General features: G+C 38.2%; 3 protein-coding genes across 4 annotated transcripts in view; 1 reads left to right on the forward strand and 2 right to left on the reverse strand.

Moving 5' to 3' along the window:
• The first annotated feature begins 1,818 nt into the window (after positions 1–1,818).
• On the forward strand, positions 1,819–8,800 carry LOC307009033 (TMF-regulated nuclear protein 1-like). The gene has a single exon (XM_079632414.1). It carries the CDS (start codon positions 1,939–1,941, stop codon positions 2,482–2,484), a length of 546 nt encoding a protein of 181 aa, XP_079488540.1. The 5' UTR covers positions 1,819–1,938; the 3' UTR covers positions 2,485–8,800.
• Positions 8,801–10,528: 1,728 nt separating this feature from the next.
• On the reverse strand, positions 10,529–39,168 carry asap3 (ArfGAP with SH3 domain, ankyrin repeat and PH domain 3). Of its 2 annotated transcripts, none has more exons than XM_079631987.1 (27): positions 38,716–39,168; positions 33,493–33,565; positions 28,810–28,955; positions 25,919–25,993; positions 25,338–25,387; positions 25,057–25,180; positions 24,128–24,213; positions 23,744–23,819; positions 21,807–21,893; positions 21,588–21,697; positions 20,429–20,498; positions 19,696–19,783; positions 17,850–17,898; positions 17,361–17,527; positions 16,669–16,802; positions 16,112–16,203; positions 15,811–15,991; positions 15,097–15,182; positions 14,894–15,009; positions 14,648–14,715; positions 14,218–14,322; positions 13,712–13,916; positions 13,276–13,498; positions 12,515–12,725; positions 12,011–12,139; positions 11,796–11,871; positions 10,529–11,728 (listed from the first exon to the last, which is right to left on the reverse strand). In XM_079631987.1, the coding sequence occupies exons 1-26, from the start codon at positions 38,839–38,841 to the stop codon at positions 11,797–11,799; spliced, it is 2,952 nt and encodes a 983-aa protein (XP_079488113.1). In that variant the 5' UTR covers positions 38,842–39,168; the 3' UTR covers positions 10,529–11,728; position 11,796. The 2 variants fall into 2 exon arrangements, with proteins under 2 accessions (XP_079488113.1, XP_079488112.1); XM_079631986.1 differs by having other exon boundaries at positions 13,276–13,534.
• A 3,774-nt stretch (positions 39,169–42,942) lies between these two features.
• Positions 42,943–52,697, reverse strand: part of e2f2 (E2F transcription factor 2) — a 13,814-nt gene continuing 4,059 nt past the window's right edge. Inside the window, exons 2-7 of the mRNA XM_079633005.1 lie at positions 47,775–47,877; positions 47,296–47,515; positions 46,894–47,057; positions 46,507–46,619; positions 45,439–45,619; positions 42,943–45,189 (exon numbers count right to left, since the gene is read on the reverse strand). Coding sequence (XP_079489131.1) covers positions 44,918–45,189; positions 45,439–45,619; positions 46,507–46,619; positions 46,894–47,057; positions 47,296–47,515; positions 47,775–47,877 — 1,053 coding nt within the window. The 3' untranslated portion in view covers positions 42,943–44,917. The remainder of the gene's footprint in view (positions 45,190–45,438; positions 45,620–46,506; positions 46,620–46,893; positions 47,058–47,295; positions 47,516–47,774; positions 47,878–52,697) is intronic.

The raw sequence follows: 52,697 nt of genomic DNA on the forward strand, positions 1-52,697 counted from the left end.
TTGGAAAGTGCTGTGAAGGGAGGGTGGGATCTCATGCTTTCAAAGTTAGCTTGCTATTGCTAGCATCTCCGAAATTGCCTACCCTTACCTTTAAAGGTGCTCTAAGCGATCGCGCGCGTTTTTTAGGCCAAACATTTTTTTTCACATACCGCAAACATCTCCTCACTATCCGCTAGCCCCTGAACACTGTAAAAAAACGCGGTCTCTGCAGAGAGCCCAAGCTCCACAAACAGCAGCAAAAACAAACTGAGCAATAAACAGAGCGACCCGCACCACGAAACATAACAAACTGTTCCAGCCAATAACCGACAAGAATGATGTGGGGTGGAGTTTGGGGGGTTATTGCGTGGATGAGGAGGAGGGAGGGTCTAGCTAGCCTCCGTTTTGTTTGATAATAATTCAAACATCAACAAGAGGTTACGCCAACCGAGATCGCTTAGAGCACCTTTAAGATGGCATCAATTTTTTTTTTATATTATTGAAAAGTAATGTGATTTAAATGTATGTGATCACTCTTAGTTTAAAATCTAAACATCATACTGATTCTTCATGGGAAATGTCAAAGTCATAAGTCTATTATTTAAACTAAAGTAATAACGTATTTAAACTGAGCAGTATTGTATGAATTTTTAAAATAACATTTCCTGTTTCAGTTTCACCTTAGTAAAGGTAAATAAATCTCTTGAGTGTTTTGCATGCAAAACAACCTCAGTATCAACATGATATTTTTAATCCTAATTGGAGCAGGTGTTTTAGCATTAGCTTGAACATGTGAGAATTTGTGAATTACTTCCATCATAAATTTACATTTACATTTATTCATTTAGCAGACGCTTTTATCCAAAGCGACTTACAAATGAGAAACAATAGAAGCAATTAAACTAGCAGTAGGACAACAGTATGTAAGTGCTATAACCCTTCACAGTACAATTTATTTTTTTTATTTTTATTTTTATAGAATAGATAAGAAAGTGTTAGTGTTAGTAGTACTGGATCAAGTGCTGCCGAAAAAGATACGTCTTCAGCAGTTTCTTAAAGATGGCTACAGATTCAGCAGCTCTGGCTGAGTTAGGCAGATCATTCCACCAGCAGGGAACAGTCATGGTAAAGGTCCGAGAGAGAGATTTCGTGCCTCTTTGAGATGGCACCACCAGACGCCGCTCACTTGCTGAGCGCAAGTTTCTGGATGGCAGAAATAACACATTTATTGTGTATTGTTTCTGCGCAAGTTTCTGGATGGCAGAAATAACACATTTATTGTGTATTATTTGAAATACAGACATAAAACGCATGATTCATGAGTGCCAAAATCTGTTGCTTGGCAACAGCAGCTCATGGAATGTTGCATTTGCGAAGGATCTTGCATTTCTGGCTTTTTTTATACCTCAGCGGGGGAGGAAAAGTGTGACAGAGATGCAGAAAGATAGAATAACTTCAAAGAGAACAAGAGATGGAAATGTGTACGAGTGTGTGTGGGGCAGGCAGTCAATTCTGCTTTCCTACAAACTATCTGATGGATCAGGCTGTGTTGCTACAGGCAACACACAGAGGGAGGGGAGGGGATGATTAAGCAGTGATGGTAAAAAAAAAAAACACACCACTTTTTGGCTTTTTTTCATTGCCTGAGCTGACGTAGACATCTGTAGGGACGTCACGACAGAGTGAAAAAGAGGATGCTGAGTGGGCAGGAATACAGAGGGCGAGCATCCAATCAGCTGCGGCAAAGTCAGCGTGTCTTTGTCCAATAGAGTGTGACGAGGCTCCTCCAGTGTGAGCTAACAGCGCTGGTGGCTGGTGTCTTATTAATGAATGGAGCGTCTGACTGGCAGCAAAACGGTGCTTGAGCTCTCTCTCCCTCGACGGAGAAGGCAGCACAAACAGAACAGTAAGAGCACTTCGCACCTCGACAGAAAACAACTGCAGCAGCCGTGCGCAAATATGAACAAGCACCAGCATGAGGATGAGAACTCTGACAGCGATGCGGAGCAGGATTCTTCTCTACCTTCTGCGATGGATATCCACCCCTCTTCTTCCTCATCCAACTTCCTCCTGCCCTCATCTTCTCAGCGGAGATCCATCTCCATGGGGGACTTTCGGAGAGCTGGACCGACAGGCTCCGAGCCCCCCTCTGCAAGTGCCACGGCACCCTCGTCCAAGCTGGTTACCCCCAGCTCAAGTATGGAGTTCGAGGCAGCTCGTCGTCGCCTCCTGGAGGTGGAGGAGCGCCAGCGTGTCATCAGAGAGATGGAGAGACGACTGGAAGAGCTGAGGGAGGTGTTCGTGCGCTCCGAGCAGGAGGCGGTGGAGCATGGGGAGCTGGTGGCGCGCATCACTGCTGCCGCCCAGCAGGGCGAACTATACGTGGCGGAAAACGGACAGCGGCTGAAAAAAGGATTGCGGTTTAAGCGGCACAAACCCACCATTGTCTTCTCCTCCATGCTGGGGCTGAGAACGTGCCTCCCTTGGCCTGTCAAACTCAAATAGCGAAACAGTCGCTGCTTACTTGCAAGATGGTCCTTCACTGCTGTCACACGTCACAACTCAATCGCTATCTTCAGATCCGAGGATGTCCAAGGCTCATTTTCTACTCGCTGTTAGTCAGGAAATGCTGAAACTTCTGCTCTGTCTGTATATATCGTTTACTGGGATCTTAGGTGGTGCTTCATTTGAGCCCATCGAAATGGCTCTGGCCTCATATTTGCTGCTTGAACCACCCAAGACGCTGGGGATTTGCTTTAATGTGCGTGAACTTTGCTGATGTTTAGAGCTCTGTGCATGCGTTACACTTCGTGTCGCTTGGTGTGCGAGAGAACGTGAGAATGTCAGAGAGGAGTGGAGACACAAGGGTGCTATTCATCCAGAAGAACTCAATCGTCCGAAACGAAAAGCATTCTTCCATCTGCAGTAAGGTGAAACAGAGCATTTAGGGTAAAGGCCTGTTCACACCAAGAACAATACCTACAACAATAACTATGCGTCCACACCAATGGATGTTAAAGGTGCAGTGAGCGATTTCTGAGAAGTGCTGTTGAAAGTGGACCGAGCAACTTAGCCAATCAGCAGTAAGGGGCGTATACACTCATTAGGGGGGAGGTGGCTGTGTTGCATAATGTGTTCTGGGATTTGGGGGTGAAGCTATAAAGATAGTGGCGTGTCCTTTTGGGTAAGGGTGTGTTTGTTTTGGTGATTTTCAAATATCAGCGTTTCTCAGAAATCGCTTACTGAAACTTTAACATTCTGTTTATTAGAAGCGCTTATTGCATTTGTCGCCTGCCACTTTAAATATTTAAGCTCTTTAAAGTCGGGTGGATTCTGATTAGCTGACAAAAAATCACTCTTAAAGTGATTCCAATTATATCCTTCCTGCATGATGTTATCGTTTTAGCTGTGGTGTGGACTTCATTGTTTCCATAGAATTAGAATTGTAATTTATTAAAACTTTATAGTTATTTTTATCATCCTTGGTGTGAACAGTCCCAAGGGACAGATGAATTGTACATGTATGTACGATTTGTGGACACATTAGGGACATGCGCTTTGGTTCTCGTCTTGTATGTCTAGGGTGCCCATTGGGCTTGTGTGGATGGAGAAGAGGAGCAGCGATCTCTCTCTTCTCTGTCAGCATTGCATCTGTGGCCTCTCTGGTCCCTTTGTCGCCTAGCAACCAGGACCCGACTTTCATTTCCTTCAGAATGTATTTGACATCAACAGATCATCCAAAACTACAGCTCATGAATGACTGGCGGATTTTCTTGCTGTGTGATTACATTCGCTGCAGATCGCTAGTCGTTTGAGCATACACTACTAAGAATGCATTCAAATATGTGAGCAGAAAGATTATGGCTGTGTCCGAAATCAGTGACCTGACAGGCAGTGTTTTTTTTAATAATGGGACATGCCAAGGGTTTCAGACTGGCTTCTAAAGCATCATGTCATGTAAAATGAGCAAGAACAAATTCTTGTGAACTTGTGAGAGATATAACCAAACAAATATTTAATGACTACAAATGCTTATTCCTTGCCAGAAAAGTCATACGTTATGAATGTACCTTCATAAATTATTAACCTCTCCATCAGAGACCATTTTCAGTCTTTCCACCAATCCCCGAACCAAACATGTAGAACTGTGGAATATCATAGGAAGCGAAGACCTTCAAAAACCAACCAGATGAAGGATAGACAGGATGTTAAGCTAACATCGGATTCAGATTTGCTTTGATGCCTTCCTACCTCCGTATGCTGCATGCAAATGCTGCTTTGCTCAGGTTTCAGACACAGCCAATATCACTCCTTTGATAATGAATACAAGCTAAAAGCAGTTTTACATGTAGGTTGCTATAATCTCTTTGGTTAGTTAGGCTATTTGGTGCAACTGCCCTCATGGAAACTTTCTGTCTCCTTTGCGTTTTATCTCTCTCTCTCTCTGAGCAAATGGCTCTCGCTCAGCCTTGTTTGAGTGGAGTGCGTCCAGGGACTTCAGCAAAACACAGGAGACTGCTATTCTTGGCTTGAACCAGTTACGGCTGGAAGATTCTGGGCTATATAGAGAGAAAAATGATGTGATGCTGGCTAACCTTGTAGGTCTTTAGTGAGTGGAATAATCTTTCCTTCGGCATAGAGATTTATACTATACTGCAGGGTAAGCCAGCAGGACTGTACATCACCACTGAGAATGTAGTCTGCACCTGGCATCTTGCCTCATTGTGTAAGCAGACAGTCACTCTACTCGCTGCATCATATCAGGAAAAAAACACGGAATATTGCATCTTAATATATCATTATTTTTTAATAATAGTTATTATTAAATAAACATAACAAAAAACGTATTATTAATCGTGTTCATCGCAATATTTACATTAAACTCTGTACTATGAGATTCTGTTCTGCCATAATCTAAAAGTAAGATTTTAAGCATTTATTTACTCTTATGTAACATTAATTATTCAATTGAAAAGCTTTGATTACAATCATTACATACACATAAAATGTATTTTAACAGGGTCCCTTTGCAATACACTCTTGTCTTCTATAAATACTACTGCATGCGTGGTGCTTTTAGTTTCTCTGCGTGAAACCTACGCATCGGTGTGTGTGATGCAGTTCGATTTCGCCTACGTCATTTGACGGGGCAGGATGCCTGCAGTCAGACCTCAGTCTTTATTCAGTTATATCGATCAGGCGTGAAGCAAACACAATAGAGGCGACTGAATCTCAGTTCAAGGGCTACTTACACTTCTCTAAGGAAAGAACATCTGGGTGTCCTTAATGGTTGCGCTGATCTCCCTCATTTTAGGAGGGAATTGATTTAGGCAGCTGTGGATTATATTAGATTTAGGACACGCAGTTGGCTGCTGTAGATTATGAACATGCATGTTCTTCAGCGACATATCAACTGCTAACCAAACAAAGTTGTTGTGATGAAAGCCTCTGTTGTGAGGACATGTTATTAGCGATCACTGTTTGAAATATGTTATAAACCCATCTTAATAAGTTCCCCTACAAACATTTACCATGGTAACCAGTGTAACCAGGTAACCACAACAAATATTGGAATCCGTTTTGAACAGTAGTAAGGTTTCAAAAGCTGATATTTTTCATTTATTACAAGGATCCCTGGAATGCTTGATTATGATTGGTCAAATGCGGTATTCAGCGGTCTGATATTTCCTTATTTATAATTTAAAGTCTTAATTTAAGAGTTATAAGCCATAAACCATACCAGCTTATCGAGGTGAATCACAATGTTACAAACTTTAATTTGAAGCAAAAAAGTATTAGAAAATTTTTACAAAAAGACAACCGAACAAAACTGTGTACTTGAGGACTTTATAAAGTGATTAGATAATAATTATAATGAGGGAAAAAACTACAGTCCCATAAATCATTGCAAATTAAATCATTAAATTAAAAACGATGAAGAAATATAAATGATTTGACGGGTTAGGCTATTTTATATAGAGAAACAATACATTATATGGATTTTAAAACACAAATTAGGTAACTTGAAAACATTGGGAAACTGACCATACTGTACGTCATTCCAACCCGATCTCATGGACCACCCCTAATCTCGCCCCCAAACCTACGGTCACGAGTTCACACTGATCGGGATAAACTTGATAGCGCAGTCAACAATAATGAAGGTATGCCATGCTAGAGCCTTGATAGGTGCGTCCGTTCACGCCATGTCGTAATCACCATACTGATTCTGAACTGTTAAAAGCCTTACCTGTTAACCCCAGGAAATATAGGCATTGTGAAACATTAAGAAAGATAACCCAGGGGTTTACCAGGGTTTTAGAATGACCCAGGGTTAAATATTCCAAGTGTTAAAGCCTACGGTGTTCTTTTGGTGCAATTTGCTTGCGATTCTCTGATTGTTAGAGATTTCTTTGAATGTAGTTTTTTCTCCAGGAATTCTGCGGTTGAACAATTATTTAAAACATTAAGTTGAAATAATGCAGACTGATGTCTTCAACAAAAACATATAGGCCTACCAACGATTAATATTCTCGTAGCTCACTGTAGGTCTCATCATTAATAATCAATTCCCTTATGGAGAAAATGAATGGGATTTTACTTCCGTAAATCATCTGTTACACTCTATAACATAACTCTATAAGCACTGTCAGGTACCCTGGTACATTTTTGTAAGGGTTTCTAGTTTGTAGAAATCCAGCAATGCTAGATGACTGGTTTCTCACGGGTATTCGTGAGTTGTAGGCTGTATGTTCTCAAAATCTATAGAGTTAAACTTCATCAAATGCCTTATCTAGTTGACTGTATATTCATTTCATTTACGCTGTGTGGTTAAGACACCTCAGCCGAAGTCTCTCTCACATGCTGATTTTTGCACTTCACCTTTTGTGTTTTGCTATGACAGATGTTAAAAGAAAAGCTTTCCCAAAGATCTTGACCCACTTGCAGAATGAATGTAAAGTCTGTCCTTGTGTCCATGTCTACGGTTATGATGCCATCCTTATAGGCTTTCATCAGGTAACACTAATCTTTGTAAAAAACTGTTTTGTTGCATATCCAGCTTTTGTTGTCAAATCTACTGTACTTATTTAGATTCATTATCTCTTCTCTCAGCTGTAAAATAACTTAAAGCTAATGTAATCGTAATGCTCACAGGCGGCCTTTGCAATTCAGTCAATTCAATTGAGACGTGTTTCAAAGAAACAGTTGGAGGCCCTCCAGTCCCATGAGGAAAAAAGACAGACACAATTATTACATTATCTCTGCTATATTTAATAATGCTATCTCATATTTCACACTGAATAGTCAATTCATAAACGCATTCTATCTACCACTATCCACAAATTCTATCTTTTTAACCAGGGTCCGGTTGCACAAACTGCTAAGACTAATCTCACAAGTTCGTCATCCAATTTTTAACTTTTACATTTTTAAGTCCGTTACATGAAAACATAGATTTGGAATAATTTGATACTGAAAAGTTAGACTGATTACGCCTAACTAACTGCTAGTTGGTCTTACTACCGTAGTTCTTAACGACACAGTCTGAACTCAATGGCTATGTTTATGCAACTGGCCCCAGATTCGCACAAACAATCATGACCAAAAACAAAAACGGCGTTCAATCTTCGTAACTCACAGCCCCTCAGCGAGCACCTTGGTGGACTGCAGGTTTGAATTTATCGGCCGCAAGTGCATGATATAAATATCGATGTAAAAATGTAATTATATGTGACGACATGGCCCACGAGGGGTAAAAAGTATAGAAAAAATTATTCTTTTAAATATGAAATTAAAAGCGGCAAATCATTGACTTAACAAATGAGTCATTGAATCATTCAGTCAAACAATTAATTAAAAATGGCGGAGTCATTCAGAGACAAAGCGAAAAAAGTGACTGAATGCGTCCGAAATCGCATCCTCTCGAGTAGGGACTTATTTTGAATGTGCTAATTACTTCATGGCCACTTAACAGCGTATGTTCTATATAGCATGAATGTAATCTGGGTTTAGCCTTCTACATTCGCCTTGTTGTAATTGGTGTGTGACCTACCAGCGTCAGTTACAGCTTCACTGACATTCATAAATCCTCTCCCGTGGCCTCATGGGATAGTAAAGTGTTCATGCGGGGCTCTTTTCCGAGTTGCGAGGCCAGTTTCAAGTGAAACATGGCAAAGGCCGCTACTGATTATTTACAGTAGCTTTTACTTTTAGTCACAGTATAAGTGAAGCTTTTCTGGTAAAAGTAGGGTTTACAAATTGAACCTTTGACTGTATTCTTTTGAACATTATAAGAATGTATCACGCTTTGAATTTATGCATTTAATGTGCTTTGCAAAGTTCTATTGCAATCTTTAAAGATAGCGTATTCTGTAATTACTGTTATTTACTGTTTTGTTTCACAGAACAAGTTCCAACAGTTTTAAAACCCTTGTCTCTTGTCTAACAGGATATAGCCTACTTCTATTGTCACATTGGATTTTTGCTCCTTTGCGTTTGCTGAAGAAGAAAATAATAGAAATGGAAACTATTCCACATGCTTCTGTACATTTGTTGATAATACATTGAATATTAAAAAAATGTTTTTGCTGACTGTTTTAATGAGTCCATTTGCCTATGAAAATGCTGATCTTATGCCAAAAGGAGAGAAACTAATATGCCCGTGTCTATTTTAAACGCTCAGTCTCTCAGCAGAATTTGATAGGACAACAGGACCGGAAAAAACACTTGATCCAGCACAGCTTGGAATGATTTCTGCTGAAATCAGGACCAACAGACTCATTTCTTTCCATCAGCCATCTGGCAATCTGACATAGACATCTATATGTAAAGGTCAAATACTTATTTGGATTAAGATTTTAAATCGATTGCCTCTGTGTAAAAAACACTTATGATCGTCATGAAACTAGAGACTCACTGACTCATTAAAAACACATTGAGGTTTCATACAGTTTGTCTTTCTCAGTGTGACCAGATTCAGAATCTAAACCCCATGCTTCAGCTATCTGCTATAATCATTTATAATTTACACTTTTTTTTTTATTTTTAAGAAGAAATATCCTCAAAACAAGGTTAGTTCAGTTTTCAGTTAAAACAAATTGCATAAGAGATTCTAGAACGTGTATGAAGTTATATATGAACATGCAACATTAGTGATTAAGATTAAAGCTCTGAAAAGCAAAAGAGCACCCATTTGTACTTTGTAATCTGCAGTTTATGAAAAGATTAGTAAAGCACTCATATTGTTGTTGCATAACATAAGGCCTTGCATAATGTTTTTAGCATATAATGGCAAAAGCTAAGACTTTATAATAGCCCTGATCCAATGGCTGGGTTTAGTTGAATAAAAAGCTTACCCTGGTGATTCTCTATATACACATATTGAGTGGGGTTGTGCTTTCATATTTTTTTATATGGAGGGGGGGGGGAGGGGTCTGCTTTTAGAATATCACTGAATGCTTTTTAAGTTTATGAGTTTTAGGTTAAAATTTATGTAAATGACAAGCTATATTTTAGTCCTGTAACTGGTCACCAGTTTTTCCGCCCAAAAAAAAAGATGTTTCATAAATAATTATTGAGGTCATACAACCTGCACATGTAATGAGCAAAATTATGTTTGCATGTGCTTTCTTAATGTGAATATATTATGGAAAGAACAATCTAAATGAATGTAGACCAGTGCAAAGGCCAGATGTGCACAAACTAGATAGTAGCACTAGTCAATAAATGCAATTGAGGGTCTGAGAATGGAAATCTTGTGGGATTTCAATGTAATCTATGTACCAGCATATCTCACATATTTTATTACATTTCCAATAATGTAATCCAAACTGATGTTATTTCAGAGGGGCCGACTATTTAGTCTTATTACAGAGCACATCACTGAAGCAACATTGGAACAGCTGAATTGTTCACTTTTTTTTTTATTACACATTTATAAGCACTTTTGTTTAAAACCTCATATTACTGGAGGCAGTGTGACAAATGACAGATTACTCCTAGCATTCAACAAGGAGAACTGTTGTGTTATGTTGCAAGCCAACAGTCTTCTATCACATGCCACCGCAGTGAACATCTGCTTCAGGCTGACCTGAAAACTTTCTGCATCACTCCGGACTGACCAGTGACGTAACACCTGTCAATTATGCAACCGTTTAGTCAGATGCCACCTAATGATTTACAGTCTGTAAAGAAGTTGAGTGCTGGCAACCATCCATTAGGCCAATCCAGGATGGACGGCTGAGTGTTGAAAAAGTAGAAGGTACTAAAATATGGATCTACACGCATTCACACACACTTAATGTGTTTGCATAATCCTTTTGGAAAAAATATGTCACATTCATAATCCAGGATTTTTTTTTTAAACGCAGAGTCTCCTCCATGTGTTTAGAGGGCTTATCAATTCTAGAAAAGGTTATGCCATCTCCCCTCAGAAAATGTATGCATCATGTTCTATAATAAAACACTTAATTCTTATAAACTAAGAACAACAGTCATATCAAAGGTTTTGCAACCCATTGTATGTTTAACCCAGAGAAAACACGCGTTTACAGTTTGCAAACATTTAATTGTCATTTTCAGTTCTTAGAAACAGATGCTAAACATCTCAGAGAAAAAAATAATTTGTCCTGAACAGACTGGGCGTGACATTTATCAATAATATAGTTACAGTGATACAAAACGGTCGAGTTAAACAAGTGTAATTTACATTTTGCTTTCCTAAAACACAAAGTGAGCTGAACCGCTTTGGACCTCCAACATACGTACGTTCATCTCTGCCTGAAAAATGCTTCACAGAAGTCAATGAGATGGCAGAAGGGAAAACATCTGTTGTGTGCTCTCAGCTTATCAAACATTTATACAGTCTGCTGGTTCGAGACACGTCCCAAATCTGCCATAAACCACCTCGGGCTGAAGGGAGATCCCATTCAAATAATAATAACAATAATAATGCTGTTCGAAACACAGAAAAGACATTAAATGTGGGTGACAAGTACAGCTTTTTTCTGTTTTGTATAGACAAAGCTAACCGAGCTTGATTTTTGAACATTAGCATAATATAAACCCGAAAAGCACAAGAATGAAATACAATACACATTTTATGCGTGCTGGGATTGAAAAATAACAAATTTAAACTGTGCAGTCAAAACTTATTGAACATTTGTTGTCGTTTAACATCCTGATCTTCTATCAGAGGATTCTAAAGGTTTTCAACTGATGCTTTATCTCCCAGTGCAGGGCTGGATGTCCGGGAATCAGCAGCAATAGGAGACGTCGGTGCAGAGGAGACAGATGAAACCAAATACATCATCCTTTAACTCGCTGTCTGGTGGACCTGGTGTCTGGCCAGAACTAATGGCATGTCATAATGCCTGATGGTATAAATGAATATCCAGAGAGCACCAACCACAGGATGAGCTTCAGCAAATGAGTCCAGTGCCTCCGAGTCTGGGCGACAATCCTCAAATGCCAAGAACACGTTCAATGCCTCAATATCAATAAGAACAAGTGCTGTCGTTAGTTTAAACAACTAAAGCCATGCGGAGTTTCAAAAGCTGGATGGCTTTCATCCCTTTTCTGTCATTCCTTCGTGCGTCATGACGTACCTGCCGAACCTTCAGTCCAGATAAACAGCTCCGATACGTTATGATCAGTGGATCACCTTACAGCACTTCACACTAATGCTGTTCTCCAGTCTTTCATCTTCTAAGTGCAGTTCAGGCCTCCGCAGTTTCTAGGTCTAGCGCTTCTGAAGATAAAAGCAACAGTCTAGACTAGTTCCACATGGTTTAATGTGAGTGTTCATGGAGGTTCACCTCATTCTCCTAATTTATGTACATAGTTGACTGGAAAGGAGCCACTTCTAGAAGGTTCTCCCTCTATATGGCCCACCTGGGAGGAAAAGAGTGCAAGATGTTGAGGTCTCGACATCAGTTTGAACCGTTAATGGAAAATGTATTCACAAGCGTGTTAAACGCATGCCAGGTAAACACAGGGTGTGTGTACAGTGTGAGAGAGGATGTATACTTACCCACCAGTGTGGGTCATCAGTTTCTGTCACTATGATGACCTCGTTCTTAAAGAAAGCCAGCTGATTGGCTCCAACTGATCTGCAGTCAACCAGCGCTCTGACCTTCTTGGGTCTCTCCCTTAATGAGGTCTAACACACAGAGAAAAGCTCAGCATCATACACTTAAAATGGTTACACAGAAAAACTGGGCATCATATACTACCTAACTTTCAAACTTTACAAACACAATCATCTCATGCAGAAACATGCACCTCGTTGCTAGATGCAGCATGACATATGACTGGATGGAATCATAGTCTAAAAAAAATGGATTCTGTGCGCACTATGCAATTTTCTGTGAAATCAATCAACTCAGGGTGGGGGATCTGGGCAAAAGTCGTGTGGTGTATTCCAGCTTTTATATACAAATTCATGTTCACAAATGAAGGAATAACAAACAAATACATGTAAACATTAGGAAGAAAAATAATTTCTCAAAATAAAGATCATTGCTTGACATTTTACCATGGCATTTTTGCGTGAGCGAGGAGGCGGCAGTATGACCGGCACTGTGGCGCTGTTGTTAGCATTGGCTGGTGGAGGTGTATGGTTGGGAGCTCCACCCACTGGACTGCAGTAGAGTTCCTCCTGACTGCCTGCACACCCTGGAGATGGAGTCGAACTCTTCCCTTGACTCCCGCTGCTCGTGCGGCGATACGAGGTCGTCTTCTCTGAGCTGCAGACAAACATTTGAACTATATTTGACAAATCAGAATACTACACACATACACTCATTAACAAATACAGATTTGAATGGATGCTACACTGAATTTAGTAGATGTTCACATGTAAATCATATAAATTCTCACTATCATTATATTTTATTAACATTTGATATGACATGATTATTATTGTTTTCCCAGCAACGACTAACTAGTGTTTAAGTTTTTATATGTAATTGCATACTAAAAATGTAATACAATAATGAGGAAACTTCTAGCCCTGTAATATAAATATAGTATAGGATTACAGTTGCTTTGTCCAAAATCTAATACTTCCCTACTATATATTATGCAAAAAACAGCACGTCAAAAGAGTAGTATGTCCAAACTGGTAGGTCACGCGAAAGTAACAACATGGAGGATGTAGTACGTTCAGATTTCATTCATACTACCTGTATTCATATTATATAGAGCATACTTTTTTAACGGTCGCATATTAAATTTAAATTCAAATGTGTTATCTACTCAGACAATACGTGTTTTCAGGTGTAGCGAGTGACTAACCTGACGGGTCCTCTCTGACACTGTGGTGAGGTGGGGTAATTTTTGCCCTCTGCCCCAGAGAAAGGTCCCTCCCAGAACACCGTCTGTCTCTGTCCTTTTGACGGTCCAATGGTGTGAGCGCGTGCTGATGTCAGTCCAGAGGACTCGGTCGCAGGGGACGGGGTGCTGATTCTCTGAAAGCAGCCAATGGGGTGGGAACTCTGGCGGTAGGGGGTGTGAGTCTCTGGAATGGAAACCGAGATCTGAGGATCGGAACGACCTGTGGGGACACAATTTATCTTTGACCTTGCTGTGGTTTGTCTCGAATAAACTTGCAGCGTTTCTATAAATTTCTCATATGCAAAGGAGCCACAATTCAGCTTCTCAGAGAACATCTAATTCCAAAATTCCAGACTTCCAGTTTCAAAAGTCAATTAAAAGATAAACACTATCTCACCTCTCTGTATTGCTTTAGCTGGCAGGGGAGGTGGCATGGAGCCACCAGTGGGGGCGCTGTTGTTGGGTGGATTTTCATATAGGAAGTCAATGTTCTCATAGGTCCGGGCTGGACTGCTTTTATTTAAATTCCATCCAGACGAGCAGTGCCCATTGCTGCCAGTAGGAGGCAGCGAAGACCGTGAGCCCTTAAGATGGGGACTCACCTAAACAAAGTTAATGAACATTATTATAAAACACAACAAAGACATCTACATTCATTTATTATCATCTACTGATTCATGTAAAAAAAAAAAAGTCATTTTGCTGAACCTGAACATGGCTTTTTAATTAGGATTCTGTACAGTTTAAAACAAAAACATATTATGACTTCAACTATTTTATTATTAAATTTGAAAAATGCAAAATAGAAACATTTTCACCTGTTTTTGCAAATTGCTCAGATACCACTGTACATATTATAGTGAAAAATGCATATTGTATGAAATAGTTAAGGTCATTACAAACCCTTTCGTCCAGATCATCTTCACTGTCATACATGTCCTGTGGTGTCTCCCATGGGTATTCAACATGGATCTGAGAGTTAAACTTCCCATTGTGGGCCAATTCCAGCTAAACATACACACAGAGAAAATGTAAGAAATTCCAGAGACGCACTTTTGACAAGACTAATATTTCACACTAGTGTCCTATTAGAGAGAGCAAATTCAAATACAGCTCTCTATTTATTGTCAGAACCTGGTTCTTCATTTGCCGACATTGTATTTGCTTTAGTGAGGTGAGGGGAACAAGTTCCTTATGAAAACATTGTCATATGAGACTTCAGGATATTAAACAGGATAATAATAAAAAAAATCAACCTAGAGATAATATCTCCACAAACACATACACAAACACAAAGCAATTCAGCTGTTTTTGTGCAAAATATGATACTCACCAGTTCGATACACTGCATGTGCTGCAGTCTCTTGGCAATGTCAAGAGCCGTCTCACCCGCTGAGTTCACTACAGGACAATCAGAACAATGGAAGGGTCCAATCAAATGTCTGTTGGTCTATCAACCTTTTTATCTGTCTGTTTATCTATCCGTGGATGGATAGATCTACGGATCTCACCATCCATCCATATTTCCATCCATCAATCATGTTTATAGTTGAGTTTGTGTGTATGTATTATTGTATACCTGTGAGCAAAGCAGCCTTTGCTTTGAGCAGAAGTTTCAAACACTCAGTTTTGTTATATAATGTACAGTAATGGAGAGCTGTGTTTCCTTCTGCAGTCTTCTTTTCCAGACAGCCACTGAGAAACACACACACACAGAGAGGTCAGCTGATGGAAATCCTACTGGGTGCTGATAGATCTGTGACACTAGCAGATTTCTCTCACCAGTTCTGAGCTAGAAAATCCACCAGAGCCAGAGAAGTCTTATCAGACATGCGCACAGCTAAGTGAAGACCGGTCTCCTTCAAGTCCTGTGAGACACAGAAGAGAACAAGATAAAGTTACTGGCTGCTGTCAAGCGGCCACCATCTCGGCGAAACATATGTGCTGTTGGATGAGGAGCGATGGAGAAGATGAAGGAATTAGACGGTGAGTTGGTGTACTACAATTTTCTAATTGTGAGTACATGTGTGTGCTAAATTAAAACATTGGTGATTCAGTCACTGAATCATTCAAGTCAAATTCTGCTTTAGAAAAGAGACTTCAGCCAAATAACACACACATTCACTAAACAAACTCAAACGCAAGTACAGCAGTCATTACACAGCTTGTGTTCACTTCCTGAGTGGGACGAGGAGAGCGGAAATCTGATTAGAGATGGAAAAAGGAGATGAAATACAGAATTACAGAGAGAGAGAGAGAGAGAGAGAGAGAGTGAATGATGTGTGATTAATGACATCTAACCAAACAGATGTCTTGTTTCTGTTTATAAAGTTCAAACTGATTAAGAAATGAACATCTATTTAACTTAATCACAGGGAGTCTCATATGACAGATGGACATTTCTGAAAGCTCAAAACACCTCAAGAGCATCTTTCTAAACCTGATGATTTTGTTATCACTGTGGATGCGGTGTATGGTGGGATTGAGTGGTCTCACCTGTCCGTCAGGTGGGGCCACGGGTTTAGACAGGTCCTCTCCCTCTGCATAGAGCTGCAGCAGTGATGTGAGGTCTTTGCTCCTCACAGTGTCATACACATGGTACACTTCAGAGTGTTCTTTTGGGAGGATGTAGCGGCGCTCTGCGTACTTCGCTACAATGTACTCCTTCCTCGCTGTCCTGAGATGCACAAACAAAAGCAAAATATGTTTAAGACAAGGCTGAGCTACTGGTAAAGTGACAAAATGTTTTTTTTTAAATAAATAATAATAAGCAATATATCTGCACACTAGGACTCACATGTCACTTTGTGGGAGGGGCTTGATTGTATCATTGGCTAGGTTGACTTCCATGATGTCATTAAACTTGGCATTTCCAATACTCACTGCCAACTGTGAACCAAAGCACAACTAATAAACAGATGTTTGCAGCAAACATACAACACTAACAAACAGAAATTTGAACACTGCATTCATGTATCCAGCTTGATGTTTGGTAGCTTGCATTATCTGTAATCCAAGTAATAACCTAATAAATAACACTCATGTCATGTGTGCAGAAGCACTTGCATTATTTAGCTTTACTGTCAGAGGTAAAAAGTTCATACTGTACAAATGCGCAGATGAGAACGAGTCACTTGTGAGTAACTGCTGACTCACTCCCAGAAGATTATGGGTAAAAAATTTGATTTTTAGCACACACAAAAACAACAACAGTAAAAGTGCAGCTAGTAAGTCAATAATGGACTCAGAGAAAACTGATCTGAATAAGCTCTTTCAAATGTATGAAATCTCTCTATATATATATATATTTATATACACGTGTGTGTGTGTGTGTGTGTGTGTGTGTGTGTTTACCAGGAGCTCAGAGGTGCTCAGCACGTCGAGAGTAAGAGACTGAATTCGTGAGTGATGTACTCCGAGCTCACGATGGATTCCTGAACACTCGATACAGGTCAGGATGCCCAGGTTAGTGGAGAGCCAGGTGGGATCTAAACAACACATTAAACTTTATTCAAAACATTCAACCTTTAACACCTTTTGCAGACTAATAAAATGTTTTTCAAGAGCTCTTCATAATGATGATGCAGTAATTCTGATAAAAAGAATTATGCATTGCTTTATATATTGAATTCATCTAATAAATAAATAAAATAAGAAATACATATGCAAACATAAATACAGCTTAAATGTCTCTCTCTCTCTCGAATCATCATTTTGATTTGATTTAGAACATAACATACGATTTCTATATTTTTCACACTGTAAGTGGCCATACATCTCGTTTAAAAACGTGAGGCACAGGGCAGTGGAATAAAAAAACACAAGGTATAGATTAGAACATTTTTACTTAAGTGCCGCATCTTTAAAATGCTATGTCATGCGCGAGATGCTACAAAAGACATGAGTGCAATGATCAACCATGCCCGTCTAGCATGTTTACATAGAAAAACTATGGAAATGCTGCGCAATGGAATGCAAAAACTCGTTTGGTGTGAATGGCCACAATCAAGCAGTATATAAATGCATTAGGATCCTCTAGTCGAGACCTGGGGCTCCGCAGTCGCAGCAGGCCTCATTGCCGGGCAGGTTTCTCAGGCCTGAGATGACAGCTCGGACGAGTTCCTGCAGACCGCTGTCCTGAAACTGGAGCTGATCTCCACCTAGAGCTGTGTTCAAGGCCTCCTCCTTACTGTTCTGCAGCACAGACACCCATCTGGAGGAAGTCAAGTCACCTTTATTTATATAGCGCTTTATACAATACAGCTTGTTTCAAAGCAGCTTTACAGTGATAACAGGAAGAATTATAAGAAAGGTTACAAAAAATATATTCAGATGGCTGGCTAACAAATAGTGACCTTTCAGATACATCCGTTGTGTCTTTAACATTTCATTGTCTTTATCTTTCTCTTTCCTTTTTTATTCTATCTCTCGTCTTGAGGAGCAGGTTTTGATCCAGCATGTCTGTACATGCTGCTCTGCAGTATGCGGTAGAGATTTCTCTGTGCTCGGGTGAGTGTATGTGCGTCTGCACTTACATCATGCATTCTTGCTCGTCTTCAGCCTGGAAATGGTATGTACGATTGTCTGTAAGAAAAACGACAGAGAAAAAAAGAAAAAGAGATTTATGCATTAGGTGGGCCTCTGACGCAGTAAGGAAAACATGGGAAACCATCCTTATCTACAGGAAATACCACTCAATACACAATACACCTGCTTTTCATGATCTACACACACCTACACACCTATTTCTCAAAACTTTATTTACATACTTCCGAACACCTACATGCATGAAACGCCTCGTCTGGTTTAACGTACAATATTTTAACTATACTATCAGATTTCCATGAATTCATCACATCCAACACCGAGCACTGAATTATTTCCAGCCATGCATGTTCAATTCATCCCTGGCTAGTCCTTGGATATCTTCAGAACAGCATACTATTCTTATTATTCCTACAGTATAGAGTGACTGTGTAAATACTGTACATATGTAAATACTGCACATATTAAGCAAACACATCAAAATGTGCAGTATAAAACACACTGCACATCCCACTTTCCAGTGAAGTGAATAAAGCAGATGTACCGGTAATTGTCTCTGCAATTAAGGCAGAGGATTTTTGCACCAAGTGCAAAAAGTGAAAGATGATATTTACACTAAGTGAAAATAGCAGTAATTTCTTTGCAGTGTAAATAGTAGGTACCGGTAGATGTAATTTATCCTATTTACTCTTTGCCAATAAGGCGGGCTATTTACACTCAGCAGTGTTGGGGAAAATTACTTTTAAAAACAAACTGCGTGAGTTACTTTTTATGGAAAGTAACACGTTAATTTTTCGCGTTAACAAATGCAATGTTTATCTAAAGCCATTTTTGCTTAGAAGTATGGCTTATATTGACTTATCAAAGGTCAACAGCAAAAACATTGGTTAATAAAGTGAGATTAAATACAAAAAGTATATTTGTAGTATGTAACATTTAATTATTGCATGTTTGCGTAATATTCTGAGTTTGCATTTTACTGTTTTTATTAATTTAGATGAATACTGAATATGTTTTGGTGCAATTGAGATGACTAAACTAAACGCATGCTCACATTTAGTCTAGAACTACAATAACAATCATGTTCACACAGCACCTCACGTCCGATTTCTCTCAGCATTGGAACAGGAGAGATGACAGTTAATAAATAAGAAAACAAAGTAACCTGTTACTTGTTTGAAAAAACTCAGATATTTTGTTGAAAATCTAAAAGTAATGCGTTACTTTACTAGTTACTTGAAAAAGTAATCCGATTATGCAACTCGCATTACTTGTAATGCATTACCCCCAACACTGGCAATAAGTGTAAATAATAGACACTCAGAATTTAACAAAAAGAAGTAAATTTTATAATGATTTAAAATTATATTAAAACTCTAATTAAAATTTTGATGTACTAGTGTATCCGATAAAGTCGTGTGAGAGCAACGTGGCATACTGGTGATGGCGCAATGGATAAGACAATGGATAAGACACATGCCTATGGTGTGAAAGACCCGGGTTCGAATCCACTGTGAGACACCAATGTGTCCCTGAGCAAGACACTTAACCCCTAGTTGCTCCAGAGGCGTGCGACCTCTGACATATATAGCAATTGTAAGTCGCTTTGGATAAAAGCGTCAGCTAAATGAATAAATGTAAATGTAATGTAAATGCATACTACTGCTTAAAATGTATCATGCAACAATGCCTACTGCTTCACTTACTACTTTTAGTGTACACTATATACTGCACACTATTTCTTAAATAGTAAGCAAGTTTTGCATTCCCTAGTTTTACAGTCCTTACCATACTATAACTGAGAGGAAAAGGGTCAAAGGTCAGAGATCAACTTACGTGTAACTAAATCAAACGTTCTTTTTTCCTCAGGGTTGGGTCGCACCTGACATGTCAGGAGGTTGAGCTTTGCGGGTGGTCTGTTGATCTGAGAAAGAAAGAAGAGTTATAACATGCTCGAAAGGCATTCTCCCTACATAGTGCATACTGTATATGTGGTCACTCACTAAATCAAATGCAAACAAATCTCACTTGCAATTATGGTGTGTGCAGGATTAATGCTAGAGATGCGAGTAAAAGCTTACAAAGTTTATGGTTGCTAAATCACTGAAGCTGGAAGCACAAACATAGACTAAAGTTTTGTTTTTTGACAATGTGGATGATTCCAGATGAAACTCCTTTATGCATTTTGGCCTGTAGTTTGTGGTTCTGAAAGGAAATCACTAATACATGAGCGATGACTCTCTCATACAGCATGGGAAAATTTTATTGCATGTCCTGAATCTCAAATAATCGGTCTAGAGACTCTCGGAACAGTGTTTTATAACTAATGTTGGTGTACTATTTGTGCTAATTAAACAATAATCACACAAGAAATAGTACTGTTACCATGATTCCCATTTAGAATGATTCAGCCATAGGATTTTATAGAGAAGGTTTGTAAACAAAAAGTTAATATAGAGTACTTTGTAATGCCCCGCAGCCAATCAGATTCAAAGACTGATATATTATAAAAAGTAGTATGTATAACTGTAAGGTGTTGAGCTGTGTGTTTGTCTCTCTTAAATCTCACCGTGCTGTGAGAAATGGTGAGGCAGCCATATTTAACCCCACACTTCCTCTTCTGCCAAACCTTTCTTATCCTGAAACACAACAATCATGAAAACCTCTAACAATCCACATTCAACATCCATCAATATTACCTTAATACCTCCATACCAAAGGTTTATTACAAAGAAACATTAAAAATATGCTTCAAGAGAAAATGTATTAATGTGAATTTTCAATATTTTATACCAATATAAAAGCAAATAGATGGCACAGACTACAGGCTGGAATAAATCCCTCCATTTTGATTACAAAGTCCAGGACCAAACCAACACAGCCAGAAATCCTAAATTGCTTAAAGCCTGTTGAAAGGATGGCTTTGGCCCCCAGAATCAATTTCCATTAAGAGAAAATGTATTAATGTGAATTTTCAATATTTTATACCAATATAAAAGCAAATTACTATTTTTTTCCTCACACAGACGAAATCATCTAATTTGGGGGTCCATGGCATCGAAAAAAATTGAAAATGTATAGGGTAGATTACCATAAAAATCACGAAAGCAGAAATAACTAGTAGTAAATTAATTCTATTGGCTCAGCAGCCCACTAGTAAAGTTACAATCAATAATTAAAGGAGAACAAAAATGGCGATGATGTTTATTCTCACACTGATCAAAACCTAAGTATTCTGGGTGGATGTGGGCATGTGTTTTGTGAGCTGTAGTTTTAAAAGAGTGTAAGTAAGACTGTAGAGCAGCAAGAAACTAAACCACATTTAATAGACAACATCTGTGTGAGAGGAACACTGAGACAAACACACACACACACAGCTGTGGGCCTGAAGTCAAAAAGCTCAAACTGATGCTTTATGCTGCTAACTATCTGTGGTCCATGACTCTCTCAGGATATTATAAGTCATTCCTTCATTTATTTTGCTCTCAGCTTAAAAATAGGGGCATATATATCATTACACACACTGAAAGCTGTGTGGAGACGGTTTCCTGAGGAACATACACTCAACCCCATGTGACTAAATGCAAACAGGAGCTAAATACTGCATCATGTCTGGAAAACCTTGAATAAGTTCAGGTAATAAAAATAAAAAGTTCCGACTGTTGTTGTTTTTTGGGAGGGTTTGTGACCTTCTTAACTTTGGGAAGTAGACAGTAACATTTACTCACCCATCGCTCTTCTTAAGAAGGAATCCAGATTTCTCTGTGCCATATTTCTTATTGCCTTGAGGCTGGTGGATGCTATATCCATGGCCAGAGTTCTTCCTATTTAGAAAATCCTGTAATGACACATAACATAATTATGATCATCATCATCATCTCTGAACTTGCTCAAATGTAGTTTTTAAAACAAGAAGTGGTGCATTAAGAGTTTATTTTGGAAGTTACCTCTTTGCCGTCCACCTGTAGTTGCGTTCGAAGTGAGTCGCGCAATTGAGAGAGCTGTTTTACTTCTTCGTCCTGCTCATGACGAACCTGTGAAACAATAACAGAAAACTGACATGTGGCCTGCTTTTCTGTAATGCAATGTAACCAGACTTGGTATTGGTTAACACAAGTTATACACAAACAAAAACACATTTGATAACGGAGAAGTTATAGATGGCACAGACTACAGGCTGGAATAAATCCCTCCATTTTGATTACAAAGTCCAGGACCAAACCAACACAGCCAGAAATCCTGCATTGCTTAAAGCCTGTTGAAAGGATGGCTTTGGCCCCCAGAACCAATTTCCATTAAATTCTTTTTTTTTTTTATAATTCCTCTCGGAAAGCTGGCTTGTGGTGGTTTCATTTTTGAGTTTCACTTCCTTTCATGTGCTTAATGCTGATTTGTTATGATCAAAGGAGGACAAGTTGAAACGGGAGAAATGTCACTTCAGAAAAGTTACCCAAACCAGATCTGTTTTAGAACACAATCATCTCAACATAATTTCCACATGCCCCATCCTGCCTTCTCCTCATACTAGCAATAAAACGACAAACTTTAATACAGGAAATATAATTTAATGAACACTGTTATTGTTGCGTGATATTCACTCTAGACCGGATCATATCTCTTTACAACCATGACCAGACAAGACTTGCAGAACAGGGTCAATGATGCAGCTGGGAAACATCAACTGATAAATACTGAATATAATGTTTGTTTTAAAACAGATTTTGTTTTATTCTTTAGGGAGATTAAAATGAGACAACTCTAAAGAGTCTAGATGCAATTAATATAATAGCTGGTCTTCAAACCTTTGTGACTTTCCTTGCCATCTACTGCCTGCATAGGCAGCTGATTTCTAAGGGAGTATCCGAACTGTCATGAAACCGCACTTTTCAGTGAATAATTTTTGAAACCCTTCGTGTCATACTTCTGTGTAGTGCAATGTGACTCATAAAAGCAACATAGCTTGCTAAGTTAGTGGTATAGTCTAATTAGCATAAAAAGGTAACACTTTAATTGTAGGTGACGTAGTTACAAGTTAGTACATGTACTTACTGTTAGTAATAACTGTAAATTGTGCATAATTAAAAGTAACTACGGTAATCCTAAACCAAACCCTAAATTGAGTAAGTACAATGTAACTATGTCACCCTAAAATAAAGTGTAACCCATAAAAATACATAGCACACATAATGTAAAGAGAAAATAATCAACTTTTAATGTTTTATCAACATTTTTCAGTACTCATCGAAATGCATTTTTGGGATTACTTTCTCTGCAGAAGATAAATGCATTGACAGTTTTTAAAGAAGAAAAATGTTGCTTACTTTTTGAAACAGTCTATGATGTATTAAAATACTGTTGAGATGGGGTGCTTACTAGATTGTTGAACAAAGCTAATGTGTTTGCACTAACAAAAAAAAGTTACCTGATATTAAGTAAAAATTAATTTCTGAAACGTAACAAAGAAACTTTCAAACTCACTGTATATGCCAGACTAGACATGTCAAATCAAATGATAAAGTGATAATCTTCATTGAAAGGAATTTAAAGATTCTTATTTTAGGCTACCGGGTCATGACTAACATGAGAAGTGAGATCCGTTTCAAAACACGGGAGGTGTGTATGTGTCTGAGCAAATGATCTGGCTTTCTGCATCATCCAAAAAAACTAACAAGATAAGCCATTATATCTACTCATCGCCTCTCTAAATCGAAGAGGAAAACAAAACAAACAGCCTAGTTAGAGCTGCACTTCATGATCAAAAGTCACATTTTATGAAATTTACTAACATTTTAAAATACATTGAGATATTCCTGAATAACACATTGTAAATATTTAGTTGTGGGAATCTGAATCTGTCAGATAATGAGTTTGACAAGTCTATTACCGTATGTACAGAGGCTGCTAACTTCTCCACAAATGGACCAAGATTCTCTGCAGCCTTCAGTCCATCCTGGAAAAAACTGAGAACACACAATAGCAGTGTTTAGCCATCTCAAATGTCAATGACATCAATACACACACCCACAAAGCCACAGTAATTCAATCCTTACAGAGTACTGTTGAGTGAGGAGCAGGATTAAATCTTCACAGTACAGTTATTCATATTAGTCTGCGATTCATATGTTGAACCCAGTATTACAAGGGGCCTTAAGACATGGCTAAGCGTAGTGTAAAAAGCCTAGTTTTGTACTAAAGCCAATTTAGGTCAAATTTGCATCTGAAAAGGAAGTTGGTGCTTCTTTAGGATGTGAATTAGTTTCAGACGTACTTGATTTGGGCTTGAAAGTACTTGATAAGGCTCTGCAGCAGATCTGGACCCTGACGAACTTTCAGCTCCTGAATCTTCAGTAAATACTGTCAAACCGAGAAAGAGAGAAAAAAAGGAAGTAATTTGTCAGCGGTCAAAGGTTAGTCCCACTCTTATGTCCCAACGTTGTGACTCAGTTAGAGTTGACAAATTTAACAGAAAATCAAGTAGTGTATAAACCACTTTGTAGTTTCAAACTATGATTCAATCCAATCAGAGATTTTTAAACATATTTGATATTTTGAGCCGGTTTTAGAACACACATTATAGAGGTGGAAAAGGCAAAAACTAATGAAAGAAATAACTAACTTGGAAGAAATAATGCATGTTTCCATTATAAAAAGAGAGCAAAGTGGAGACATCTGGAGTTCTGCGGCTGGGAAAGGGAGCGCTGCAGGACACTGAAAATCCCCCTCTCTTTTATTATTCCTCCACTTCACTCCTTTCCTTATTCTTTCTATTACCACAGCTGGGTTCAAACGGCGTAGCCTAAATTTCCCGCTAACTGCCACGCACACAGTATATGGAACCAGGACATGTTGTCACCGAGACGTGGAGTGAGGTCATCAATAACCACAGATACACACACATGAACACAATGTGGTCTCAAACAGGACTGCCTCTCAAAAAAACACCCCAAAGCTCCTTGGTTTTAGGTGACTTCAGACACCACCACACACTTACAAAATTTGCAAAGAATGTGTTTAACACAACAGAGAGGTTAACAAGCTGAGGTAACCCAGGAATGACCTGCTAAGGCACACTCATACAGCTGTACTAACCGCACTTATTCTCCCTGAGACGTGCACACAATGTTGTCTTGGTCAGGTTCATTTTGCACACATTTCATAGTCTGTTAACTGGCCGCCCTCCTACACAGCCTCATATACCTCACACATCTGTAGCTGGAAGTTCCTTCTTTCTCTTTCCATGTCCTCCACGGTGTCTGTCGATTCCAACCGGATCAGCCCATACTGTTTCTGTTTCTCCCTCTTTTCTCTCTCCATCTTCCCCCTGAAGAGCCAAAATGAATAAGGAAAAATGGAAAATAAAATAATGAAACTCAAGTTTACCAGGTGGACTTGTCTTTTAAACAAAACCAAGTGGTGGTCTTGTACTAAATGGTATAGGAAGTTGTGTACCAGGAGAAAAATCTGACTCTGAAACTCACATTTTAGCATCATAATCCTTCCAGCTTTTCTCCATCTGTTTTTTCAGCTCCTGAAAGAGAAAAAAAGATAAAGTGCATAGCAATATATACCCACCACACACAAACACCCAGTGCTTTTGGATATATAAATCACACACATGATAACGTTTACTTTGTGTCGTACTAAAAACTTCATGCAATAGCAAAAGCCCCTCCACCTCATTGTGGAAAATTTATATTGTGAAAGCAATAATATGAGGGTGTGTATCAAAACTTGATCTCAGAGCCCTGCAGTACATCTCCACTCATCATACAGGTTAAACGCATAACGAAAGGTGTGGTGCAGCTATTGCGTATGTGACATTAGAAAACACAATACCCTAAACAAGGCACATGCCAAAGATAGCTACAACACTTCATCCAATGAACAAAACAACATAACACATTATTGTGGTCTCTTCAAAGGAATGCATCTATCTTCCTGATCTTTATCAGCTGTTTAATTGATTTAAATTATACGAAGCTGGGGTATAAGGTGACGTTTTTGACACATTTAGTCCAGTATGATGATGCTGTGTGACGCAGGTGTCTGTTTCACTCACCAGCCTGCTGTCTCTCAGCTCTGTCTTCAACACATTCTCCAGAGGGAAGGATATTATGTTGTTCAAGTTTTGCACCTACAGAGCACATAAAATCAGGCGGTCACACACTCAAGAGCAATAAGGTTTGCAGAAATAATGGAACAGAGACAGAAACCCAAACGTAACTTACAACAACATTTGAAAGTCGATCAGAATGTAGTTCAAATGTTAATGTAAACTCTGACTCCCTTCTCAATATTTTTACCTGGCAAGTCATAACCCTCCCTATAAAGTCCAGTCTGGAGTTACAAATGCTCGCAAACCAAAAAATGCAAAAGTTAAACCTCTGTTTGGGATTTCTCCTTGCCCAAGCACATTAAAGTGCTGAGCAAGTATAAATCTTCCTTAGGAAAGAATGTGTGAGAAAACCCACACCAGGACGAGAGAAGAATCGGACTGATTCATTTCAAACCAAGGACAGCCTTTTTGGACATATGAAACATTATGCACATGTACTTTCAAAGATCAATGATGATTCATCTTTGATCTTAATAGATTATAATAGATTTTCAAACCACACAAAGAGATCTGATAGCCATAGACTGACCTTTCTATATACTGTGTGTGTGTGTGTGTGTGTGTGTGTACAGGTGAAACTCAAAAATGTATTTATGCAAAAGTTAATTTATTTCAGTAATTCAACTTAAAAGGTGAAACTAATATATTATATAATTAATTATAATAATAATTTGTTACATTTATATAGCGCTTTTTCTGAGACCTCAAAGGGCTTTACATATCGTAGAAGGGGGGAAATCTCCTCAACCACCACCATATAGACTCATTGCATGCAAAGTGAGATATTTCAAGCCTTTATTTGTTATAAGTTTGATGATTATGGCTTACATCTTATGAAAACCACAAATCAAAATCAAAATTAAAGTGAAAAGGTTTTCATAGCTGTTGAATTATGAACTTTTGCACGATATTCTAATTTTACCTGTACACACACACAGACACACAGCTAAGTAGTATCCGATTACATATATCTGTATAATGTAATCAGATTCTCAATTTAATATTTGTAATTATATTATATTATGTTTGTAAATGCTCAGTCAGATTACAGTTACTTTTTTAATACAACGGTATATTCATAATTTATTGATTCTCCTTTATACTTCTTTTTATGATCCAACTAATCATTAGCTTTTCATCAACTCAAAATCCCCCTGCAGTTCTTTCATTGACCCCAGTTTGGGAAACCCTGGCATAAAGTAATACTTAATGCATTTCATGTTGTTGATAAGGAATGGAAAATATTTTCTTTCTCTTTTTCAATTTTATGTACACAATAATTCCATTCAAATCTACGTGATAAATGAGTAAGGTCAAAAGTAAACAAAGTAATCAAACAGTACAGAACACATTACCTAAATTTAGCAATCTACATTACTAACTAAATTTTCGTCATGTAATTTGTAATCAGTAACGGACTACAATTTGCAAGTAATCTACCAGGATTGTGCATTATATCAGCCAAACACTTTTACACTCAACATTAAGATTAAATACATATTATGCTACATACATGAATGCACATTTTAAAAATGTAACCTCATAATGGTGCTGGATATGGATTTATAACCTTGCTAAATGGATGTTATACATATAAATCTTCATGAATATGAAAAATGGGCTTGACTGAGGGAAAGTTATGGCCCCCCACACAAGGGCACTAAATCAAATGAAGTTTATTTTCTTAGCAGAGTTTCTGTTGTATTTTTAAAGCTGAGGTTCCTGTCTCTGGTGATCGTTTGATTGACAGCTCAGTGGTCAGACGCCGTCCACTCATGCTCTCAGGTCTGGTATAAATTACCATCACCATGGAAACTATCAGTGGGAGGGTTCTTTTCTCTGTGGTTTGAGAGGCCCTTGCCTGCAGCTGTTGAACCCCTGCTGACACACACACAAACACAAACGCGCACACACACACACACACGCTCGCGTGCGCAAACACACACACACACACACACACACACACACACACGCTCGCGTGCGCAAACACACACACACACACACACACACACACACACATAAACTACCTCTCCCAGTCTCCTGTGTACTTTGTACAGCTGGAAGTCTGTTTCTTATTCAGAAATATATCGAGATGACAAGCCGCACAGACACACACAAGGTGCTTTTTGAATAATAATACTGGCAAGTCAGACAGAACTTGAATATTTTCCTCTCAAATAAGGTGGAAACTCTTCATGTTGGCCTTGAATTATACAGGTGATTACCTATCTACGCTTCACTGAACTATGCTGCAACTGGAAGATGTTTCTCAAATAACTAAATTTGTGGTCAACCAATGTGGCTGTCAATAACCAATGTGGTTGTCATGTTTGGGTGTGGGAATGTTTAGGCACCTCACAATCCGATCTGATTCCGTTTCTGAGAATCAGTTTTAAAACATTTCTTGATCTACATTTATTTTGTATTGTTTCGAGTTTGCCAGCTTCAAATATAAAATGTATTTGTGCATTCTTATTAAATTACTTGTATACTGTAAGTACTTTTTAAAATAATTCCAAATTACTAATAAATCAAAGAAATTTGCATGTTAAGAATTATTAACTAACTACAGTAAATATTGCTTCAGTACAAGCAAATAAAAAGTAATAAATGGGAACAAATAAACATTACAAGCAATAAACTAAGAGGGATTTCAGTATCTGAGGGTGTTTTGAGTGTCTGAAAGTTAAATTTATATATATATAAATGCAGTATAACTGTTTTCTTTGCTGTACAGTACTGGCCTTTAGGAAATTTGGGATCAAAAAAGATTCAGTATTATGTCCATTTTATAGTGTTTTTGTAGTTTTAACTCAAGATGGCATCCTGCTTACCAGGTTCTTGAAGAGTGCAGTGATCTCCCGCGTGAACACAGCCAGGTTCAGGAAGCCTGTGGAGATCTCATTATTATCCTGCATCAGGTGACTGTTCCCTAGATTCTCCAGAACCTCTATGTACTGCTCCTTATTCTCCACATGATCTGGGAACATAACATCACACAATCAGCATCAAGTCAATCATGTCAATGAAATGTTATTTCCGTAATGTGACATTTCCATGTGAAAACAGGAGATTGAATAAAAAAACAAATGTCGGGTGGGACTTGATTTTATCCATCAGGAATTGACTGGATTGGAAAAGTCCCCATAGCTTTGTCCAACATCGTGTATTGTCAGAGTATATGTACTGTATCTTGATCATTAATTAAGTGTGAACGTACAATTTTTTGTATTGTTTTTTTAAGTCTCTAACACTCATCAAGGCTGCATTTATTTAAACAAAATAAAAACAATAATATTCTGAAATGTTATACTTTAAAGGGGTGGTTGATTATGATTTCACTTTTCTAACTTTAGTTAGTGTGTAATGTTGCTGTTTGAACATAAACAACATCTGCAAAGTTACAACGCTCAAAGTTCAAAGCAAAGGGAGATATTTTCTTTTACAGAAATAGCTTTTTAAGGACTACAACAAACGGCTGGTATGAACTACACGACATTCCTCCCGGGTTAGTGACATCACCAACCCTAAAATTTACATAAACCCCACCCCCGGAACACGATTTATAGATTATCAAGACAGAATATGCTAATCAATGACTAGAAGATAACTACACATCAGCTACATAAAATCATCAACTAACCATTCAGAAATGTCCTGTTGCTTCTACATGTTGTCACTTCTTCTTGAGTCTCTCCATCGTCTGACTCCGGTTTGAACATAAAAGGCTAAAAGTTTTTTTAATGTTCAGTGTGTGTGTGTGGTAAAAGGACACGAGCTGTTGAAGCTCCGCCCCCTGAGCTGGGAGCAGCAGCTCATTTGCTTTTAAAGGGACAGGCACAAAAACGGTGCGTTTTTTTGATCACTCTCAAAAAGTGACAACTTTAACATGCTATATAAAAATATCTGTGGGGGTATTTTGAGCTACAACTTCACATCCACACTCTAGGGACATCATAGATTTGTTTTACATCTTGTGAAAAGGGCATTAAACCGCCCCTTTAAAGTATAACTGTGTATAATTTTTGTCACTGTCACTTTTGATAAATTTAATGCAATCATAGACACTAATTTTGTCAATGTTAACCTAACTAACCTTTATCAATGTTCTGAAACCGTGTGACCTTACAAACCTCACCGCATGATCAAATGAATAGAGGAAAACAGGATTTTGAGATACAGAGCGGTGAAAATGATACCAGCTGAAGCACAGTGAGCTCCTGGCAAGAATACTAAAAACACCACAGGCTCCGACTGCACTAGGATCAAGGAGCTCTCAGCTCTACTGCTATAAAATAAACAGGTACACTTAGATAAGAGCCAAATCAAAGCCAAACCATATTCACTTATGATGATCACATGTATTTGTGGGAACACATGCTGTTATTTCCAAGGGAACGTCCCTGAAATTAGCATACTGCGCTATAGCTAAACGTGACATTTTAGCTACACATTTTCCTGAATTGAAATCCTCTGTTGTTGCTAGAACAACATTCTACTTGTGTACATCACATTGTTTCTGTAGGATAATGGGGCCATTTTTTTTACTTTATTTAAATCCTACAGGAGAGGTTTGAGCTTTGCAGTTCAGACACGATGGTTCGATGCTAAAGTGGGAGATGCAGGTTCAATCAGGCCTGTGTTGTATCCTGATCCCATTTCATCTGAATAATTTCCTTTCTATTGTAAAAAGGACACCACAAAAAACAAACAGGACAAATTAGAATACCAGCATATTGATTTATAAATAGTCTGGGAATGTAATATAACTTCCTTAATAAATAGACTTGCATGGTCTGGTTTTGGTTTGGAATAAAAACGTTTTTTTTTTTCAAAACTAGACAGGAGAAAAACAACCGGATGAATTTAGCAGCACTTTCCGAAAAATTACAAAAACCAAGGGGATTTTTTTGCTGTAGTTAGTCAATCGAATCTCTAGCTGACACTTCCTCTTCTGTGGACTTTAATCAACCATGTTTTTCCAGTGAATCAGTCTGGCTCAACAATACTGCACTTTACTCGCAGCCGCCAACACTCAGGGGACATACCTTCCCTGATCTGGAAACAGTTTTATTTTCTCCAAACAGGCATCTGTGAGCACTTTCAGACACAATTTTAATTTGTATTGTTAATTCATTTCTTGTATAAGACGCTGATCTGTTCCAGAAACGGTAGGGTTTTAGAAAATTGACCCTTAGATCAACACTTTAAAGCGCCTGCCACATCTGTGTTAGTGTGAGCGTGTTTTAATCAACATTTAGACCACGGCCAACGGCTCTGTTTTAAACTGTGACACTGTTAGGTTACAGACAGAAGCACATATAGACTAAATATACAGCTCTCTAAATTACCTGCAGTCTCCTGTCATTCCAGCAGTGAAATCATTCATAAAAATCACCCAGTTTAGGGGATTTCTGGAGAAAATACATAACTTAGAAAAACAAACTAAAATACCGTAACTCCAAAATGAACTAAAATAAATAAAAATGGCTACAAATTAAATTTAGTTTTGGATACATGGTATATTTTAAAATCAAAACAGGAAAATTTCACACAATAGCAAAAACACCACAACGCTGAGAAACTTTACGGCATTAAACATTTTTCAATTATACTGTTTAGTGCAATAATGTTGGCAACTCTAAAATACTAAACCTTAAAGAAGAAGAAAAAACGCTTTCTTGAAAACAAATAACTAAATTGAAACAATGATAGTGAAAACTTAACCAAATCAAAAAGACAAATTAAAACCAAAATAGGAACATTTTATCACACTAAAAAAAAAAATGTATAATAACAATGACTAATAATAATACAAGGAAATTCAAATTAAAACTTTGTTTAACACGTTTATTCAAATCTCTATTCCCAAATATAAACAATAATAACAGTGACCATAGTAACATCACTAATAAAACCGACGTTTTCGGCCCAAAAATATCCACAGATTCTGGATTCTGGATTCTGAACACTGGTTTCTAACCAGGATGGGTGAAGAGTTAAACCTACTTGATGCAGAACCGATAAATGCACTAACTCTGAATCACTGATATGAAAACAGTATTCACAACTTCTCACACACAAACAACTATATCCTGGCACAGCGAGAGGGATGGGGTGAATCATCAGGTTCAGGTTAGGACTCACTCCAAAACTAGTAAGTTTAGTTACACCACAAAAACACAGGGGCAGGAAATTGAGGCCCCTCAATAGTAATGTTACCGGAATGAGACATCTGACTTCAGTTAAAACCAAGAGAGAGGGAGTGAAAGAGACCGTGAGGGGGGAGATAATGAAACATGTGGGGTCTCCTTTGCATTTAACTGAACTGTGACTCACAGAATTGAGAAATGGGGCACGCACCCTCAGAAATAAGAAGCAGGGAGATCTGAGACATGCTTCCCAGAAACCATGATCATTCCAGTCAAGACTTTTTTGTAAGCACCGCACAACATTAGAAATTGCGTACAGGCCAGGTTTGTGGAGCAATTTCTTATTTAAGAGAGAAGGAGCAGATATTCCCCTGTTATTTCAGTGTATGGTAAAGACACTGGTCAAATCATGTGATATAGTTTCAGGGTACATGCAGTGAAACTGCTTACAGTGGTCCAGTTAACCAGTAGCCACATGCGTCATGCTGCAGGATGGACAGAATAAGGCACCGAAACTGTATGTTTAACACAGCGTAGGGTCATTAAGGTTAAATAAAAACAGTATTATTTTCTACACTCTGCCTCGGTGTAAAAAACAGGAAATCGGCTCTTTTTATAGAGATTAGTAGTTTTGAAGTCAATGCAAGTCTGGGCCCCAACTACTGTCATCTTTCATTTGTGTGACAGAGAGTGAGAGAGAGACTAAGAATGACCTCACTGCATTTTTAGGGAAATGTGTTTAATTTTTTTTCACAAATTTTGCAAGCTTTTAAACATACTTCAACATCTGACGTAATTTAATTAAGCATGTTTATGCCATCATGAGCTGACGGTGATGTAACAGTCTGGGAGGCTTAAATACTGAGTGATAGTGACCCAGACTTCCTAAAGATCTCTACAAATATGTATTTTTGCTTATGTACTAGACCAGTGGTTCCCTAACTGTCTAAGGGGTCCTCAAGATGACTAAAATAAGACAAAACACGCATTAAAATGATTTCATAATTTTAAGTGGGATTTCTAGACCTGGAAAAGTCATGTAAATTAATTACATCTAAAATAGGGTAGAAATTGTGTGTAAAAAAAATATTTTCTTACAAATGGCTTATCCTTAATCTTTATTCAGTAAATTATGAACAATAAAAAAAAAAAATTGGATAAAACAGAATGGGATCCCTGAAGAACATTCAGCTCCTAAAACTTCTGGAATCCTCAATTCAATTGACAGAAACTAGGAGTTTTGGGCCTTCACATATTGTTGTGGACAATGGGAGCCTTGGAGTCAAAAGGGTAAAAGCACTGTACTAGACAAAACAATTAAACAAGCAAACAAAAGAAACGCCAAGAATATAAGACTGCACTCACGGAGTCCAGAGTTGTGGATGGCCTTCACAATTTTCTTCATCCTCTGTAGGGACATCTGGTCCTGCTCTAGAGACTGGCGTAAGAAAACAGAGAAATGAGAATAATCAATTAATCATTGACAAAAACATGTTTATCTAGTTGCGAGGCAACACTTGACTTTTCTAACAGGAAAAACATCAGAATAGTTGTCAAGCAGTCTTTCTATCACGTGTCAGGCTGCTGTGATGATGTCAGAACCGAGAGCTGTGGAGCACAGGTGAATCAAGCCTTACAAAATACAACAACATCTCCTAATGACTCAGAACAGACACTATTTACAGTAAAGAATTAGTGCAAGAGACAGAAAGAGACACACCTCCGTGGGAATTTAGTCTGAGTTCAAATATCAGTGGTTAATTGAGTGAATTGGTCTATTAAGATCACATCAGTTGTTTTACCTCTTTGGTCGTAAAACTTGAACGTGTATATCACAGGGCTTGTTTACATCTGGTCACTTCATGTGTTTATACTAATGGGATAGCTATCTGATTTGTTCAAATGGTTACATTTACACTTGGCCGCATAAATGTGTCTCCGCAAAACGGATATAAATCAGATCTTCAATTCCAGCACTAAATGCTAATTTTAGGTTGTGAGTTTACGACGTCAATGAAAGCAACCGATATGAACTGCATTTTATTTATCATCAGCTATGTCCAATATCAAAGACCACAATAGGAGAGAGTGTGGCATCAGCACTGGTAAGATTATTTACCGGTAGTCTCACATTTGGTGCATTTACACTTGTCCAGGTTCGTCTGGAATGCGTCTCAAACATCCTGCATGGTTTGAGTGATCGGATTTTTAAAAGCGATTCGGAGGGCATTTACACCTGGTCGTTTCACGATAGGATATCCGATCAGAGAAATGCATGAAGTGACCAGGTGTAATCCCATAAAGAAGGAGTTTTAAACCATCTTGAGTTTACACACTGACGTCTGCTGCTGTCTGTAAGAGACTGTTTAGTCTGATCAGTGCTTAATAAATCAGTGCCAAGACAAAGCATTCTTTGGTTCTGTTCGGTTTTATTTCTGTCTGTAGTTTTTTGGGCAACATCCCAGACACATGGACTTATGGGATGCAGTGATGTATAACACAGAATCTCACACGCTTAACACCAGATAGGTTAACGTTTTTAGACAGAGGATTTCTTGTTTAAATTAGTATCAGAATATTTCCTCAATCTACAAAAGAAAAAGCTTGTCAGGTTCTTCCAAAGAAACCCATTAATGGGTTTTTAATGGAACAATAAATACTGACATCATAATTAGGAACCTTATGAGCTCCAGAGAGGCAGCAGAATGGCAACTTTAGGGCACTTTGTAAAGTTCACTGCCCCTCAAACACAATGCCCTAGCCTAGGGGTGTCTAAACCTGGTCCTGGAGGGCCTGTAGAGTTTAGCTCCAACTTGCTTCAACACACGCCTGGAAGTTTCTAGTAAGACCTTGATTAGCTGGTTCAGGTGTGGTTCATTGGGATTGGAGCTGAACTCTGCAGGACAGTGGAGCTCCTGAGTCCTGAAGCAGGATTGGACAGCCCTGCCCTATAGCCGAAACTCTCAAGCACCAGTCACTAGATATGTGATCCTGTTAGCAGCTGAGGGAGTCATCAAACTACGCTCAAAGGGAGGGAGGACCGCCATAAATAAATGTATTAGTCACATCATATCTGCAGTGCACACACACATATATAAATACAAACATAAACAAACTAAGTGTTATGTTTTAATTTGAGTATCAACAAGTATGAATTCAATTTGATTCCAGGGGTTTCATTCTATCTGTGGCCTCCTCCTCCAGATCACTCAACATGCTGCCAGCCTTAGCCAGAGTTTCAGCAAATGGAAACATAAACAAACTGTGTCTCTCAAACCCAAACAAGCCTTCAAACGCTGACCTTCCTGAAAACACACTCAGTTACACAAACATATGTTGCACCTGGGCATTAAACACCACTTTGAAGCTGTAGAAAAGACTGTAACACACTCACAACTTGATATATTTGCACAAGTAATCTGGACATACATGTCATATCCGCACCATCAGGAACTGAGGACTGAATGTATAATCCTGAGAGAAAAAAAAAATCCTACCACACACTCTGACTCATTTAAGGAAAGATGAAGTTACTTCCAGTCTTCTCTTACTCTGCTAATCATAATACCTAGTTTCCAAGTGCTGCTTAAAAGGCAAATTTGCATCATTACATCCAAACTACAGTTTACTCATCATCATGTCATTCCAAACTTGTTTGACACAATTGGTTAACTTTCATCTGACAGGATGTCCACGCTGCTTTTTTCCCCAAACAATTAAAGTGAAAGGTGATCAGGATTGTCCCCAGGGCCGTCGCCAGAACATATTGGGGGGGCATTTCATTCATACACTTTTTTATGATCTACAAAACAGACAGTCATCAAAACAATAACATCACGCATTTAGTCTAATATAACTGAAATAGACCAAATTCTATATTAAAACAAAACCCAAAACACAAAATATTAAGTTTCTGATCATAGGAGGAGGGTGAACCAACACCACGAGGTTATGCGCTTCCCCTTTAAAAACATTTACTAGGCTATATGCAGGATTTGTCATGGCAGAAAGATCACAAAGAGCGCTCATTTTATTATCATTAAGCGGTTATACAACTTCATTAGGGTATCAGTAAAGCTGATGCGCAATAATTTTCACCTGAGATTTGGAGCCAACTTACAGGGGGGTAAAAATTACTTTAGAAATATGGCAGCATCATTATTTTCATTTTACACAGAGATTGGTATGTCTAATAGTTTAATCTGTTTGCAGATTCTATGCCAACAGTGAAAGTTCAGAAATGGGGGGAATAGTGGCTAGTCTTAAACTGTGCAATTTTCGTCCGATTTTGAGCCAAATTCGAGCCGAGTCGGGACGATTTTCAGCTTTTTCCTTTGTCATGCACAAAATTCAATCACAGCTTTGTCCCACAATCAATTCTGTAGTGTTTCGGCATGTGCAAAAATCTAAATAAATAGCCTAAATAAATTAACATTAAAGCGGTGTTAGGGTTACTTAAAATTCCAGGACTGAAAGTGGTGCTGCTAACCCAAAATGACAACAGTAAAACGTTATTTTGCCTGGAGTTAAAGACGATAACGGGCTAAAGTGACCATTAAATCAAAATGGACAATTCCTATTTTTTATACCCCACCACACATTTTAGACTGACTTAAGTAAGTGGGACACTAGGTTTTTTGATGAACCAACCAACATTTCATAAACACATTAGACCAAAAAGTAGCAATATTGTGTGTGTTGTTTACAATTATTTTATACTCCTTAATATCAAGTTTGTCAAAATCTTTATCTTTCTTCAGAAAAAATATTACCAAAATAAAAAAATTTGAGCCGGGGAAGTTTCTGAAATGTGTCTGATTTGACCCGGAATGACCCTATATTAATAACTATGTAGTAATTTATATAGTTTTAGTGTTGGGGAAAGTTACTTTTGAAGAAAAGTAATGCGTTGTCACTTTTGCGTTACTTTTTCTCACCTGGGCTGGGCTTGTTTTTAATCTTCTATTTTTGGGCAAATGTAAAGGCCTTTTCAGACCAAAATTGAAATAATAAAGGTGAAGGAAAAGCAAATTCACACGTGTACAGTAAAGTGTGCTGCTCAGGCAAACCTTTCAGCTGTGCTGCTGTTCTGGGTAACAGAGGAATAGGATGCAGGAGAAGAACGTTTAACACTTACAGTACTTCACCAATAAAAACAAAAAATCTAAAGTCATTTTTCCTGATGGTTTAACTGAATCACGAAGATCAGTAGCAAGTACATTGGTCAAGAAAGTGAGATTAAATGCATACAAATATTTATTTTCTTTAACAGATTTAATTATTGGAGGTTTGCGTATTATTCTGATTTTGCATTTCACAAATTTTCTTCATTTTGAGGAATACGGAATCTTTTTTGTGCAAGTAAGATTAGTAAATACATGCTCACATTTAGTCTAGAGCGACAATAACTATGTTTACACTGAACGTCTCTGCACTTACTCATAATTCTTCTCAACATGAGGACAGGAGAGCTGTAAATCAATGTGAAAAAGTAATTTGCGTTACTTATTAGAAAAAGTAACTCAGATATTTTGCTGTACATGTAAAAGTAATGTGTTACTTTAGTTACTTGAAAAAAGTAGGCCCCCTAGTGGGTCCCGGCCCCCTGGTTGAGAACCACTGAGAACTGCAGTTCTTGAAACCATTTCCTATGAAAAAGGCGGAAATAAATGAAAGGCTTCCGCTGTCCCGACATGCCCAGTGTTATTACTTGTTGGCAGAGTTTCTCGATTCTCTATTAATTTCCACACAAATGTCTAAAGATGAGCTGGCAGCTAAAGACCCACATTAGGTTTATAAGATCTGTACTGACCATAGACAGTATATAAGAGGTTCTGACTCTGTTATCAGTCCTACTTCTCTTTAATTATCTAACACTATTCCTCAATGAAATGATGCAGCTGTTAAGAACTGTGGGGTTATGTTTGTGCCCATGTCATTTCAGTCTCACTGCAACAAGTCATAAAAGCGCCCTGAGCAAGTCAAGCACTTAAAAACAGTCTGTGTTTTCATTGTTGTGACTCCTGTGCCATCCCCTGACTCCTGACCACAACACGAGCCCATAAATGTGCAATGAGGCATTCAAACCACTAGTGTTTAGAAAAATATTCGCTAGCAACATGTTACTAAAAGGCAAAAGGTCCGTTCTGTTGTTCACAGGTGTCCTAGAAGAAACGAGTAGCCACATTACCTATAGGCCTACTGTAGCCTTTATGCATATGGACATGGGCCACTAACCTTGACAACCAGATGTGTAAAGTTACATTTAGTCTTTCCCCAGATTATCCTCAGATAAATTATTGTTATGGATTCAAAAGGTCGCCCTGACTGAAAACAATCTAATAATTAAAAGATGGACCATTGTAGCCTATTGTCCTGCGAAGTAACTGCAGACCATGCAAAACTTTCATTAAGTTCGGTTAAATTCGAAATAATACAATCTTTCTCATATTAGAAGATCTTGAAATCTGTACAAGTAAAATGTTTCCTGTGTCAAGAGATTTTCAGATAGATTGAAGGACAGGGATTCACTCAGGTGTTGTCCTCCTCCACCTGCACACAGGTAAACACCCTTAACGTTAACGTTACCTCTTCGAGTGTGGCCACGGTACTCCGACAGTCGCTCATTTTAGACTGAAATCCAGAGCTTCCTGGGGACGATAGGTCCTCTTTCGCCAAAGAAACGAAATCCAAGATACTTATCTTCTCCGGCATGTTTTTAACTGAACCAACCGAGGAACTTAAAATCCCAGCAAACGAAGTGAAAACAAACACCTCAAGATCAAGCAAAGTGCATCTCCATTAAATTCTTTAAATCCACAAGTAAGCGTGATTGCCAAAGCAGGTGAAATAAACGTTTCATATCTGCAACCAAGGGAGAAAACGTGGATCTTTTCTGTTTTCCGCCGTGTGAGAGAGTCGGTAAAGTTTCACTGCGCCCTCGGTCTACTTTTTTCCCTCTTGGTGCCGCGCGAGCGTTCAATAGCGCGTGCCGCGTCCAGATTGCGAGCGAGAGGGGAGGGAGTCATTCCATCATCACGTGGGAATGTTTGTATTCACTGACGAAATGAATAGAGCGCGCAGAGAAAGAATGGTTTTTAGATTCATTTCGTGGCTCGTAGAACGAAACAACATCAATGAATCTAATGTTTTTGGACACTTTTGGACACAATTGCATGTTAATTACAATTAAATTCAAATGTATTATAGCCTAGTTTAAATTTATATTAAATGCAATAAGGCTACTTGAACTTAAGAGTGCTATTGACCCACATAAGAGGTAAGTAGCTACACCTCTATATGTAATTTCATAATGAAATATTGTCTTTAAAATATGGTTAGTGTACTTATTAATACCTTATCTGCAGGTAGCCTACAGTTAAAAAAAAAAGAAAGAAAGAAAAAGGCTATACTTTCAAGATTTGACACAATGAGTCCACAATCAAGTGCACTTCTTTTTCATTGCAGTTGAAAAAGACAGGTTTTTGGTAACTCTGGACCTGTTTTAATTGCTTTCTTGTAGCTAGGTTCTTGTCTTTTGCTTTTTGTAATCTGGTTGTATATAAAGTTGTTTAGTGCATAATGCGGTTCAAATCAGCAGACCTTAAATGGTGTGGCGCCATTGAAATGGATTGTGCGTGCACTTTCCCTCTTATTCAGGTGACAATGCAGATAAGCCATTTCCTTATACACACTACGTGTGCATGAATGAACACGCTTCATCTGTTTCAGTCTAAAGTTTAAGGGAAACCCACCCCAGAAGCAAAATCAAAAGATTGCTTCATTAACACAATTGGCACCCTTTCCAATAATTTGCAGCCTTATCATTTGAAAAGACAGATTGATTAGTGCTTCTTTGTTGCTCCAGAGTATGTCCATGGTGTCCTGAATAACAATCATTGTTTATAAGACAGATATTGAGAAATGTTTCATCCACCTTTACTGCAGGTATCACGGAGGATCATTGGTTTTTCCCTATAGCCTTTGAAAAGCTGTACACCCCATCAGCCTCTAACAATACAGTGTCCTATTACATTTGATGTAATGTGCTGGACAGGTATCAGCTCTGACTTTATCCCCTAGGAATACAAGAATGTCATAGTGCATAATGCATTTTGTTCCTCACAGTTGCAAATAAAAGCATTTAAAGACACGTAAAGAGTCATAAGGCCTGTTACATCAGACTCTGTCTGCATGAAAATAGCATTTGCTTTCTTGTTTTCTGATTTCTTCTTATTTTTCTTTAAGGATTTAGTCAAAATGTAAAGTAAACCTGATTAATCAATGAATTAAGTTAATGTATTCATGTCTCTATTTAAAAATGGAGTAATTTTTACAATGAACAAGGGTTTATACTGTGAGATACAGGTACTGGCTAACTTGGTTCAGACATGCAAGTAACTAAACATGACATTAATCATTCAAAAAAGAACTAATCCCAAATGAAAGAAGTTAACTTGGTTTAGTAACCTTAATTTCTGCAAAGTACACCCCATCCTCCCAAACGCAATGCGTTCCCTCACTCACACACAGTGTTTTCTTTATATTCTGTGTAGCTTCATGAGTTATTGTTGATGTAATGGTGGTTTTGTGGCCAAACAATGCTCTCTTTCTCCCCCTGGCCATGGCCCCTCTTTGTGAAAGGGTCTGAGCAGAGATGTTGCGTTTAACTGGGTGGACGTCACTCTGGGGGAGAAGAAGGAAAGTGGGTGAAAGAGAGAAAGGAAGTATGAGACAAAGTTTGACAAAGCAATTTATGAAAACTCAGTAGCTTCATTATAGGCGAGGTCTAGGACCACCCTTTCTATTTATCCCTTTTTTTCTCATCTTCTCCACCTCACCATTAAAAATTGCTGTGGCCACAATGTGCTGCATGTTTACTGGCCTTTGTCTGTCCACCATTGTTATGTTTCTTCAACATCAGCCAATCGCATGTGTCTGGGGGCTGGATCTCGATGCGAGGCGTGTTCCAGGAAAGGTTACAGCTCAGACCAGAAGGATTCCCAGCAGACAGCAGCCCCTCCTATCCACACTGCCAAGATTTGTTGACTCTAGAACAGGAGAAGGACCATTTATCCTGTCTTGTCAGCCCAGGGAGGCCACGTTTACATTAAAACACTGCAAAAGAGAGAAGATAGCAATATCTTAGAGGCAAGATAGTGGGATTCTACACATAACAGGACTGGAAGCATGGCTAACAGTTCAAACAAAAATGGGATGAAGGCATGAAAACAACTATAACACTCCCTACACAGAACTACCACCCCAACCTAGTCATAAAATGACATAGATCCTCCCTTAAAGTCTTATTTCATCACAGTGTGTTTATAAACCAGTTTAGTAGCAATTCTTAATGACAGACTGGTGTTACAGACGGTTACTGTTCTACTTCAAGGATATAAATGTGTTTTCTGTGAGGGTGTGACAGTCTGTCTGGGGAAATTCAAAATCCTCCTCTGGAAACCTTCCTGTGTGATGCTTGCATTTTAATTAAGGTTGTACTGACTTGACATTCATTTTATTATTATAATTACATAGGTCTGCCCTATAAACAAATATTCACCTCACAGATTGTTTTGAAAAAGCTTTCACTGAATAATTAAGGGAAATGTCCTTCCTCATGTTTTGAACCACAATATTACAGTATATCTTTGAGAAGAGGAGCCATTTGAGATTAGAAATATTGTACATATTTTAACTGTAAATTAGATTTAAACATTTCATTTCAGTAATATATTCAATCACTAGCTTATGGTTACTTATTTTGGATAAGCTAAAATATTAGATAACAGTTTTTTAGGCCAAATGAAAAGAGGTCAATATCTGTAAAAAGTGAGCACAAAAATCAATTGTGTCAATATAAAATCTCTGTGTGGTCTCCCATGATGCAGCTAAAGTGAATTAGAAAAGCAGAAGCAGGTCAGAATGTGCCTGAATGAAACTGACAAGAGATTTGACTGTCATCGCCTCATAACACATTACATGGCTTCAAACTAATCTGTGCTTAAGCAACAGGCTGTGACACATGAATACTCCCAAATGTGACAAAATAAAACATTTCCTCAAGAAGTATGCTTACCATGGCTGCATTTATTTTATCAAAAAAAAATTAAGTAAAACCGTAATATTGTTAAATAGTATTACAGTTCAAACGGTTTTCTATTTTAAAATGCAATATATTCCTGTGATGTAAAGCTGAATTTTCAGCAGCCATTACGCCAGTCTTCAGTGCCACACGATCCTTCAATAATGATTGCTGATTTTTCAAGGATTATTTAACATAGTCAAAACAAAAAGTATCTATTTGAAAATTTTATATTTTTTAACATCAAAAAGCATTTTCTTGCTGAATAAAAAGTATTAATAAAAAAAAAAATACATTTTAAATTAAGAACTATTAATCATACTGACCCTAAACTTTTGAACGGAAGTATATATTCTAAAAAATATTTATATACTAACCAGAACCAAGGACTTTAAAACTAATTATGTTTCCTGATGGCACTGGTTGTGTCTGAGTAATATTTACAAACTTGGAATGAAGAATTTCTGCTGTCATTTATCCATCATATTTATCTGTCTGTTTTGTGTCAGTCTGGATGTTTGTCATTTTTCACAGACTCATCTTTATGGCAGTTCCTCTCTGTGCAGGTGAACCCTGCAGCTCACCGACTTGTGAAAAATGCAGTCCCAACTAAAATAGTGTTACTGCACCTGCCTACATCCATGTGGACGTTTGTTTGCACATAACACAAGATGAAAACTGTAACTTTTAACAGAAAATGCTTGTATACATAAAAAAACTACTTTGAGCTTTATACCGGAGCTTTATTAATTTAAACACACACAATATCAAATATTAAGTGCTGCCTGTTAAACAGACGGTCTTTATAAAAATGACACATCCTGAGACAATTACCATTTTCCTTCAAATACAAAACCTATAAATACAAAATTATTCTGTACAATTTAAAAACATAATGCTTATTTAAAAACATCCCAAACAATGAGAACAACCCCACTATAAACTACAATCAAATGCACAAAACTGCAAACTTTAAGTACACACTTCAACACACTCATGCATATACAGACACACATTTTTCAAGTTTGTTAGGACAGGACAGTTGCATGAAGCAAAACCCAGATAAAACTTTAGTACACACTTCAAAAGGCATGTACAAGTTAATCAAATATCAAATCTGATTAACAACTTCTCTTAAACCCACCCCAACCCCTTGACAAATGCAGAATCAACCAATCAGTTTTCAAGAATGCTGCTAAATACAAATTTTTGTTTGCTGCAGAAGAATCGTTTCACTGAACTGGGTGTGGTTATCTAGTTGTAAAAATCAAGCTTTTCCATATTGTTTTCCCAACTCAAATGTGCCCTGCATTTAAGATCTGTTTTCAATAAGTGCATTTCTACACTCATTTCACTGAAACGGTTCAATTCTGCTATGTCTCTGCAGCTATAAAACCTACCATTCAGGTGTGGCAAGAGTTACAACTCCAAAAGGAAAAAAAAAAAAAAAATCCTGGAAACAAAGTTCACTTTGTATTCCCAGCAGTTCAGTGTTCAAACAGTGTCAAAGGTTTCTGCCAGATCCTATGAAAGATCCATTAACTACACAGAGTTGAGAAGTAAACCCTGAGAAGTCCATTACCATAATTTCAGGAAAACTGATTCTACAGGCATCAAACAGACTTAAAAAAAACACCAGTTTATCACTTTGAATTAATCATTTGGAAATCAGCTGCCAAATCTGGACATTCCCTGAGGTTTTAATACACAGACGTGTCAGGGGTACAATCTTGTTTCTTGAGGCATTATGTAGTACTACATAATCATTATTCAGTGCCATAGGAAAGCCCACATTTACAAGATCAAGTTATTACCGCACTGTGTCTAAAACTAAAAAGATGGAGGTAGAATGAACAGACAAGCACCCATTTCTTAAAATCTGAGCACTTGTTTCTTAACTGAAATGATTGGAATGACTGTTTTAGAAGAGTTTTTCAGATCTCTGGTTCAGTTGAGTCTGATTATGAAGCAGATGCCCTCCATACAAGCTCTCAAATCTTCAGTCTATAACAATTGAATTCACTAGTCTACATATCTGCAGAGGCACCTTTGTTTGCAGACAGATGAAAAAAATGGTCACACAGCCCTCTACTGGCAATGTTTGACAGTACTATAATAATTAAAGCTCTAGAAAAGCTTTAAAATGACCTGAGTTTCATAGATCTCATTCAAGAATTACTAATAAACAGTAAGTTCTAGCTCACACCTAGACGAGGCAAATACATAGGCCTGATTTTTTTTTTGGTCAATATTTAAGTAACGATGACCAAAAACAATGCTAATAGGCGAACATTTAACTTATAAAATTGAAATAATTAAACCACAAGACAAATTAATTTTTGTTTTCTCAAAAACTAAACTAAAATACCCTACTGTAGGTATAATATGGCTGACAGAAATAAAAAAATATGGCTTCATAGTGTACTAAACCTAACACATGGATCTCCTCTAGAGGGTGCTTGTTGACAATATTGTCTGATTCTAATAACTACAGTATTTAAATATTAAAACACGGCCTCATCCCAAATTTACTGTCTTTATCAGAAACGGAATCAATTAAGCCAATTCAGTAGTGCATTTTATATATGAACTTCAATCTGTCATAATGTGAAGGAGTGTTTTAAAACTTCATAGGATCTGAAACTGAATGAAACTTAATTACAATTGAACATGCATGCCATCAGTTGTTTCGTTACACTGGATGCCTCATGTTTTGAGCAAGTCTCCCAGATCATACGTGTCAAAAAAGTCCGATACGCCTTCTCCATCCTCCAGACCCCAGAGGTAGTCGTCGTGGCTGAGCTGAGGAGAGAAGCTAACAAAAGGCCCAGAGGTGTCGGATGTGAAGGCCAACCCAGGCAGCTGGTCTTCTGTGATTTGCAGAAGGCTGGGAGGAAGATCCAGAATCCCCTCCACATCGAGCAGGGACGTGCTTTCGCTTGTGCCTGACATTGATTGCTGAGGCTTTGACGGCAAACCTGAACAAAGAAACAGACTCCATTCAGCCGGTGTTTTGATAGCTAGGATTATCAAAAACGTAGTAGCAAAGTTTTGTAGATGGGTTAAATACACAGCCCTTTATTCATAGAAACTCTTGCACACAATGTCCCCACTAGATCTTATTCAACTGAAATGTAAACTGTTGTTATTGGCTCAAATACTTTTCAACACTTTTTGCTTTGCTTTGAAAGTGATAAGTAGTAGTAAGTTCCTGGTAATTGTCTCACCTTCGACTGGATGGGGTTTGGCAGGTGGGAAGACGGAGGGTGTGGCGGCACAGGGGGATTGTGGGTAATCTTTTCTGGGTGTGGCATTCTTAATGGGACTAGCGTCCTCCAAACATTCTTCAGGACACAAGTACACCTCAATTGGGCCGTTCTTGCTCTTCAAGTAAATCTGCAGCGAACCCTAGTGAAGAAAAAAAAAAAAGGATGACATTTTCCTGTAGGCAGTATTAAAGTTTAAAACATCTAGTGGGTCATAAATTATCAAAATTCTTGGTTACGACATTTTAAATCTAACTGTAACTGTTTTTTTTTAAAACTACTAATAAAACTTTACTCCCTGGGGGAAAAAAAAGCATTTGTTGGTTTGGATGCTTGTGTCCAACCAGGATTCACATAAGCTAATATTCAAGCTGCAACTTTGCAACCACGTTAGGTTTGGATTAACGCCTGTTTCACATTGAATGCGCAAGAAGAGTGGAGGCAGCGCAGAAGCTGTGTGTATGCAGAGCGGGTGTTGTGCTTTCACACTGGCAGCATTTGTCACGCTGAACCGCGGCTTGTGTACTGCAAACACAGATGAGTATCGTCCATTCTGATGTTTTTCAGGTTCTCCTCCGACCACAGTCTGTCACTGGTTTTGATATATGATGAGATGATATGATATACGTGATGCAGCAGTGTTCCTCTCCTACTGTCCCACACACACACACACATGCTGTATTCATATGTAGTAATCCTAAAGTTAAGATATACCTCTAGTTTTAATAATTTAAACAGGCCTTTGAAGTTTTGGCAAAAACTCATGGCAATGATGTGTTTTCGTGCATTTTATTTATTTTTTCATAGAGCTGAATGTCATATTGTGATTGTGAAACATGGAACACTTCAGTTATATGATTTATAGTGAAATTTGTTACATTTTTCAGCATAAGTGGCGCAGCAAAAATAGATTCAGCAGCGAAACGATTGTGGCACTGCCCCAGTGTGAATGCTCCGTTAACATGTGCCCCGAAAAAATATGCGCTGCTTACGTGTCCAGTGTGAAACGGGCCTAGGACGAATACTGACCTCAGATGCTTCTGGAACTTCCAGTTTGGTTTCAGACGGTGCCTTCACAGCTATAACAGTTTGATCTTTCAAGCTGTTTATGGTACGAATGTCCTGATAGGTCACATATCCTAATGTGAGCTTGAGTTAAGGACAAACTGCTTTGGCATCTAATACAGCTTTTAAAATGAATGACAGTTCAGTCATGAAGACTTAATGGCATTTCAAATGAACTGAACTATAAAGACTCACAATAGAGAGAAAAGAAGAGGATATCTAAGCCACGTAAGTGTTTGGAGGCATGGATGCATGCTGTTTGAACAGCATGTATGAGCAAGCACACAAACGTGAAGGAGACAAACCACTCCTCGGTTCTTCAGAGAACAAACACACACACAATGAAAGGATATCTTTGGTTGTCCTTGTTCTCTGTCAGTTCTCGTAGCCGTGTTGAGCTGGACTGAATGAGGTCGTCCAGAGCTTTCTCCTGCCTGTCCAGCTCAGAAAGTTCTTTCTTGAGAGCGCTGGTCTTCTCTGAATTGCAGGACGAGCCCTCAAACACACCACTGACCCTAAAGCACATGACATACAGAGAACATACTGTTTGAAACTGAAGAAACCATGATTATTTTAATATATTTTAAAAGGTCATTTATTCCTGTGATAGCAAAGCTGCATTTTCAACAGTGTTCAGCGCCACAATGTCCTACAGAAATCAAGTTGTCTAACAGAAAATGGGGATTTTTGCATTTTTGCAAATTTGAGCATTTATCACTCTGATTTACAGAACATTCAATCTAACACACTCACATCCACTGGATGTTGTTTTTGGATTTCTTGCGGATGAGCTGCACTCCCTCCAGAACATTGGTGATGTCGTAGATGCGTCTCTTCTGAACCTCTAGAACCTCTGTGGCCCAGTTCAGATCCAGAACCCCGTCAGCCGATTCGCTCAGCAAGCCCACAAATTTCTTAGTCAGCAGACCGAGGGAAGTGTCATAACGGGTACGTTCCCCTGGAGACTTGGGAGCTAGAGAGAGAAAGAGATACAAAAGAGCCATTCTTTTAGTTTGTAGTTATAGTTTGAGTACTACCAGCTGCAGTTCCTACTAGAAAAGCAAGAGATGCTTAAACAGGTGTGTTTACTTTTCAAACCATTATGATGAGAGGCCCTAAAACAGGTAGAAACTTCCGGCCCCTCAGTCAACGTATGGAAACAGTGGTCTCGGAATCAACAAAGGTCCATTTGTCTAACAGTGCTTAGTTGCAGATCATTAGGTTGTACTCACTTTTGGGGCTTGGTGCCCTCGCACATGCAGAGTTTCCCTTCCCCTTTGGTGTGCGGAATTCTGGGAGATAAAGGGGCTCTTCCAGATCTAGTCTCCTCTTGGCCTGAGACAGACAGACAGACAGACAACAAGAGAATGTTCATTATTTCTGCCTTAAAACTTCCTGTAGAAGTAGTCTCACCAAATCATCTGAATTAACATAGCTCCTAGTTTAGCATTGTGTCCTTGGTTTCTATGAAGGTGAAATTACATTTGCTAAACATTTACATTTTTTTCAGTTTTCAGGAAAGAGTGTGTTGAAAAGAACTCAAGAACAATTACTCCTATTTTCCCACTTTATATCCAACCCATCCTTCAAAAAAAAAGAAGAAAAAAAAAGTTATTGTCCTCTCTTCCTTGAGAGGGTCACCTCAGTGAGTACTAATGCAATTCACACAAAGTAAGCTTTTGAACATATCAGCACACATGTAACAGGCAAAGTTGCAATGCTAAAGACAGATTTCTTTCTTATGTATTGTGCCATATATCCGAATAAAAGGGATTATCGAAAAATAAATGTAGGGTGAGGACTTGGTTCAATCCATTGGTTGTTGATTAGATGGAGGCAGACCGGAATGAGAGCTTGCAGTCGATTATAAGAAAGGGGCGGATTTAACCAAACTAAATGATATATGTCTGTCATAAGTCAGCAGAGAGAAATCTGTCGTTTCACCAGAAATTACAAGGTCAAAAAACAACCAATGACAAGATCAATAACATGCACGTCCACTTTAAAGCGGTTCATTTACCATAATGGATGATTGACAGGCAAGTAGGCAGCCCTTAGTCTGGAACAAGTCAGAATGCATGCGTTTATACTAAAAATAGGAAGTGATCATGTTTTTAACAACTTTTGAGTTCGGCTTCATTGATCAGGTTGCAAAGTGTCTTGGACTATTACCTCCATTTATGCTTGAATCACCCCAAAAAGGATCTCAGTCACATTTAAACAGGGTCTACATTACATAACTACATTAAGAACCTGATATTGTAAACCTCTGGTTAGTGCGATGGGTTTTAATTTCTCTTTGAGCCTGATACGACCATCTGTATTAATTCAAACCTTTTACCATTAAAACCTTTAAGGAGGGAATGACCTGAGTGTTTACACATTTCTGAAATCTTTAGCATTCCACACCGGGCAGATGGGCTTGTTTCAGCAACCCAACTCCACAATGAACTGGTTTAAAGAAGCCAACTGACATGGAAACCTGCACCCACACATTCCTGTTTGATTTCCAGTGCCATTCAGGGCTGCAGCTCACTCAAGAATACTTCTGTAATAGACACTGAGCACGTGCTGAGAACAGTTCACTTATCCTGTGTGCACGAGCATCTGCTAAAATGTTTGCACTGCCCTGACCTGAACAACATCTACACCTGTCACTGACATCTGGAGCTGCCGAGCAGGTGGTTGGGGGAGAGGAGGAGCGCAATCTTTCAGTTTTTTTGGTTTCCCCCTTCCATTCTTTTTCCCTCTTTTTTTAGTAATGACTAATATATATATATATATATATATATATATATATATATATATATATATATATCAGAAATTATTAAATTATATGGCACGTATGTTAGTGTCAAACTAAAATTCTAATATTCGTCGAATTTAAAATAAATAAATAATTATTTGAATGTTAAAAAAGGTGCATTCGAATTTTAGGAGTGCGTCAGGCAGCATTATCAGTGGCGAACAAGATGCGGTAATGATGTAAGAGTTGTTGTGTTTTTAATGTTTTTCTTAGCCTAAAGACCTAACCAAGCAGTTCACACTGAATGCATTCTCTGCGCTGCTTTTCCATGTTTTCTATGTAAATGAGCGCTAGATGGACATATTTGACCGTTGCACTCTCACCTCCGAACTGAGAGCCGCATGTTTAGTAAAGCTATGTAAAGTAAAAAAGTTCAACTTAAAAAAAAAAAAAAAAACATGTAGAGACTTCATGTTTTTTTCCCACCTTTTCACTGCATTTCATGTTTTTAGACACAAAAAAGTATTTTTTACTTTATTTTTTATTCTCTTTATTAACCTATGCATACATACATGAAACTGTTTTGTTCAATTGTTTATGCAATTTACTAAATATTTGATTTACAAATGTTAGTTTAAACATTATGCACTTTTTTGTAGTCAGTCAGGTTATTTCATTGCTTTGAATAAACAATTTAATACGGTGCATTAATATTTTGCTCATTGCGCCCTCTCGTGGCCTCCAGAGTCAAACCAAAAGCCCCCCCCCCCCCCCCCCCTTTAGAATTATAAAATTAATTTTGGCAGCCCTAATTATAGATGAATCTCTGAACATGAAAATGTGTAGCTGCATTTTTTTTGTGCATATTTTAAGAACGTTGAAATCATCATTTTATGGGTACTTGGCAAGAAGGTTTAAAAAAACAATACATGTCTCAACTAAGAGTTGCTCTGGAGTCACCACTTGAAGTTTAAAGAAGAGGCTTTTGGGTAAGACTTTAAGGAGCATCTTTGAGTTACATGTCTTCATCAAATCTGTGTTAACGTCAGCTGTTACCATGCTTGGCTCATGATGAACACACAACCACCTGGGTGTGAGAGGGGGACCTTTGTGTGGTTCTGTTTCTCAGAACAGCAGCATCTCATGTCTGTAAGAGTTTGTGGTTGGTTCTGCCTATTTCCTGTGTCAGTGGGAAATGAGAAGTGAGAAATGCTGGCTCAGAGCGGATTGGGTGGAAGCCAAATCATTCACTTATAAAGCATTGATCTGGGAGCAGCCTTAAAGTACCTACTGAAAAACAAACATTACCCACTACTAGCTAATAAACTGATTTATATCAGAAACTGGTGGGACCGCTCCAGGCTCAGGAGTTTCCTAAAGATATGCAAATCCACGGAGTAAGTCAACATCACACACAGATGTGTGTGTGTGTGTGTGTGTGTGTGTGTGTGTGTGTGGTATGCACACGGAATGTATTAATCAATATCTTCCTGCACATTGTATCTGTGTGAACCTTGAATACTTTGAAAAAAAGTATCTGGCAAATGCACAATAGAAATATAGTGTGTAAAGATAACAATTTAAATGATAGCAGCATGCAGTGACTGTGGAACCATTATGGTCTATATGTGATCTTTGCAACTAAATGGGTTAAGATAAATAACTTAATATAATGCAAGTATTTATAATGCTTATATTTAGTTATCATAGTTTGATATAATAATATTATCAGTTATCAAGTCATAAAAACAACATTGGTTAATCTCTTTATACCTTACTCATTATTGCTAAACTGACTTAAATAACTTAAGACAGATCTGCACTATTTCTCTTCTCACTAACTGGCTGGAGGCGAGAAATCATGAGTCCTAAACAGTGTTATTGAGTAACTTTCCAACTAATCTGAGGGGGGTTGTAACAAACACAATCTGCCTGGAAAAACAAACAGGTTTCTGTACGCCTACAGACACACGTGAGGAAAAATTACCTGCCAACTGTGCCACTCCCAAACACACACACACACGCTATGCTCAAACTGTAAGAGCGTTAAAAGTCATTCTGCATCAGTGACGTATTTCGAGGTGTCAAAACGAAAGGGAGACACAGGTAAAGGCTGAAGGGGAAGTCCAGATGAAAAGGGCGTAAGGGGATGATACTTTGAAATGCAAAACTTGGCCAGATGGGTCTATGCAGTGCGATCTAAATTACACAATTTAAACAGCTTGAGGCCCATCACCCACCTTGTTGATGCAACACCTGGTTACTGGAGGGCCCACAGGGGGAAATAGGTAAATTAAGAGAATGAAATGAGGTCAAATGACCTGAGGGCCTCTGGGAAGCGGTGGGGGTGGAAGAGAGGGAGGGCATCACAAGGATCTCAGGAAACAAAGCCAAATCATGTGTTCTTCAACATGGTGTTCACAGACCAGTGGTTGATCACTTGATCTCGGACATGTGAGATTGTGAGTGAACCAGAGACCTAGTGATCTCCATGACCTTTTCAATCCTCAAAGTTTGGCTCTATTGTATAGTTCTCGTCTCTAGTCTTTATTTTCCTTCTTTGGAGCTTGCCGAAATAACCCTGACATTATTAACTGCAGCATGTAGTCTGACTGCAACTATTCTTTCTCGTGCTTATGCATTTGATAAATGTCGACTTGCTAAAACATGAACCCAACCTATGGTAACAAAATATGATCTGGGAAAACAAAGCTATTAAATATCCCGAACTGCCAGTCGTTACTTATGTTTACATGCAAACCAACAAGATGGTAATTATTGAAACATCCTGTTTTACTTTTTTACATGCAAATCAATAATCTGGCAATGATAGAGGGTGGGGGAAAACAAAAATAAGTGGATGTACAAGAATAAAACAAAAACAACAAAAAAACAGGTCATTTCCTGGTGGTGACATCAAAACGTGAGCATCTATGTATTCTGTATATTACACAGGAACTAGCTTCGGTCTTAAAGTGACTGCAGACTATAAATACTTGCTATCCATCATTAATGTTAGTCAAACAACAAAGCTTTAAAGATTAATCTATATTTAATTTATACAGTGAACACTATAGTGTTATTTTATATTTAGGCCTAATTATAACATGTCTGTACCTAAATAGCTACTTCAGTTAAACGTTACTTTATTTGTAACTTTGATGTATTGTATTTTATATTGTATTTGTTCTTATTTTTTACTAACCGTTCACTTATCTTTAATAATGTTTGAACTTTATTAGTTAGGCTAGTAGTTTCTGCTGCGGTATCAAAGTACTTAAAGTGTAGTTTAAAGCTACACTGTGTGAGATGTTCTCCCATCTAGCGGTGAAATTGTATATGACTACCAACTGAATATTACTTTCTAGCCCCTCCCATTCCCGAGGGCGTTTTAACTCCTAGGCCGTAT

The sequence above is a fragment of the Phoxinus phoxinus genome (assembly GCF_949152265.1).
Source record: "Phoxinus phoxinus genome assembly, chromosome: 13".
Classification (NCBI taxonomy): domain Eukaryota; kingdom Metazoa; phylum Chordata; class Actinopteri; order Cypriniformes; family Leuciscidae; genus Phoxinus; species Phoxinus phoxinus.

What these genes read in the sequence shown, in the direction of transcription:
- LOC307009033 (XM_079632414.1), top strand. Translation starts at nt 1,939, where the DNA reads ATGAACAAGCACCAGCATGAGGATGAGAACTCTGACAGCGATGCGGAG.
- asap3 (XM_079631986.1), bottom strand. Translation starts at nt 38,841, where the DNA reads ATGCCGGAGAAGATAAGTATCTTGGATTTCGTTTCTTTGGCGAAAGAG. An exon ending in TACAGGTGGACGGCAAAGAG is followed by an intron (nt 21,698 to 21,806) that starts GTAACTTCCAAA and finishes GTGTCATTACAG; the next exon opens with GATTTTCTAAATAGGAAGAA. An exon ending in AGCTAAAGCAATACAGAGAG is followed by an intron (nt 13,535 to 13,711) that starts GTGAGATAGTGT and finishes GTGTCCCCACAG; the next exon opens with GTCGTTCCGATCCTCAGATC.